Here is a 72,089-nt window from a genome sequence, read left to right as displayed (position 1 = left end):
GCTTCGGGAGTTACCTTGCCACCCACACCGGATTCGGGATGGGACCCCCTCGGGTTCGCACAGGCACCTTCCACCTTGCAGGTATTCCCTACTATAGAGCCGGTTGGGCCAGGCCTTTGGGCCGCTGCCTTTCCGAGCTTGGGATTGCTCCCAGTTGGCATTTGGGGAGCGCCGCACTCATTTGTTTTTTGGTTTTTGTTCTTGTTATACATCCTGTTCCCACGAGATGCAGAGAAAGGGAAAGGTCAACCCGGGCAGAGATCCACGTTGCCCGGGTAAGGCATCATTAGAACAGGGGGCTGCCAAGTCCCTGAGCCCTCCGTTAGCGACTGGGCTAGTTTTTATACCGGGCCCCCAGCCAGGCTGACTCTCGGCACGGGTCGAGTAACACACTTAGTCCGGCTCGGTGTGAGGTGGGTGTGGGGGTTGGGATGTGGGTAGGTATTGTGTATGGATGGGAGTGTGTGAGCTACTTATTGAGGCGGCACCACAAGCGCATCGTCAGTGCTGCTACCTAGCTAACACTCGCTGGCTGTCCGGGACTGCTTATTTCGGTACTCTCCCGTGAGGGATGCCCGCTTATTCGCAGCTGACCTACCGAGGTAGGCCGTTCGCTATCCGCAACCCGCGACCCGTCCGGTGGCCTCAGCTAGGCCCCCTTTGAGCTACCTCACGAGCTCGTCAGACCAGAATTCTGGACGTTACACACATCCATTTTCACCACAACTCTAATATGCCGCCATACTCATTTTGAGTATCGGGTATAAAATTTCGTCTTGAAATAAATGTATATGCATATTTATTCATTTCAATGATGTCGAACGGGACCATTGAATACATTTAATGATTTTTTAAGAGGTAAGCTTTCTTTATTGCATATAACTTGATAATACGCCTAGCTTTGATGTTAAATTTGTAAAGGTTTTTAACGGTAAAATGGCATTTCGGAAGGTACTAAACTGAATATAAAGCTAAAGTGCGGCATTCCCTTGGTTTCGGAGTAGAAAATGGGCAGAAAGATAAAAGATTTACAACATTTTCCGATACCGTTTAAAATTAAAGGTATACGCGTCTATTGCTTTATTGCGCTTTTATTGCTAACGCCTTAATGCAACTTTTAAAGAAAGATGCAGTGGAACAAATAAGAGCAGCATTAACATGAGAGCCCGTACTGAAGGTTTGGAGCGTAGTTGCCAGACTTCCCCTTCAAAGCAGAGCATAGTGCTGGAGCCATGTTGACAGCCTCAGTCTTTCCCGATGATGATCGTGACCTCCGAAGTTGACGCTCAAATCAAATGAACACAACAGAGTGATGAACACTAAATGGCTGTTAGAGAAATTCTAGAGCAGAGACCCTATGCAGATCTTATTCTCAGAAATAACATAATCTTTAAACAAGTAAATGGACCAGTTCTTTTGGCAGTACCGATATGTATGGCCAAGGAAGCAATAATAAACTCTCACAACTTTGACCACATGGGAATGCAAAAAACTCAAGAAATGCAATTCAGCAGGACTTTCATTTACCACAATTGGAGAAGAAAGTTAAGCAGGTAATTTCCAATTGTATCGAGTTTATAACCCATAATCAGATGTTGGGGAAGCAAGAGGCACATTTGCATGCTATCGACAACCCCCTGACTGACCCCTCTCATCGTTGCATGTGGATCACTTGGGTTCGTTAGCCAGGCTAGGCGACCTAATAACACCCCAATTAATATACCTATACAACAAAAAACAACAGCACAAACAATTAACTTATTTCGACTTTTCCAGAGTTATCAAAGTAAAGGGTGCACACTTTGACAGCGCCGTCCTAAAAAAACCAATACAAGCAGGCAGACTAAAATTTATGAGAATCGTGTGCAGTTAAATCTCAGCCACATGGATAGAACGGCAGAGCGGCTGGCTCTGTGGTGTCAGAGGCAAAAGATGAAGGGGTTTTGCATCGCAAAAGCAAAGAAAGTCGTGGGGGCTCCCCCGTCATGAATCAAAATCGACGAGCAAGCCAAACGTACAAGGATCGAAGCCATGGCAGAGGCCATTGGGGCGATTCATGGATAGCATGTAAAGACGCGGAATCCGCAAGTTGTTAGAAAGATGGGAGATAGTGGTGACTAACTACCTTCTTAAAACTGAATACAACATCGATATTTAGTTTCATATACACAAAAAAAAAAATTGTAGTTCTAAGAACATGAATCACTCACTTTAAACCAAATACAAAATCAATATTTAGATCTTTATACATTAAAACAAAAGTATATATTTAAAAAATACAAACAGAAACATTATTCAAAAACATTAACATAATAACATTAATTCAATATTAAAAAAAAATTTGGTCAAGTTGAATTACCCTCATCTGCTTAAGACGGGCGGCACGACTTACTTCAAAGGTAATTACACTTACCCGCTCGATCGAGCAAAATACTTACTGTTTGCAAATATAATATTTAATAATAACGTTAATTATTTATTTGAAAATACAAAATAAGAAACGAGAACAAGAAAAAAGTAATAAGAAGAAACCTAAAAAAAAACCTCGCATCAAAAAGTCAATAAATGATTGTTGGGTATTTGTTTTATTGTTATTAAACCCAAGAGGGTGACTGAGCTTGATCGTCCGTGAGGACTGATGCGATACAATAGACTGAATTCACTTAATTTTATAATTAATCTTAAAGCTACCAGAAAGCCGACACCAGAATTACTCCTCTGCATCCGTTAGATCGGATATCGCTTGCCGTTGATCTGGAATGTGCTGAAACTTTCGGACTCTGTGGCTGGTCTTTGGCCGTTCCCACCAGCTGCATTGCAGCCCGTGTTAACTTATATATGTATATTAATAATATGATAGTGATTAAATCAGATTATTCAATCATTAGTAATCATCAGAATTTACCTCATGCAGTGTACTGATAGTTCCGTGGCAGCTGCTAGAGAGGAAAGGTTACGAATTTTTTTCTTTCGGAAGGCTGCTTTGATTGATTACAATATTTGTGGATCTTTGCGGACCATTTCTAGTACTTCAGGGTAATGACGTTGACAAATTGGTACACTAAATTGCTTCGTGTACTGGGAAATAAACTGCAGAATTGGCAGCGCAACGGCTGTTCTTTGCAAAATCTTTTGTGATATTTTAACAATTTGAACATTCTTTAATTCTGCATCTCCCGAGCATGGTGCATTCTGATCTTTTGCGAGGAGTTGGCTGGACGCTACTATCGAAAATAGCTACTGGCTGCTCAGCTGAACTCGCTGGGGCAGGCTTGCAGCCACAAAACCTTCAGGGGAAGAAGTTATAATAGAAGTTTACTAATTTTACTAAATTACTCACCAATCGTTCTCTTCCTCACCTTTACCAAGCTGCTCTGGCTCGTACGTTCTATTTCCATTTCCACTATATCGTACAATTCTTCAGGATCGTCGATATCTTCCGCTGAATTGGAAGGATGTAATATAATATTGTAATATACGCTTATTTCAGCTAACTTTTCTAATTTACCCATGTGTGCACCCGCCGTATCTTGCTACTCTGGCCCGTATCACCCGGCGAATCGTGCGTCTTCAGTCTGGTCGAAGAACGTGCTGAACAGTTCAACTACAACGATTGCAACTACTCTACCAAGTCGGCTTTCCCGGTCCAAACGACACACTCATGTTGGTCGAGTCGATGATTTTGGTGTGCGATGCTAAACAGATCGCTTAGGATGTTGCGACGTCCAATCTGGTCGCATCGACCTGAATAGTGTTATTGAAGTCACAGATGTGAATGCGAATGTTAAGTGGCAGTGAGTTGAAGACCTGCACCGAGCGCCGCAGTTTCATCGGCATTCTACCATGCACCAGTCACAGCTCTGTAGCTCCTCGAAAGGATCCATTAGTTTTACTGTACTCGATAAAGAAGTTCTTTAAGTGGAGGAAATACAAGTGGAAGATCTCAGCCTACATTCGTAGGCTAATTTCTACAATATTTAGCAATTCAGTTTTAGAATTAAAGAAAGTTAAAACAATTAACTAAGTATATCGTTCACCTCAGCATCCTCCTCTTGACTGTTATAATATTTGTCGTTTTTTGAAATAAACTCAAATATTTGGCAACATTTTACTTGTCTGCACCACCATATAAAATTTTAGACAGGGTTAAGATGTATTAAAAAATTATTAATTTAAAAAACAAATCTTATGCCGAAAATTAAATTTAACGTTTTTATATGCAAAGTTTTGACTATACATAGTTTTGTCCGATGGGAGAGACAGCATTTGAATAGCAAAACTTAATAGAATTGTCGGAATTTTCCAATTTGAACATTTTATCGTACAATGACTGTATACTATCAAAGTCGGTGACCTTACCATCTTAAGGAATAGTATCCGAAAAAAGTGTAAGCAAGCAAAATCAGGGTTTAAACCATAAATCTTTTATTTGAGGAGCATTTTAGCACAAAGGGTAGCGTTTGTGCTCCCTACACAGGGCTATGCAATAATATTTGCGAAAATTCTAACATAGAAGACGTAAATTACCGTTAAGTTTTAGTTTGAGCGAAATTATTATAATATATGTATGATCATTATATTTGAGTTTATTTTTTTTTATCAAAAATAATGATTAAGTCTAAATTTCATCAAATTACTCAAAACTAATGATGATCACTGGGTTAAACCGTAAAAAAGAAGAACCTTAAAAATCATGGCGGCCATTAGGAGATTGTACAAAAAATAAAGATTTTGGCGTAAATCATGAGGTGGGCTAAGTTCGTTTTTTCATCGGCATATTTACGGTATATTTTGATAATGAGACGGTATATTTTGGTATATTTCTGAGGGTCAGAACGTATATTTTAACGTTAGGTGATTTTCAGATTTTCTTGCCACCATGTCTACCGCACACACCTTGCAAATTTTATACTTTTCATAACATTTTCTAGTATATTCCAGTATATTTAAAGACGCGGTTTGACCTCACCCTCTGCAGAAAGCATCATCATCGAATTCCTGATCGTTTGCAATCAAAATCTCAACTTTTTCAAAATTGTCGAAAAAAAGCATGTCAAAAAATGGATAGCGGACGCTTTTCACACTGGCGCTTCCATGGGGCTTATATGAAAAAAAACGGGCAAAACTGTTTGAAACGTACATAATTTCCCTTCTGGTGACGCCTTTGGTAATTAATATGTAGGTAATGTGTAGTTTGAGTGTAAGTATCATGAACAGAAATGAATTTAGTGGAAATTGTTGTTGAACTTCTAATTTACACCTTTTTTTGTTGTAAGCAATGCAATAAATATTAAAGCTTAAATTTACCCAGTTTTCTAGAACATTTATTTTATAATCGGATAAAATTATGTGGGCATGGCTAAATGTTCTATATATCTAGTAATAATCAACGGAATATCAAAATCGAGGAATATGTATAAAATAACTAGAGCTCGTCAGTATATTTACGGTATATTTTGAAAATGAGACGGTATATAAATGGTATATTTCTGACTGTCAAACCATCGAAAGTGGCGCAACTCGATAGTTTTAAATAGAATGACTCAAAAATTCGATACTATCGATAGTATCGGGTTTATTTAACTAAGATTGGAAGTCTATTAGAGGCATTTCTCAAGCAAAATTAAATAAATCCTTGTTTGTATATATCGGGGATCTTATATGGTTGCAAGGCTGATTGCTAAGCGATCTTCAAATATCAAAAGCGAAAAAAAGCAGTAGCAATTGCACCAAAACATTGATACTATCGATAGTGCCATCGATGGTTTGACATCTCTACACTGAACACCAGGGTGACCGCTTACGGTATTTTTGATACTTTTCGGAATTTTTTTGGGTCCAAAATGAGCCGACCGTAAATTTACGGTATATCGGTATATTAAGCAGTTTTTCGGTATATTACGGTATATTTAAGATGGTAAAAATTTATCTGCAGAATACACTCTCTCAAATTTAAAAAGCGTTTCAGTCAAATTATATTTCTACTTTCTAGACTATATTTTTGCATATAATAAATAGATTTAATATCATTTTTCAGTCTAGCAAAGCTGTAACGTAACACACAATATATAAAAATATGTCTGAAACTTATAAGTTAATGTTAAGCTGTTATTTGAAAGACTTATATATAAGGAATACTGACTTAAATTTACTAGATCCAAGCAGCAATGTTAATTTCGTAGAATTCCAAAAAATGATTTTGGGCATTATTGTAAGCCTCGAAGTGTCAAAATTAGAAAGAAATGAAAAATATGCATTTTTCCAAAGAGCACAGTCATTTTTGATCGAGTTGAGTATACAATTAAAGAAAAGGTTGCCTTTTAACGAGAAGGTTTTTAAACTTCTCTCATTCCTAAACCCTGAAGACATAGTCAATGGCCAATTTGCATGACCTGTATAAAAGATTTCCTCAACTTATTAAAGATCCGCAGGGAATCGATAGTGAATTTGTCCTCTTAAAAAATTATAGTCCTGGCCATTTCTGGTATACATTGGGACAAATAAAAGATTTCAACAATGAATTAAAATATGAAAAATAGGCCAATCAAGTAGGAAATAGATTCACCAATCGTATAAAATTATGATGGCATGGCCAAATGTTCTATATAGCTAGTAATATTCGTCGGAATATCAAAAACGAGGTATATGTAAAATAGAACTTGAATTCGTCAGTATATTTACGGTATATTTTGAAAATGAGGTGGTATGTTTCGGTATATTTCTGAGGGTCGGACGGTATATTTTATCGATAAATTCGCGGTCACACTGCTGAACACATTGCATGTGGAAATTAATAAAAAAAAAAGTAGATTTTGGATTATAAAAACATTACTAGAAATAGAATTTAGTTTTTTGCTGTTCAATAATACACTTTGGGTGGAGACTTTTGTTTTTTTGTACATAATTGCTTCGGTACGGAACGTACATATGCTCCAGGTAAATCAAAGGGTAAGACGAGGACTTGCGAACTAAAATTACATGACATATTAAGCCAAGTCGACGTTTTCGGGTATTTAAAAACATACTCTTAATGTATATATCAGCCACTTTTATTTTGTTAAAAGGTATTTCCCTTTGTAGAATTAAATAAACTAATAAAGACAGATGCACGTTTTTTTGTACAATAGGGTGCCTTTGTAAGAGGTTCTTGCTCATCTTGCTTGCGTCTTGCGTCTCATCAGCAAACGGCAACGTCGGCAAATATTTAGAGCTAAATTGTTGTAAAGTTTTAAGACAAGAATCTAAGAGAAGTAAACTTGTCGGGACCTATGTATGTGCATACGTACATACATATATGTGTATGTATGTGTATGGATGCGCGTTTGGACACTTGAAATTTTCCTTAGTTAAGCTCGAACAACATTGTATATATATACGTACATATGTACATATACATATACGTACACATTTCCATATATCTCTGAACTTGGTACTTACATATATATTTGAATGTCTTTTTTAGTTGACACTTGCTGATCAAACATTTCTGGAAGTAACAGCTTGATCCATTTACAGGTAAGAAGGTTACAGCTATGCGGTATTATTAAATCGGTCATTTGAATTTGATGCATACTCTCCCAGAGTCAGATGGTTGTGTGACGACACATTGCAGTGGGACAGAGATCGCCACAGAAATCGTCAGCATAGCGGCTAGATTAACCGTTTGGCGATTTCAGATACAATCACACTTCTAGGATTATTCGTAATGCAACAAGCTACGCCAAATTTATCAACACAATCCGATATAGCTAAAGCCATGCAGCCTCATTCAGCACAAAATATGGTAAGTGAAACCTCAAGCAGATCCACAGACACACTTTATTGCGGTAGATGTAGATGGCTGGCGACAAAGAATTCCATTCCCAGCTTTTATCTAACTTTGACTTTAAATAACGCTGAGTGATGCGAAATATGGAAAATCCGTTAAGCGCTCCTGACTTAAGATGATGGAGAAGTTTTGATAATACTATGTAAATAGGTTATATTTTATAATTTTCTCATATAACAAGGCACTTGGTATATTTACCTAAAAATGTAGCTTAACAATATACAAATTTTTTTTTAATGGACGTCTACGCTTATGTGTACATACATATTGATATTTTTATAATATTTACAATTTAAAAAACATTATTTTTCAATTGCCATGAATCTTATCTGCCAGTAATAAGTGTATATAATATTCGGATCAATCGAATATTAGTTCTATTCTATGATTTTGTTCAATTGTGATTTTGATTTGAATGTTTCCCTGACTGAAATGTCGTTAAAATATTACTAGCAAAAAAAGAAAATCATTTATTGTTATACCTGGTGTACGTATTGCATTTTTGTTAGAAAAAAACTTTGTTTTTATAGCTAAAGTCTGAAGTTTATTTATTTATTTAAACCTTTAATGGTCATATTATTTTGATCAGTATAGCAAGCCAAGTCACTCTATCCAGATTTGTTTTGTTTGTGCTGTTGGACATTTATATTTTTGGCCAGATCATAGGGCATATAGCATAAGTCTGATGTAATTGATGGAAACACCATTCTAATAGAGAACTGTATTTATACTGGGTTAACTAAACTACCTGCAATTTGGTACAACTTACAAAACTCTGATGCATTTTTTTTTCTGCGCTTGGAAGTTGTCATGCAATGACTACATCTTACAAGAGGCGATGCAATTACAAGCATTCCAAGTATTTTTCTACGGCCGACATATTCCTAAATAAGATCATGATTCTTATGAATTTGTAGTTTAATGGCGAAAGCATGTTTCAAAATGTCATCTTGGAAATAATTAAAAAGTTTGGGATGCCGCTAACTGTTTAATCTAATGCTATATATCAGTGGAAAGCAAATAGCACATTATCTAGCTACAAGTAAATGCTTTGAAAGAAAATTGCCCGAAGTCGCAGCTGGTGATCGCTTTCAAACCCCGAATTCATTAACACAATACACACAGTGAATGGCTCTAGTGCGCACATTAGACTTTGCGCTGAGCGTCAAGACCTAGGCTCGGTCCTTCGTCATGCTGCGACCGCAACTCTAAATTTATACCCGATAATTAGTCAGTAAGGCTCTTCTCTGGCAGACGGCGCTAGCATTGAACTAAAAAGAGTGCAAGAGTGACAGAAAATCAGTCTGAACGTTTCGTATAATTTTTGGCTATAATAGTAATCCGATCTGATCAAGATTCGGCTGGTAGATATGGTCATTCTCTATGATTGTGCATTTTAAATTTTCCCATATCTTCAAAATTGTGGATGACACAGATTTTCGTCTTTTGTGGTGGCGGAAGGGGGTGGGGCCAAATTTTTAAATGCACTTGTGCAGGTTCGATATCACAGGAGTGTGGATACAAAATGTTGTTGCTCTAGCTCTTATAGTCTCTGAGATCTAAGCGCTCACTTAGCGATTGGCAAAGCCGACCATGAACCGTGTGTGTTACAGAGAGACAGAGCGGGAGAGAATGAAATTGTTTTCTTCATTCTGGCCGTCTGAAAGATAGATAGATTCTCTACGACTCTGCGTTTTTGGGTTTTTCGTATCTTTAAAATTGTGGATGCCACAGATTTTTGTCCTTTATGGGCGCTAGGCAAACTAGGCGCTCATAGGGACGGTAGACGGACGGACGGACAGACAGACATGGCTCTATCGACTCGACTATTGGTGCTGATCAAGAATATATGTATATACTTTATGAGGTCGGAAACGCTCCCTTCTATACTCATTTTGAGTATCGAGTATAATTATCTGTTCAACAAAGAAACCAAATCGGAATAGCATATAGTCGGAATGGTCGACTTTCTTGGCATTCTGATTAGTTGATGTTTTTTAAATTTTCCTTTATGGATTTCAATACTTTTTCGCCCTTATTTAAAAAAAAAAAAAATTTTATTTGGTTTTAATTTAAGAGTCCAGAAAACAATGTCAACTCTTGTGATCTGTTGTAGATATTGCCAGCCAATAAAAAGTCCAAAAAGTATGCTCCACAGGTGCCGCCCACAAAGCCACAGCCTCTTCAGCAGTCCCTGCAACAGCAGCACAGCCACACAGCGTCACAGCCACAGTATCCGATAAATAAGGCTTACAATGTGGTTTCAATACTAAAGACTTCAACGCCGACCACTCACCAGTCAGCCCACCTGACGCAGCAGCAACCACAGCCCCACCACCTTCAGCACACACAGCAGCAGCAACAGAGCTACGCTAACGTTGTGAACAGGCCCATGGCTGGAGCAGGACCAGCAGGATCCCAGCAGTCTACTGTACTGTGCAACGGCGCTAACATAATGACTGTGAACAGCTGTCCGTTGAACTCTGGGGAATTGAATTCAGCCGCTATTTACAATATAGCAAGCCACAGGGCGTTATCTGGCAACCTTGATGGAAACCTTCGATTCATGAGCGTTCCAGACATGAATAAAAATGGCAACTGCGTCGGCAGCGGTACAGTAGCGGCTAGTAACAACTCTCCCGCCGGAGTGTGCAACGGTTCCAGTACTGGAAGCAGCATTGGTGTCGCTATTGGTTCAACCGCTGGGACATACATGCACGAAAAGAATCTTGTTGGTGTCGGCGTAAACGTCGGCGTCAGTTGTGTTGATACTAATAGGAAGTTTGATTTCAAAAACAGCAATCTGTTGTCAAGCAATAGCTTCCAAACAGCGCCGGCAGAGGTAATCCAACGGAAAAAGCACTGTAGACCCTATCGCCTTGGGTCTTCAACTTATCATTTATTCTGACACCACACCCAGCATATAATATAGGTTGTTCAATAATTTAGGTTGTATACTTGAAAAGGTTTATAAATCAACTAAACGCCGTATTATTGCTAAACTGCAAGGACTCTTAATCTTCGGCGCATCGAAGTGTGTCGTATGATCGAGTGCGAGTAAAACTGGTCCTTCACTTTCAAAGCTATCTGCCCCAGAAGCAAGCCTTCTTCTTTTGCTTTACGATTGGACATTTTCATTTTTATGCTGTCTTTGTCGAGAGTAATTTAATGTACACCAAAACTATTTAAAATTGGAAAAAGTGAGATACATGAGATTGGATTCTTGTGCTTAAACTAGCTCCGTTTTGATATACACTTCTCCTCAAAATTTTTCAATATTAGTATACAAATAATGATACTTGAAAATAGAACCCTTTACGAATTCGTAAAGAACACATATTAGAACCATATTTAGGGTGCTTTTATTATTTAATATTTGTTTTAAAAAAATTAAACAAATCACATGAGAATTAGATATAATAGTGTAATTTTATGTATGCCAACCACGGATAATAGTACGAAAAATTAGATTTAAAATTTTAGCTTTGTCGTTAAATACATTACATTTTTTTAAACTCATTTTACATATTCATTTACAGTACGTGTCAACGGGAAACAACAGTTCAGGAAACACCCGTTCAAATCAACAAAGTGGCGGCATATTTCGAGGACCACCCCCGGCGTCTAATGCTCCGCGTGGCGGTGGCGCCGGTGGAACCCGTCACGTCCATGTACAACCTATGTATCAGCAGGCAATACACCAGAATATGGTGTTGCAGCCGTACACTCAATACAACCCGCGACAGCAAACATTTCCAACTTCTCACCTGCAATATGCACCTGCTCCAATGCCCTACTACCAGTACCAGTACGTGCCGACTCTCCAGCAGCAGCCGCCGCCGCATACACGTAGCGCCGTGACAGTTAATACAAATGTGGGCAACACAATGCAACCGGTACAGTCCGGACCCAATGGGCCGCTGGCTGGTCCCGGTGCCTCCTCGACACAGCTGCAGCTGCTTACAGGCACTGTCCAACAGGGAGCAAATACTGTCATGGGTGTGGGTGGTCCTGGCAGTGGTGTGGGGCAGGTTGGTGTGGCTCCAATGGTCGGAGTCGGTGTGATGCCAACCAGCGTGCAACCGCAATCAGTTCAAGTGCAGCCAGCGAGTAGGCGTCGACATCAGCATCGCCTACAGATCATCGATCCGGCAACTAAAAAAAATATATTAGACGATTTCGATAAGGCAAGTTATTTATCATTGACCGGCTGGAACCTTTAAATCTTTACGATATTGTTTAAATTTATTGTTATAACAGAGCAACTCGACTGCGGACAATGACTTCACAGAGCAAACAGCGTCTTCAGCAACAGTAACAGCTCCTGACGTTCTGTCCGAAACTCCCATTTGTATTCCAACACAGGATTCGGTTGGTATAAATATTTCCAATAACGTAACACTGCAGGCTCCAGACTCGAGAACCAACGCTCCTTATACTATAGGTGAGAGTGCGTTACGTATCTGGCTACATACAATTTTAATTCTTGCTCTCTTTTACTTTTCAGAGCAATTGCCTGTACAGCGCCAAGACATCGTGGGTCAGACTCCAATCGTATCTGCCATGTCCGATGCACCATCTGTTGAAATATTGCCAACGCCTCAAAAGGGAAGAAGCAAAAAGTACGTCTATGAAATGAACTAAATTCACCTAATATTCTATAGCTATTACCTTTTTTTAGAATTCCCATAATGTCTCCTAAAAACGTCTCTGACTCCCATGTCTCTACCACTTGTAAGTAAACGACACTAGTATTATCATATAATAATTTTACTGCAAATCTACAATACAAAAACCAAATCTCATAGATTTTTACGATGTGCCCAGGAATGTTTTAGGGAATATTAAAGTAATTTTACTACAGTATAGGGTTTTTTGTACAGAGGAATATTGAATTGGTTTCTGTAATGATTGCAGGAGGAATCGATTTCATCAGCCATCGATTCTTCTGTGAGTGTTGGAACTGTCTGACTTCCTCCCTTGAGAAGCCCAAACGTCCTCTCTGAGCGAGTCAGTCTCTCAATACGCGAAAACTCACCAACACAAAGTACAGAAATAGGAAAGATAGGCAGACGACAATATATACATAAATATATTAATTAACGAGGGGGAACGTTGTGAGTTGCTGCGGACACCGCAACTCTACAGTTATACCCGATACTAAGTCAGTATGGCTCTCCTCCGGCAGACGCTGCTAATATTAAACGACACGACAAAGAGTGCGTGCGAGAAAGACAGAAAATCAGTCTGAGCGTGACGTCGGGCGCTGCGTAGCCACTGCAAATTGATTTTTTCCTATTGGCTATAAAAATGATCTGATCTGATCCAGATTCAGCAATCTGATAGATATGGTCATTATCTATGGTTCTGCGTTTTTAGTTTTCTCGAATGTGCAATATTGTGGATGCAACAGATTTTCGTCCTTTGTGTGGGCGGAAGGGGGTGGGGCGAAATTTTGAGATACACGTTTTATAGTAAGATCTAACAGAAGTGCGGATACCAAATTTGGTTACTCTAGCCTTAATAGTCTCTGAGATTTTTGAATATCCCCAGATTTTCGTCCTTTGCGGGGGCGGAAGGGGGTGTGGCGAAATTTTGAAACAAACTCGTCTCAGTCCGATATATTAGGATATGTGGATACCAAATTTGCTTGCTCTAGCTTTTGTAGTCTCTGAGATCTAGGCGCTAATGTTTTACTCTAAGCAAAGCCGCCTATGCTACGTGTGTGTTAGAGCGAGACAGGGCGAGAAAAAATGAAATTGTTTTCTTGATGCTGGCTATAATAATAATACGATCCAATTCAGATTCCGCAGTCTTAAAGATATGGTCATTCGCTACGATTCTGCGTTTTTGGTTTTCTCATATCTTTAAAATTGTGGATGCCACAGATTTTCGTCCTTTGTGGGGGCGGAAGTGGGCGGGGCGAAGTTTTGAAATATTTTTGTAGTAGTGACATATCACAGAAGTCTGGGTCCAAAACATCGTTGCTCTAGCTCTTATAGTCTTTGAGCACTAGGCGCTGAAGGGGACGGACAGACGGACGGACGGACAGACAGACAGGGCTCAATCGACTCGGCTATTGATGCTGATCAAGAATATATATACTTTATGGGGTCGGAAACGATTCCTTCTTACCACAAATCTAATATACCCCAATACTCATTTTGAGTATCGGGTATACAAACACATTTCCCCTTGCTTACAAGGTGGATTCAATGGCTATACCCAAGGAATACATAAATGATCTACTTCCATGTAGTTTTTGAAAATATCAAAACAAATGTCAAAATTGTGGATGCCACAGATATTCGTCCTTGGTGCGGGCGAAAAGGGGCGCGGCAAAATTTTTGAAATAAACTTTTAGCAGTGCGTATGTCTATCACAGGAGTCTGGATACAAAATTTGGTTGCTCTAGCTCTTATAGTCCCAGCGCTCAACGGAACGGACAGACGGACGGACGGGAACACGCACAGACAGACATGACTATATCAACTTGGCTATGGATGCTGATCAAGAATATATATATTTTATGGGGTTGGAAACGCTTCGTTCATAGTGTAACGAACATCTACTTTCCTCACAAATCCAATATAAAACGAGGGGGAACGTTGTGAGTTGCTGCGGAGACCGCAACTCTACATTTATACCCGATACTTAGTCAGTGTGGCTCTCCTCCGGCAGACGCTGCTAATATTAAACGACACGACAAGGAGTGTGTGCGAGAGAGACAGAAAATCAGTCTGAGCGTGACGTCGGGCGCTGCGTAGCCACTGCAAATTGATTTGTTCCTATTGGCTAAAAAAAAAGATCCGATCTGATCCAGATTCAGCAATCTGATAGATATGGGCATTATCTATGATTCTGCGTTTTTAGTTTTCTCGTATCCTCAATATGGTGGATGTATTGTGTTGATTCTGGCTATAATAATTATACGATCTGGTTCAGATTTTGCACTCTAGAAGATATAGTCATCTTCTACGATTCTGCGTTTTTAGTTTTTTTGTATCTTTGAATTTGTGGATGCCACAGATTTTCGCCCTTTGTGGGGGCGGAAGTGGGCGGGGCGAAGTTTTGAAATATTCTTGTAGCAGTGACATATCACAGAAGTCTGGATCGAAAACATCGTTACTCTAGCTCTTATAGTCTTTGAGCACTAGGCGCTAATAGGGACGGACAGACGGACAGACAGACATGGCTCAATCGACTCGGCTATTGATGCTGATCAAGAAATATATATACTTTATGGACGTTACACACATCCACTTTTACCACAAATCTAATATACCCCAATACTCATTTTGAGTATCGGGTATAACAAAAATTAAAAATATGACAAAAGTTAACTTTTTTTTTTTTGTATGTTAAACGTTCAAACGTTCCAAATCCCTGCTAAAAATCCTTCGAATTGCGCCATGAAAACTATATAGCGGATATTCCAATTGACGGAAACTATCTATATTGCTGCTGTGATGTACCGGAGCCAATCCATTTCTCTCCCAATCTCTGTAATTGGGCTTCACCTTGATACTTCATCGCTTGCGTTTGATCTTTTATCTGATCTTCAGATAATGTAATGTGTTGCTGTTGGTCACCGTGACCCTTGAAATCCAACATCATCTGGTGCATCATCCTTTGTACAATAGTTTGGCTTTCGAACTCCTCGATGTCAAGCCAATTCTATTTTTAGTTGCTAAAGTTTCAAACATCCTCAACCCCACTTCTGACATCATTGAGGGATAGAAAATGGAATGTTGGTTTTACAATTTCTTACAACTTTTCAGAAGGCATTCAGGTGTTGTTTCGATCAACTCTGAGCCAAGACTCGATCAGCATCAATATCCGAGTCGTCCGCCCCGTGTAATTTTTAGTTCTAGACACCAAAAAATAGTTCCTACGGCCCCTAGCTCCCTCGCAAATCGTGAAATGAACAGCACGTGTCGTTTGTATTGATGGACACTTGAATAAATTTTGAATACTATTATTGCCCGCTCCTTTTCCCACATAAAATCGAAGAAGATCGTTTATAATCTACAATTTGGAGGATACAAGAAAACTGCAGAATCATAAGAAAGATCCTTATTTAGTAGATTCTCTAAATCAGTGCGATCGGAAACCTCTCCATATCATAACATAAGGTGGATGCTTTACGGTGGCAATAGAGCAATTTTTCTTATTCGACTATTCAGAAGTGAATTGTAAAGTGTCCCTGCTATTAAAGACACCGACGTTGAATAGCTTGAGCCGGAATATCATTTGCAAACCGTTGCTGCACCTCTGATCCTATGCCTTTACATATGTACATATTTATATCACTGAAGTTCGACGGGCAAAAACTCGGTATACGAACTTTAAGTTACGTTCATATCATTAAAAATGAATTTATTGCTTTTAATTATTTTTAAACGTTTTAACCAATTAACCAAAATAGAATCTGTACAACAAAATTAATTGAGCTTCTTGTAATGGCTTTTTTATGCCGACGTAAATGTTTTGGGTGCTAAAACGATTTGTTAAGTTACGTGAATTTTCGTAGTAAACTACAATCCGTATTTGGAGGTTGGTTTTCTTTGTGAACCAAAATTCTGCAAATGACATAAGTTCGCTTTCCAGGAGATCTGTCACAGACCGTATAAATTAAAGTTTTTCTCATCGCTAAAAATTACCTTTTCAAATTCGCTGTCCCAAAACTTATATCTTTCACAGCGATATTACATTAAATAAGTTTTTATTAAAAGCAGTTAACGACTTAAATAGTTTTTCCCGCGAGATCATAGGCGTGTCCGACTCAAAATGTAAGTATATGCATATTTAAGTACATGAAAGTTAATACTAGTTCTTTAGATGGGCCGAAAAGAAGATTGCCTTGAATCTTCAAAAATAAGGGAAGTCTTCGGGAAGTTGCGAAAAGTTTAGGGCGCTCGGTATATTTTGTTCAGATTGATATTGATATAGATAATATATTATGGAGCGACGAAACAAAAATAAAACTTTTGACTCCGGATGATACACACTTGATCATAATAATAGGTACACGTTGAAGCTTTTCATTAATAATTAGTTTTATCGTACTTTAAGTGTTGAAAACAAAATTTTTTTTGGTATGTTTTATTTGTCAATGTATTGCAGTTCCGTGACAAAAAAAATGAAACAGGGAAACCGGCGAATAACAGAGCTTTAAGCGATATTGCGAGTTGACATCACATTTTGGCTGATCAAAATAATAGGTACAGTGTCAGTAAATTTTGAATATCAAGTGAATAATTTGGAAATTCTTGGCTTTTTGGCAATTAAACATCCATTTCATTTAACTACAGTCTAAATATAAACAAATAATTATTTTTTTTTTACAAGAATAGGCCGAAAGTCTTATTGTACAGCCCAATTGGCTCTTAGTCTGAAAAAAGAAGGCCAATCTCTTCGGGCCATTGCTAAATTAATGAAAAGGTTTCATAATTTTGTTGAAATGCTTTAAAAATAAAAACCTAGTCAGGAAACTCGCGGAAAGCCACAGAAAACAACCATAACACGTGACCACTACATACTTTTCTTTGAGGAATAAGGACCCATTTAAGTCGTCAAAGGCTATTGTATCAGAAATTGCACTAGAAGTTAGTGCTCCAACGATCCGTAGACGGCTACAACAAGCCAGCCTTCCAAGGAGAATAGAAAGAAAGGTCCAACTTACGCGTCAAAAAAATTTAGCCATGGGGAAACTTTTGCTAAAGATCATAAAAACTGCGCAGGATGCGCCGGATAGAAAAAGTGGAGAAGCCTTTTATGGAGCGACGAAACTAAAATAAATTTATTAGGGAATGAATGTGAAAGCAATGTAGGAAGCCTTAAAAGAAAGAATTTTAATCCATGTTTCACAAAAAAAATTTGTCAAACATGGAGGTGCCAGTTAAAGATATGGGGCTGCTCATCCTGGTACGGTGTAGGTCCATTTTTCTTGACAACGAACAGAATGGACGCTGAGCAATACAAACCCAGATTGCAGACAGTTATGCTATCTTATGCTGAAGAAAACATGAGTTTCCATTCGGTATTTAAGTAATATAACGACCCAAGGCACACATCCAAGCTTTTGACCAAATTTTTTGAGGACCAAACAATAGACGTTTTAAAGTGGCTTCTTAAATTTTCCGACTTAAATCCAATCGAAAACTTGTGGGCAGATTTACGAAACAAAATTAGCTAAGTTTTCATTTTCAAATAATCAAAAATTATGCGAGGGCATCCAAAAATTGTGGTATGAGACACCTGCCAGACGCTTAATAAAAGTACGCCAAAAATAATTATAAAGGTGACAAAAAATAAAGGTGGATACATCGGAGATTAACTATCAAATCCCATTTAGGCAACAACAAAATAATAATAACCAGTTAACAAACTTTTTTCATAACAATACTTGAAGTGTACCTATTATTTTGAGCAGCATGATATTGACTGTGAAGTACAAATGGAGCTATTTTCTTTTATAACATTATCTTATAATATAATCAAGTTTATTTGATTGAAAACAGATACTTAAGGAATAATTGAGAACTAATTTTAAGTTTAATATATTGCATAAAACCGTTTTCTGTTATGTTAAAGTTTACGTAGATGTGTGTACCTATTATTATGATCAAGTGTGTATGTACGGCGGCCCAAAGGCAGGGAATTCGACGTCCGGTACACAAGGAAAATGGTTAAGCACGTGTTATGAGATTTCAGTGGAGACTTGCCGCCTACTTGTTACTAGTATGCCAAAAACAATCGCTAAATTAATACAAAAATAAGGTTGCTTTACCGTATGCTAGCATATGTACGATTACTAATAATACGAAAACAATGAACAAATGTTGATACGCTTCGCGTTTTCGGCTGTGTAGAATTTCTGTACTTAATTTTTCGATCATCCCTTGTTTTTTTTTTTTTTACATTTTATCGATCACAAACTATATACTATTTGAGGTGAAAAATGCTTATGTCAAATATTTTATAATCAACGGTAGGTTAGAAAACTAAAAGTAAATTTAATTTTTTCTTTGTGTATTATAAAAGTTGTTTGAGTCGTGAAAGAAAGCTCAAAAACATCTACTTTTTATTTTGACCAGTTGTGTATAAACAAAGTGGAAGCTGTATTGGCATCACGCCTCTATGCCAATGACAACCTTATTCAAGTAAATTGAAGACTTGAAACCTAGAAAGGTTAGTACCCCTTGCTCAAGGTCCGTCAAATGGAAACCCCCCATCCTTCATTATAATAATAGTACTTCACTCGAAATCGTGTTATCAGAACACAAAATGCAATTTATCATTATTCGATTGCGAAAATGATTTAAAGTAGTTTAAACAAGACAACGTCGTCGCAACATTATTGGATGAATAAGTTGAACTTGGGTGATCAGGTGACAAGGAAATAAAATCTTTTTCGACATAGTATGATATTAATGACAATTGGTGTCATTTCAAGAATTTGTCGTTTTAAAAAGAACACCTACATATGTATTTGTTTTTTCTTTGGCTCTAATCACAATTTTGCCTTACTGATTTGTATACTGCTCTGCCGAGGAATAATAAACTTTTAGCATCGTCACTTCTGGTCAGTTCTGGTCACTTCTGTGTGGGTTAGTTCATTCATTAGTCCGATTCCGCACACATGTCCGATCGTTGTGCGTAGCCGAATAATAATTGATGCGAGTGTGTTTAGACCTTTTCTTTTTAGATTGCTAGCGAATAGTGGCAGTCGGTCGGCGGACGTCTTTCTCTGTTGCTCCGTTCGCAATTCAGTTCGTAGCAAATTGGTTCGATGTGATCACTTCTGGGTGCCTGAGTGTTAGTGCGAGTCGATATCATCTGTGTCTATCTATAGCGCCTAGGCAACAACGCGACAGTTGGTCGGTAAGACAACGCACGTCTAACGTGAATAAGTATGAGTATACTTATATGCGTGTATATAAGTATGTACATAAAATACATATATTCAATCGTATTTATATGCATATGAACATATATATAATGTATGTAACCGCCCTGTAGATTATTACTACATTGCATATTTTGCCTTTAATTTGTATCTGTATTTTTTTTATTATATTTTGCATTTGGCTTTGGTCAGTCGTGGCATATATTCATTTAAAAATTAGATTATTTGAAAGCACTGAGGATCTCCACTAGGTATAAAGGTGAAATACAAGAGTAAATTAGTACATCAGATTTGTATATGAATGACATATATTATATAGTATAAAACCCTAGATGAAACCACCGTGAATTTGTGCAATTGTTGTACCCTTCGACCTTTATCCACGCATAAAGTGTATATTTATATTCCTGCTTAGTACTTAGAGCTGTAGATATAAAAAACAATCCCAATTAGACTAGCTCGACAGATCTACATATCTCTACATATTGCCTCCTTTTTTCATAGTTATGCCGAATTGTATACAAATGAATGGCTCTAAGAACATGCTACCACAGGAACAACCTATAACATTCACAAAAATATCAAACTATTCAAGTTTTTAAAGGAGCATCGTTTAGTCAGAACGTTCTGTTTGTTCGCTGTAAGGAAAATGTAAATCTACTTTTAGGGGAATACAATATGTTATTTAAAAGAAATGTTCATCCGTTTTTTGTGGTGATGTCTTTGTTAACTTTAGGTTTAATTACACAGGTCGTGAACCCGCACAAAGGTTGCGGTCCTATATGCATTTAATGACGTTTTATACGTTTTTCTAAAATATACTGCAATAAGCCGGAATTTGAATCAACAATGCTCAAAATGAACGAATGCCACCACGAAAAGTTTGACCGATTACTCGGACGCACAATATTCGAATGAAGAGGAAAAGAATGAGTCTGAATTATTGTTTCTCTGCCTATGCTTACTCATATTTACATATACATATACGCTCCAAAAGAACACAGAGTCTTTTAATTGTTGAAGTTTTGCTGGGCGTAAGGAAAAGGAGAAAGAAAATTTAAGAAAAACAATGTAGCAATGAAGTACACAAAGTTGGCATAAAACCATTGGAGTAATTCAAATGTTTTCGGCAATGCTATTTCTTTAATTTCGGTTCGTTTTTGCACAATCCTTAATTCTTGCTCGTATAACTCATTCAGTCCAATTCGAATGCATTCTATTAAGAGAGCCACGTATATCTCTACTGCATACTCTGCATATTACTGCATAGAGAGAAAGCTTTATCGTTGTCCTATATCATCCCTTTCAGTTGGGTTTCATCCATTGTATACATAATAGATATGCACCTTTATGTATTTGAAACTATTTGAAACCGAATTGTCAAACATCAAAAGGCGTACAGTCTTACGCACACTTAATTATTTTCATCTGTGCAATTTTGCATAACCCTAAAAGAAATCATTTTTCTACGATTTAAGCCATTCTCCAATTTTCTGTGGTAAATATTGGATTTTGTTGTGCCTTTTCATAGAAGACCCAAAAGACCGAAAAAGTGTCCGCAAACGAAAATTAATTTCTCAAGGGCTCATGTGAGTGTTGCCATTTTAGCCTATTTAAGGCTAGATCTAGCTTATTTGAAAACGGATATGCAGCAAATTCACTTCGGGGTTTTTTTTTTAAATGGTCGAATTGTCTTTGAGACTTTTCCAGGGGCGAATTGTTCTAGTTTGTGCAGCAAATTTTTCGGAAAGCCGCTTCCTTCACGAACGAAAGGAAACAAAGAATAAAAAGCTGATGCAATAATTAAATCCAGTGTGTTGAGCTGTATAGACCATTCCGGGCTGAACACATATTTACGTTTAACAGCACCCTGTTTTTATACCCGATACTCAAAATGAGTATAGGGGTATATTAGATTCGTGGTGAAATTGAATGTGTGTAACGTCCAGATGGAAGCGTTTCCGACCCCATAAAGTATATATATTCTTGATCAGCATCAATAGCCGAGTCAATTGAGCCATGTCTGTCTGTCCGTCCCTATGAGCGCCTAGTGCTCAAAGACTAAATGCTAGAGCAACGAAATTTTGTATCCAGACTTCTGTGATATGTCACTGCTACAAGTGTTCCCCTACAAGGGACGAAAATCTGTGGCATGCACAATTTTAAAGATACGAAAAATTAAAAACGCACTATCATAGAGATCAGATCGAATAATTATTATAACTAAAAGGAAGAAATCAATTTTTAGTGGCTACGCAGCGAAAAGTTCCAAAAGTTTAACTCTTCGTGATCCTGAACTCGAAGTCCGAAACTGGCAATTCGTAAACTATGTATGTAAATACCTCTGAAACCGCATATTTCAGAGTTTGGTTCAATTTGGTTGGTGCCAAGGTATATGGTTCAGAGGATAAGGTTATTCTTGTCCACGCTAAAATTTACATAATCAGACTCGCTAACCAAATATTAACTGTGTGTCACTTAAGGTATTGCTCCTTAAGGTGTCTCCTAGGAGAAAGCAATCGTCGAAACTTAAACGAAAACCCAGTTGAGTTAATATTATGCTTCCTGTCAGTTACGAACTGTTTCACTTCCGGATCTAAATAAATACGAAAGAAATCAAAATTAAGATTCAATATTTACATTTTGCACAGTAAACACAATTAACAAATCAAATGTCTGCTTTGTCATTTATTTTCTCCAGCTGATGCGGATGATGCAGCTGCAAAGCCAGGCGCTGCAACCAAAACAACCAAGGAGGCTACTCAGCAAAACCTATCGTATCAGACTGCATCCACTTCCCAGCAGAAGAAGCAGGAGCCACCGCTTGCACAGATCACAGCGGAAGTGCCAGTCGCCGCAACGGAGGGAACCAACATTGTTACCTCAGCTGCTGTGCTGCCCACTGAGAACCTTTCATCCGATTTGCTAAAATTGGAGATATCAACAAATCTGTCTGTTGACGTTGTTGAACTGTCGGAGACGGCGAGCATTGATACCGCTTCGGTGGGTTCCGTCGAAGCCAAGTCGATTCACACAGTCCAAGCCATCTCTCAGAACACCTCTTCAACCGAAATATCAGAGGCCGCAGCTGAGGAAACCCAGACCCACCAGAGTGAAATACAGCAAACACAGCCAGAACAAATCTTCGAAAGTGCCCCTGATGAGACTGATGAAGCGCCGATGGCATTAGCAGAAGAGATTTGTGGCGAGACCCGACCATCCAAAACAGTAGAAGAAATAACGACTAAAGAACTTTTATCAAAAGGTGCAATGGATACGACGCCTTTCTCTGAGCTGGCACTAGAGTCGCAGTCCAGTGTTGCCGCAGAAGATCCTGAGCGTCAACCTGAGGCAGGGCCAGAGCCAGAGACGGAGCCTGAGTCTTTTGCCGATCCTCAACTCCAAGAAGATATTAAACTGCAACTGGAACCAGAAGCCACTGGCACAGCCACAGTCTCAGAAAGTGTTTTATCATCGTTGATTAATTACAATGAGGGTCAATGGTCACCCAGCAATCCCAGTGGCAAGAAACAATATGATCGCGAGCAGTTGCTGCAGCTGCGCGAGGCAAAGGCCTCGCGTATACAGCCGGAAGTAAAGAACGTTTCGATACTGCCCCAGCCAAACCTAATGCCGTCGTTCATCCGCAACAACAACAACAACAAGCGAGTGCAGTCGATGGTTGGTGTGATTGGAGGTCGCAACAGCGAGTCGGGAGGGGGTTTCATTGGCAAACAGGTGTCGATGTCGGGTGTGCAAAGTGGAGGTGGTAGGAGCAGCATGAAGGGTATGATTCATGTCAACCTGTCACTGAATCAGGACGTGAAACTGAATCAGAACGAGAATGCCTGGCGTCCTCGAGGCGTAAACAAGTCTGATAGTAGTGCAGACGTGAAGGCCACTCAAGAGAAGGATGAGTTGGTGCGACGGGTCAGGGGTATTCTGAACAAGCTTACCCCCGAGCGGTTCGATACGCTGGTCGAGGAGATAATCAAATTGAAGATTGATACGCCCGACAAGATGGACGAGGTTATTGTCTTAGTGTTTGAGAAGGCCATTGACGAACCAAACTTCTCGGTTTCGTACGCCAGGCTGTGCCATCGGCTTATAAGTGAAGTGAAAGCTCGCGACGAGCGTATGGAGAGCGGCACTAAATCAAATCTAGCACACTTCCGGAATGCCTTGTTGGACAAAACGGAGCGAGAGTTCACGCAGAACGTCTCACAAAGTACCGCAAAGGAGAAGAAACTACAGCCAGTTGTAGACAAGATAAAAAAGTGCAACGATCCGAACGAAAAAGCCGAGCTTGAAGCACTTTTGGAGGAGGAAGAGCGAAAAATACGCAGACGCTCCGGAGGCACGGTTCGATTTATTGGGGAGCTCTTTAAGATATCTATGCTGACTGGTAAAATCATATACTCCTGCATTGATACTCTGCTGAATCCGCACTCGGAGGATATGCTTGAGTGCCTCTGCAAGCTGCTGACAACCGTCGGGGCCAAGTTCGAGCAGACCCCCGTCAGCTCTAAGGAACCGTCACGATGCTATTCGCTGGAGAAGTCCATAGCCAGAATGCAGGCAATCGCCTCCAAGACCGACAAAGACGGCGCCAAAGTAAGCTCCCGCGTGCGGTTTATGCTCCAAGACGTGATAGATCTGCGCAAGAACAAATGGCAATCGACACGCAACGAAGCACCGAAAACCATGGGACAAATCGAAAAGGAGACCAAGAACGAGCAGCTATCGGCGCAATATTTCGGTCCGCTCTCCGGCACTACCCCCGTTGGGTCCCAGGGAGGATCGGGAAAACGAGACGATCGCAGCAATGCTCGATTCGGAGATTCTCGTTCTGGCAGCGGCTATTCCGGCAGTCACAGTCAGCGCGGTGACAATGGAAACTTGCGACACCAGCAGCAAAACAACGGAGGCGGAGGCAGTGGCTCCAGTGGTGCTGGTCATTCTAACGGAAACAACGATGACATATGGCATGTACAAACAAGCAAGGGCAGCCGCTCTCAAGCTCTTGATAGCAATAAACTGGAGGGTCTGGTAAGACGCGTTTTTTTCACTTATGTCATTAATAGTTGTAACAATCGGCCAGAATCAGAACTACAGTCGATAAAGGTTCGCCTTGCTCTGTTCGTTTGGTGTCAAAAAAGTCCAAGTGAACATTCCTTTACTTTCTTGTTTTAAATTTGTTAAGTTACACAGTCCATTAGTTTGGTTGTTAATTTATTTGATTTCTTCTTTTCAGAGTTTACACATAAGCCAAAACATAGAGAACAAAAAAATGGGTGGTCTAACTCAATTTATTTGGAATATGGAAGCTGCGAAACAATCTTCTGCTCCCACAACTACGCCATCCAATCCCTTTGCATTGTTGTCGTCCCTAGTGGATAAGAATAGCAGCGAACGGGATCGGGATCGTGACCGTGACCGCAGTGGCCCCAGAAACAAGGGATCATACAACAAGGGATCTATGGAGCGTGATCGTTATGGCGATAGAGGTACTGTTTGTTTTTTCGTAAAATTTAACTCAAAATAAATGCCAATTATTTAGGTCTCAACTCGAGAACTGGATCATCACAGGGATCGCGAGAGAATTCATCCTCTCGCGCTGGACAGCAGGGTCGCGGATTGATAAACTCTTCAGTTCAAAAGTCTGCTAGTCACTCAAAATATACACAACAGGCTCCATCAGTTCGAGTTACTGGCAAGGTAAGTAACACATTCTTAATTAATTTTTCCAATCTAATAAAATGGAAATGATTCAGACGCCATGAATTATATTGTATGCTTGGTCTCCACTGAATAATTTTATAAATATTTAATTTACAAATAGGCACAAAGCTCACTAGGAAGTTCCGCTGTCAACGTTGGAGGCCTTTACAGAAGTGGCGATCAGCAGTCGGCTGCGTCCAGTTCCAGTGCCGCTGCAACGTCAGTTCAGATAAATCGATCTGTGGCCCCTGTGGCCGTGTTCAGCGAGCCCAGTGATGCTGACATAAAGCTGATCAAGGCGGTTGTCTCGGAAATGATAGAGCTTTCCGCAGCCTCCAAGGGTGTAAATCCGACGGTAGTTGCGTGTATGAAACGGGTACCGGAGGACATGCGTTGTGGTTTCTTGTACTACATATTAACGGATTATTTACATCTGGCCAATGTGGGCAAACAGTACAGGCGGTACCTGGCCATTACCGTGGCGCATCTAATACAACAGAACTACATCTCCGTGGATCACTTTAGACTGGCGTACAAAGAATTTGCCGAGTGCGCAAACGATTTAATTTTTGATATTCCAGAACTTTGGCTGTATATTCTGCAATTTGCCGGTAATATAAAAGGATGACCTCCAGTTCTAAAAGATCATTAATCGATTCCTTCGTAGGACCACTAATTGTGAAGAAAATATTGACGGTATCAGATCTGTGGAACAAAAATCTGAAAGACAACAGCCCATCAAATGTGGGTAAAAAGTTCCTCAAAACCTATTTGACATACTGTACACGAGAAGTAGGACCGAGTTTCACTCGTAGTATGTGGATCAAGTTCAACCTGCACTGGTCCGACTTTATGCCTGACAACGAAGTTATCGATTTCATTGAATCCAATGTAAGTTTGTTATGCAATAACATATGTAATCTCAATTATTTATATGTAATTTGAAACAGAGACTAGAGTATGTGGAAAACGAGTCTAAACCGCCAGTGATTGAGCAGCGCGAAACCCCAGAGAAGCACGTTAAAAATGTGATAGAACATATAGAGCATTTGCTAAAGGAAGGAGCGACGGCAGACTGCATCATCGATTACAGTAACGTAAGGCTCGAAATTGTTTGAAGTAGTTTAATTTAATAATGAAAATAATTCCTTATTGAATGTTGCTCTCAGGGAAATATTTTGGTGGCTGATAAACTGTTTATTAGAGGCTTGACTGAAACGTTGAGTAATTTTGCAATTGTGTACAAGGACAACAGTTACAAACTAGAGCCCGAAATCTTCCAAAAGTTTTGCATACCAGTTTTGCAGCGATACATCGACTCGCATGAAGATCATCAATTGGAATGCCTCTATGCTATGCAACTATTGGTGCATAGCTTAGAGCATCCCAGAGGTATGAAAATACATACATAAATGAGAACATAGCTTTATCATTTTCATAATTTTTTGATTGGCTTAGGACTATTAAGTGAATTAATTGGTGAGCTATATGATGCCTATGTTATACAGAAGGAGTCGCTATGTAAGTGGCGTGATTCAAAGGATCAATCAGCAGGAAAGGGTAAGATGCAGTTTAAGAAGATTTACAAATATACACGCTTTGTCATTCATTAATTTTCCTTTTTTTTCGTTATTAGGCGTTGCTGTTAAAAGTCTTAATCCCTTCTTTAACTCATTATTCAATGATGAAACCAACTAAACAGCACAGTACTCGGAGAGCTGACATAGACAGCGACTTAGGGGAATAAAAAACAAAAACAATATATTTAAATTTGTAATAAAATTAATTAAACAGAAAGCTGGTTTGTGAAGAGAGCTCTTTAAAAATATACCTATGATTCGATATGGACTTATCTCAATAGATATTGCGGTTCTTGCATTACGAGTACATGCAATAATATGAAAGTGTATAACATATGTAAAATAAAGCAAACCCAGAGGAAATTTCTAGTTATAGATGGTTGCTCTTACAATATAGCTATAGAACACCACAAAAAGGGACAAGAAATGCTTTGGCTAGTCTAGTTCGCCAATACGATTAAATAGACAGCTACAAAATGTACGCAAAGGCGAATTTAGAAAATTTATACCAATCCCAATTTGGAAGTGCAAAAAAAATATTCAAGTGAAAATAGAATTTCCCAGTACAGCTTATAGATTTAACTGAATAATTGATTATGTTTCTATCTCTAAGAGATTATCCATCTATTTGTAACTTGAACAGAACGATAAAGTTTTAAATATAATGTTTTTAAAGGTGAAAAACGACAAACGGATAAATTTTATATGCGTATTTTACTTAAAAAATAACATATTTGTAATCCGTTTCATATAAATTTTAAATACATCCTTATAACACTGGCGAGCTCTTTGTTTCGGAATTAAATAAAGTGCTAAAAAATCAAAAAAATTAAAAAAGGAAACTAGCACTGCCAATCCAGTAAAAAAAAATAGAACGTCTAGAGGCTCCAAGGACATCATAATCCGACCGTTTAATAATTACTTCGAAAACACTTTTTCAGATGCAAAAATACTCACATGTAACTCAGATTTACATGTAACTCATCACTCAGATTAACAAGTTAAAAGGTAGGTAACAACCGAAATATTTTAATATAGTATATCAGTAATCAGTATGACTCTTGTCCGCCAGAGAGCGCCCATGATGCACGACAAAGAGTGTGTCTATAATAATGATCCGATCTGATTTAGATTCTGCAGTCTGGAAGGTAGGGTCATTAAGAATGATTATACGATTTTTATTTTCTCGTATCTTTGAAATTGCCACAGATTTTCGTTCTTTATGAGGGCGTGAGAAAATTTCGAAATAAACTTGATTCAGTGTGATATCACAGGAGTCGAGACACAAAATTTCGTTGCTCTAACTCTTATAGTCTCTGAGAACTAGACATACAGACATGGCTCAATCGACTATTGATGCTGATCAAGAAACGGGGTCGGAAACGCTTCCTTCTGGACATAACACACATCCCCCGCACAATCGAATACACCCCTATACTCTTTTTGAGTATCGGGTATTAAAAGCTCGACAAAGAAACATTACTTTTAAATTAGGCTTGAGGTAAGCACATTAAAAACCACTTGATAAAAGACACGATTAATCTATTAAGGTTGAGAGGGATCATATAACAGCCAGAATTATCCTTTGAATGTCATCAACACAAAACAGGTTATCAGATTCTGTCAAAGTGGTCTACAACCCCAGAGGTAGATAACCATGCGGAATAGATTCTTCTGAGTCTAAAATTGGCAATTGGCTTTGCAACAGCCAAACATTTCCAAGACCCACTTACTCTGATAGATTTGGAGTCCCTACTGACGAACATCAAATATGTATGTTTTAAATTTTGCCCAAAAAGGGATGTGATCTGTGGGATACACAATTAGGAAGAGACGAGAAAGCCGAAAACTCAAAATAAAAGATAGTGATTATATCTGCCAGATTGAAGAAGTTTGATCAGATGGGATCGTTATTAGGGCCAGATAGAAGAAAACGTAACGAAGTATATGACAGCCGGATATTAATTCGTTGGTGGTAATTAGAGAGATGTAATGGAATTCGCAGTATGGAAAAAGCTAGAATATTTGTCATCACTTGCGAAGAGGATTTTGAAATATTTTTAAAGTTATTAAAATTATAACATTACACATGGGCATTTCCGCCAAAAAGTCCACAATACACATTACCTTTGATCAGAAAACATTAAAATAAGCAAAAGTTCACTTTTTCGGTATTTTTATAGTCTTGTTTTTCTCTACTATTATCTCCCATGTTTGTATATTATCTCGGGTCTGGATGCTGATAGGAATATATATACTTATGGGGTCGGAAACGCTTCCTTCTGAGTGTAACACACATCTAAAAAAAACGAATATATCCCTATACTCAATCATTACCTAATATATAAAATTCTCTTGTCCCAAGCTTTTTTTGCTAAATTCCTCCGAAATGGCTGGACCAATTTTCGTGAAATTTTGTGTGCTTATCGGTTAGGTGTGCGCATCGGCCCACATATATTTTTATTGTGGACGTTGACATGCAATGACTGCATCTTTCAAGAGGCGATGCAGTTACTGCACCGTCAAGTGGCCCGTGTGACACCAGCAGAAGGCTGTTACGCGCGGATCCCAGGCAAAACGCAGCCCTCCTCCCGCCCAACCGACCGAGGGGCGCTGCCGCATGACGCGCGGTGCGTAGCCGAACCAAACGCGAACATGCAAGAAAGATAGCTATTAGACTAACATTCGAGGAAAATTAGTACTAAACTTACTAAGAAACTAAGCATGCAATCAAAGTACAAATACCACTACAGTTACTAATTAATAGAAAGGTGTGTAAGGATTAATAATTTAATAAGGGGAAGAGAATTAGTGGTGGATATAATATGGTAGAGGGAATTATAATCCGAGCATAAGACCCTAAACGGTTCATGCAAGGAATAATTCGATCTACAAAGTGGAAGGAACAACGGTATAAAATTTCTAGTCAGTCTAATAGGAATCGTGAAGTTTATGCGGCTCAACAGATCAGGGCTGTCTATGTCACCCCTTATCAAGTTGTGCATAAATATCACACCAAGCATTTTTCTACGGTTAACTAAGGATGGGAGGTTTACTAATAGTAGTCTACTAGAGTAAGATGGGAGTCTTACACCCGCATCCCAGTTAAGGCCCCGCAGAGCAAAGAGTAAAAAGTTTTTCTGTACTGATTCTATACGGTCCTGGTGTACTTTGTACTGAGGGCACCATACACAGGAGCCGTATTCTAAGATCGGACGAACAAGCGAGGTATAGAGAGTCTTTGTTATATAGGGGTCGTCAAATTCCTTTGACCACCTCTTTATAAACCCAAGCACGCCCATGGCCTTATTTACCATGGTAGAAATGTGTTCGGAAAACTTTAACTTGGGGTCTAACATAACACCCAGATCATCCACCAGGGTAATTCTCTCAAGAGAACCACCAAATAGGGTGTAGGGAGCCAACAAAGGGCTAGAACGATGAAATGTCATAACTTTGCATTTCGAGGCATTAAGGTGTAACAAGTTTGCACAACACCATGACTGAAAGTTATTGAGATCGGATTGCAAGCGAGAATGAAATGAAATGTCCTTGTACTGGACACAGAGTTTAACATCATCCGCATACATAAGTACTCGAGAGTATGTTAATACTGAAGGTAAGTCATTAATAAAGAGTGTGAAGAGTAAGGGGCCTAGATGGCTGCCTTGTGGTACTCCCGAAGAAACCTTTACTGGTAAAGAGAGGGAGTTTTTGAAGAGGACTCTTTGAGACCTAGAACAAAGATAGCTAGAAATCCATCTCAGGAGGTTGGGCGGAAACCCTAAAAGGTCAAGTTTATGCGCTAAAAGGGAATGGTTTACAGAGTCGAATGCTTTACTAAAGTCGGTGTAAATAACATCCGTCTGTAAGTTACATTGAAAGCCTTTAATAATGAAAGAGGTAAACTCTAACAAGTTCGTGGTGGTTGATCGCCGCCTTATAAATCCATGCTGAGTTGGAGATATAAGTGACTTGCAGAGATGTTGCAAGTGCGGAGTGCAGAATCTTTCGTATCGTTCGTAGTGATCAGACGTGTTTTTGTTTTGCGCTCCGCATTTTTTCCTTTTGTTTTGAATAAACAGCCGGTGTTTTCCTAACTAAATTCTAATTATACTTCCTAACCAGACAACAATCTGGAAACCTATTCTATTACGCGAGTGCATGCCTTTTGATTTGTGTTAAAACATTATTTAACTTTTTATTTTTCGGCGTCGGCTTGTGCTTGTGCTTGTGTTTGTGTTGTTGCAGTGAGTGAGTACGCATTACATTGCATTGCAGTCCGCTCTCGTCTGGTAGCTTTTGTTGTTTTATCACTCTCTCGCTATCACCTCAACTTTAATAACTGTTCTTTCTCTCTCGCTCTTTAAACTTTCTGAGCAATAGCGCTCTCTGCTTAGTAGCTCTCGCTATAACCGCTCTCCACTCTGCTCTCTTTTTTTTACCAATTCCGCTTTGAGCGTTGTCTGGCACATTGGTCTGATACCAATTTGTTTTGCAAATAATAGTATATATATAAATAAATAATAAAATAAAATGGAATACGCTGTGGTCTGTGCCAAAAAAAGCTGTAAGAAGCAGATCACCCACGATCAGCCGAATGTCCCCTGCTGGCTCTGCGACAGCGTAGTGCACGCAAAATGCGCTGGATTTTCTGGCCTCGTGAGTGATGCTATAGCCAAACGTAATGGCTTGCATTACAGTTGCGAGGCATGCCGTGCGGTGGAGAAAGACATGGTGGCTTTCATGAGGCAGACGCGGAGTGGCTTTAAGGAGCTGACCGTTGGTTTTAAAAACCAATACGATCGGCTCCTAGCCATGGAGGCTCAGTTTAGCGGTTTAAAACTGCTGAATGAGTCTCCGAGGCGCAAAAAGGTCACTCCGCGGGATCTGCAATTGCCAACCGTCACTCAGCCGTGCGCCGCCGAAAAACTGACTCCGACCACTCCAAGTGTGCAGCAGTTGATCTCGTTTGCCACTCCAAGGGCAACGACAGCTGCTGGCGACGCAGATTCGGTAGCCGAATTCATCGCCTCGGAGAATGTGCAGCCAAGTACGTCTGCAGCGTCCGTGTCCGTGGTGTCCGCAAGTTCGCTAGTTGTCCCGTCTATACCGATCCCACCAGTAAATAGACGTTCCGGACCTCCGGATATTGCCACCACAGGTACTAGGCCTGTGGTGACTAAACCACTGGTGGGAGTCCCACCAAAACGACAAGTTTTTGTTTCACGGCTGGCCCCTGACCTCACATCTAATGATGTAATTGCTTTTATTCAAAGCAAAATAAAAGCCGTGGGTTTAAAGGTGGAGAAATTTAACTTCTCTTATGCCAGGGAGATAGCCTCGTTTAAGATAAGCATCTCCCCAACTCAATTTGACACCATTTGCTCCGCCAAATTTTGGCCGGAGCATTTGGTGGTGAAGGAGTTTAAGGCTAAGAAGAAGAATAGGCCCCCCATATCCCTTCCAAACCTTTCCAGTGTGCCACCCTCAACCTCAACTTCCTCTTCCTCAACTTCCCGTCTTGCTTCCACCTTTCCAAAAAACTAACTTCTCTTTTAGTAACCTATCAGAATGTAAGAGGCTTGCGTAGTAAGCTCAGCATTCTTTTCCGGGATAGTGTTGCATTTGCTTCCCACGTTATTGTGTTTACTGAAACCTGGTTAAAGCCGGACATTCTTAGTTCCGAGGTTTTGGCAGGTCGGTACACAACTTTTAGAAAGGACCGTTCGTCTCGACGGGCAGGGGGGGTTCTAATTGCAGTGGACTCTTACTTCACGTCGGAACACTTCACAGTCCAAGTTCAACAGGAACTGGAATTCCTGTGTGTAAAACTGATTCTTCCCGCTTTCGCTATATTCATTACTTGCTCGTATATCCCACCTTCTTCGGATATTTCAATTTATGAGCAGCACTTGTCCGCTTTAACCGCTGTTTCTTCCTCGCTATCTGATAAAGATCGTATGATAGTTCTTGGTGACTTCAACTTGCCAGGAACTGTTTGTTCTTCGGTAAACGAGTCTAGTATCCTAGTGCCCATGTCACGACATGACTTTGTTGACGGCTTGCTTGACCTATCCCTGTCTCAAGTCAACCATGTGAAAAATTCCTTGGGTCGATTGCTTGATCTGTGCTTTGTATTGGATCCGACCATAGTGTTGTTAACCCGAGCCCTTCCGCTCACTATACCTGAAGACGCCTACCACCCTACTTTCGAGGTGTCGCTAGATATAGGACCAACTGTATTGGATCGGTCGAGTAGGCTGCCCGAACGTGTCCGCTGCTTTCGTAAAGCCGAGTTTGCGAAGCTTAATAACCTCATTAGGGATTTTGATTGGTCTGCTTTGTACTTGTGCACTGATATCATAAAAGGCACAAACATTTTTTACAATGCTCTTGGCACATTTTTCGATTCTTGTGTCCCGCTTTCTTGTCCGACTAGATCTGGAAAACCCCCTTGGTTTACCAAAGAGTTATCCAGTCTAAAAAACTTAAAATCAAGACTTTATAAAAAATTTCAAGAAGTGGGTTCTCCTACTTCTCACTCTCGCTATGTATTAGCTCGGTCAAACTTTTCAGTTCTTAATGCTCAATGCTATAAGAACTACCTATCTCGATGCAGGATACGTTTTTCTCAGGACCCTAAACAGTTTTACAGCTTCGTAAACAGTAAGCGTAGAACGTCCGCACACCCATCCTCGCTATCATTTTGTAATACGTCGGCAAATAATGATCAGGCAATTGCCGATCTTTTTGCCCAATTCTTCTAAACCACCTATTCTGAGGAAAGCTACTCTGGTCATCCGTACCCATACGGTTTACCGAGGTCGAACGGCATTTTCAGTCCCTTGTTAAATGAATGTTCCCTACTTCATGATCTTCGACTAGTTAAGCCGGTGTTTTCACCGGGTCCAGACGGGGTTCCAGGTTGTGTACTCAGGTACTGTGCCGAGGCTCTGTGTGGACCTTTGCTTAAACTATTCACCCTATCCATTGATTCTTCTTGCTTCCCCCCGATCTGGAAGGAATCGTTTATAATTCCTCTCCATAAAAAAGGTAGCAAGTCTGATGCAAAAAATTATAGAGGTATAGCAAAGTTATCCGCTATTCCTAAAATGTTTGAGAAGGTTTTAACTCCGCACTTGCAACATCTCTGCAAGTCACTTATATCTCCAACTCAGCATGGATTTATAAGGCGGCGATCAACCACCACGAACTTGTTAGAGTTTACCTCTTTCATTATTAAAGGCTTTCAATGTAACTTACAGACGGATGTTATTTACACCGACTTTAGTAAAGCATTCGACTCTGTAAACCATTCCCTTTTAGCGCATAAACTTGACCTTTTAGGGTTTCCGCCCAACCTCCTGAGATGGATTTCTAGCTATCTTTGTTCTAGGTCTCAAAGAGTCCTCTTCAAAAACTCCCTCTCTTTACCAGTAAAGGTTTCTTCGGGAGTACCACAAGGCAGCCATCTAGGCCCCTTACTCTTCACACTCTTTATTAATGACTTACCTTCAGTATTAACATACTCTCGAGTACTTATGTATGCGGATGATGTTAAACTCTGTGTCCAGTCGAACGGCCCCTTACTCTTCACACTCTTTATTAATGACTTACCTTCAGTATTAACATACTCTCGAGTACTTATGTATGCGGATGATGTTAAACTCTGTGTCCAGTACAAGGACATTTCATTTCATTCTCGCTTGCAATCCGATCTCAATAACTTTCAGTCATGGTGTTGTGCAAACTTGTTACACCTTAATGCCTCGAAATGCAAAGTTATGACATTTCATCGTTCTAGCCCTTTGTTGGCTCCCTACACCCTATTTGGTGGTTCTCTTGAGAGAATTACCCTGGTGGATGATCTGGGTGTTATGTTAGACCCCAAGTTAAAGTTTTCCGAACACATTTCTACCATGGTAAATAAGGCCATGGGCGTGCTTGGGTTTATAAAGAGGTGGTCAAAGGAATTTGACGACCCCTATATAACAAAGACTCTCTATACCTCGCTTGTTCGTCCGATCTTAGAATACGGCTCCTGTGTATGGTGCCCTCAGTACAAAGTACACCAGGACCGTATAGAATCAGTACAGAAAAACTTTTTACTCTTTGCTCTGCGGGGCCTTAACTGGGATGCGGGTGTAAGACTCCCATCTTACTCTAGTAGACTACTATTAGTAAACCTCCCATCCTTAGTTAACCGTAGAAAAATGCTTGGTGTGATATTTATGCACAACTTGATAAGGGGTGACATAGACAGCCCTGATCTGTTGAGCCGCATAAACTTCACGATTCCTATTAGACTGACTAGAAATTTTATACCGTTGTTCCTTCCACTTTGTAGATCGAATTATTCCTTGCATGAACCGTTTAGGGTCTTATGCTCGGATTATAATTCCCTCTACCATATTATATCCACCACTAATTCTCTTCCCCTTATTAAATTATTAATCCTTACACACCGTTCTATTAATTAGTAACTGTAGTGGTATTTGTACTTTGATTGCATGCTTAGTTTCTTAGTAAGTTTAGTACTAATTTTCCTCGAATGTTAGTCTAATAGCTATCTTTCTTGCATGTTCGCGTTTGGTTCGGCTACGCACCGCGCGTCATGCGGCAGCGCCCCTCGGTCGGTTGGGCGGGAGGAGGGCTGCGTTTTGCCTGGGATCCGCGCGTAACAGCCTTCTGCTGGTGTCACACGGGCCACTTGACGGTGCAGTAACTGCATCGCCTCTTGAAAGATGCAGTCATTGCATGTCAACGTCCACACAAAGAAAACCCTCTCAAACATTTTAGGAATAGCGGATAACTTTGCTATACCTCTATAATTTTTTGCATCAGACTTGCTACCTTTTTTATGGAGAGGAATTATAAACGATTCCTTCCAGATCGGGGGGAAGCAAGAAGAATCAATGGATAGGGTGAATAGTTTAAGCAAAGGTCCACACAGAGCCTCGGCGCAGTACCTGAGTACACAACCTGGAACCCCGTCTGGACCCGGTGAAAACACCGGCTTAACTAGTCGAAGATCATGAAGTAGGGAACATTCATTTAACAAGGGACTGAAAATGCCGTTCGACCTCGGTAAACCGTATGGGTACGGATGACCAGAGTAGCTTTCCTCAGAATAGGTGGTTTGGAAGAATTGGGCAAAAAGATCGCCAATTGCCTGATCATTATTTGCCGACGTATTACAAAATGATAGCGAGGATGGGTGTGCCCGATGAGACCACTCTAGAGTACGAATTTCAGGTGAGCTGGCGCAGTTTCGTGAATCACAATAGCAAGAGGCCCGAGATGAACGAAATCAACAAAGGCAACTAGAACGGAGAGTAACGCGCAGATACATAGTCGAAAGACGTAGAGGAATTGACCAATAAATTCCAGTATGAGCCTGATGTTAAATATTATGCTCATTCTAAAGTGGAATGACCGTATTGTCATGCACTCAAATTTATGTTGGGATGTGTTGCTCATCAGGAAAAGTACAAATAACCGAAAATTAAACACCACCTGAACCATTGCACGGTTTACTTATTGGTACAGATCCAGATTCTAGCATGTTTTTGAACTCAATTCGCACATTCAATTCATGATTCCAAATGACATCATTTGGAGCAACAGAAGTAGTTAACAATATTGCTGCAAACGGTCAACAATTTAATTCCACGTTCAAAATCAAAGGCCACAAATCACAAAGTGGGCTCATTGCTGCCAATGCCAAACGAATCTCATAGATTTTTAAAAATCCCCAAATACTTATAGTTATTTTTATTGAACTTAAAAAATGTTTCCTAGAAATAATATACATGGCAAAACAACGTTTGCCGGGTCAGTAGTATACTATAGAATAATAAATTCGGGTACGCGCTTGGTTTTTGAGGAGCAGTGGCAGCATAGAAATCTTTAATGGGCCAACGATGTCTTAAAATAGTTTTAGAAATTATTCGGAATGCTTGGTCATAACGGTTTTAGGGGGGGGCTCAAGTACTAGTATGTATGTCATGCCTATTACTCATCTGACATATCCGATATGTGGCAACATTCAACAACTGACAGCTGTAGTCCAATTCTCTTCGAATAGCGTTGACATCTAAGCTCTCAGCTACTGTCATTCTCTTTCTCTTGTGCGCATGTCCGGTGTTTTTTTTACTAAATCCGAATTATACAATACAAAATAATCATTTTTCAGTTGCTCTGTACAAAGAAAAACGAAGCTAAACATAAAGAATTTCAAAATGGTGGGAAGATTAATTAATTAACGCATAAGCTAAACAGCGCAAAAGTTTTTAAATAAGATGCTTACAAATGTTCTTAACGGTGCGTTTGAAATAAATATTGTAATAAAACAAAATTCTATAAAAAACAAAACCACAAATGGTTAAATTTTAATCCAATAGAAATTAATAAATCAAACCAAATGTGAAAATTCTTGAAAAATGCAACTAAATAAATAAAAATGAATAACCTATTACATGCAATATGTTCTAAAAAAGTACATACATACATAAATATAAGTACATATGCAGATGCATAACAAAAACATAACTAGAATTGAATGTGAATAACTGAATGTGTGGGTGTGCAGCCCAGCCTAGTGGTACGGTACGTGCATGCATATGTACATATGTATGTGCCAATTCGAATGCACTTGATTAAATATATGTATTTATGTACATATGCAGACAGGTTATACAAAGTGTATTTTGTGTTATCTTATGATTTCTGATTATCAACAACATATGTTCGACTAATGCACAGCTGAACATGCACATGTTTCTGTAACGTGCTGGTGCTGCTTAGTAAAGTGTATACAACAAAGTAAATCGTGGAAATGTTTCGGTAACCGGGATCTATGCTAAACAAATTGGTACATATGTATGTATATATGTGTATGAATGAAGTGGCCGGCTTCTGTGGTTTCTAATGAATGTATCTCAATAATCCTGATAGTCCTTTAAAAGTGTCTTGTTAGTTACAATTCTTTTCTTTTCTTTCTTTTTTCTTGCAAAGCACGTATAAAATTTGATTAAATAATGATATTTCCATCGTAATCTATCCATAGGTATTTATGTGTATTTTCTGATGGTAGGGCGACGCTACAATGCCACACAGTTATAGGATCAGTTTTGAGCAAAGACTTTTGGAAAACGATACCAGATTACGCTTCTGGCAACAAAAACATCTTAAAATATGACGGTAAAGTACAGAACTATAAAGATGGTGAACAAACTATAATCGGATGGTTTTCTTCCAGCATTATGTACCGCACGACTACTTCTATAATGAAAAAAATGATGCCTTATCAACAAACAGTCATCAACCAAACAACAGCAATAATCCCTATAGGGTAAATGATAACTCGGAGTACTACGATGAGTACAGTGATCTAAGAAACCCACTAAACCATCCACTAAATTATGGTAGTGAGCGGATTTGGACCAGTGAAACAGAACTTACACATGTAGATAGCAGCTATAATAACGACTATGTAGATTACTATAGTAAGGAAGACCAACAAGATGTGAAAGGAGAAGCTGCCGACAACTGGGATGGAAATAATACGGTTATCACAGCTGAATATGGCTTTGAATATGGAAATCAAAAATGTACCTCAACAAAATTATTGCCTTTGCTGCCGGCCAATCAAAATGATAGTAGTAACGGTGTCGCGAACGGGTCGACTGTTCGAGGTGACATTGGAATGGAGATGGATCTGGAAGGTATGTATATGTACCCGCAAAGAGAAAACACCAGCCACCATGGTGCCTGCTTGCCCAATCATGACAGTGAAAAAGACCATGGGTCAGGCGCCTACCAGAATGTCTACGAAAATAATCTCAATGGACATACTGGCTATGCACCAGCACTTACAGATAATAGGGTGCCAGCAGCACCATTGCGTGTCTTGCCGAGAACACGAGCACGACCAGTTCAGCGCTCAAGTTTAAGTCAAAATTTATTTGATTTAAATGCAGATTCAACATACGCAGAAGATCCATCTATAGGTGACCTAACCATGACAGCACTTTGTATGGCCCCACCTACAGAGGCCACTGGGACCATCACTTACGACGCATTCGGACAAATGGCAAGGCCTTACACTTCTATGTTGCCATTAGACTACACGCATTACCAAGAGAGCAACTACAATGCGGACAGTCTGTCAACGTACAGCGATACACCGCCAAACACGACAGCTAACGCACAACATAAATTACAGCAGCAGCGTAAAATTTCTCTGATGATGGCAATGACAACGGCGTCTGTAATAGCATCTGGTGAGACTAGGGTACCAGTTCAAAACTCTAGTAAACCAGAGGAGAGAACTACAGCTACGGAGTCTCTACTAGGCGCCAGTACCAGTACCAATGCCACTGCAATAGCTTCAGGATGGTGGTCAGAGACAACGTTTTGCAGTGGGGAAGTTCTTACTAGTACTCCCATCACTGCTATGACGATGACATCGACGACAACTAGAAAATTGCCAAAACTTCTACCAACGCCACAGTACAAATCATCAACATTGTATACAACCGCCTCCTCAGCCTCAGATGAAACATCAGGTTCCTCATTACAATCTTCAGCACCCATCGTAGAGAAAAATCATCGTCCAAAGCAGCTCCCAAAGTTGCCAACTTCCCAATTCCAGGCCAAAAAACATTCCAAGTTACTTCCCAATTTGAACGCGTCGACTGCTCCTGCATCAGTGACATCATTACCATTTAGTTCTTTAGACGACACAGCAGCCTTTCGCTCATCACCGGAAGCTGAAGCGGAAAGCTTTTCGATGCTTACAACCACCAACTTACTAAGCCACACAAGCCAAGGCCCGCAATCTTATTATGCTTTTGTTAGTAAGGAAAAGGAAACCAATGAAGTAGATTTGACAACGTCCGAAAATGATATAGTGCTGAAATCTTGGGCAGTATCACCTCCAGTACCCTTAGAACCCCATCCTTGTCCGTCAAAGGAGCTGCCTTGCAGTGTTAGTCTGCAGATGCAGCTGAAGAATTCGCCAATAGCCAGCACTCCTGAAAAAGAATCGACTGATTCCTACCTGAATTTAAAAATGGAGCCATCATTGATAAAACCAGTACCAAGCTCAGAGATTTTAGCTGCGACCATAACTGAATCATCCTCCCACATTAGCAAGCCCGATGCAACCATTTTTGACATATCTGAATATCTAAAGCCTTATACATTAGATGCAATTAGTTATTCCAGAGAAGATGAAGAAGATCATATCACCATTGCTGTCAGCACCACCAAAACAATAGATCCCTCATACGGCCATGAAAACCTAAAAAATGATGATTTCTTTGATTCATTAAACTTATCTGGGACATCATTGAACGCACACAATCCATATTCTGTTGCAAGGAATAGCTCCGTCAATTATCAACCACCTCAGGCTGAGCCTGCAGACCCGACTTCAACGCCACCACTACCGATTAATTTCCATTTGAGTGACTCACCCTCACCCCTCTCCACATATTCGCATTTATTCAGCAAACCGACCGAGACTACCAATTTAGAACATGCAACCGAAGCAATATCCCCAACGAAAAATTTTTCTCACGACTTATTCACAACTTCGAGTTGGAGTCACTCTGACGATTTGTTCACAAAAACTGTTTTCGCATCTAGCTCTACAGTAAAACCAATTATCACTAGCCGCGAAGCTTCAGCTTCACCTTCACCATCAACGTTAACTTCGACATCATCAACAGCCCCAATATTATCCTACACCGATTATATGAAGAAATTTGAGTTACCCGAACTGCCGCAACCCATTCTAGAGATTTGTAACAGTAACTCAACTGTCAGTGTCACTGGAACTGAGGCCAACATTTCCGTGGCTAACGATGTCATTGTTCCGACTGAAAATACAGAATTTGAAATTTCAAGAAACGTCACAATCACAAGCACGCTTCCATCGCAGTCTTATTTAACCGAATTAACAGCGTCTAACTTGGACACATATAAAGACTTCAGTTATCCTGTAGTATGCCAGGAATCTAAAACAGATTTTGTTATATCGGAAAGTGTCGTCAAAATTGACGATTCGGACAATTCAATAACATTAGCACCGACTGCCACCACAGAATGTTCAGTAGACACTCAATTTCGACCCATCAATAGCGTCGAACCCGCGGAAACAGTGTTCATAGCTACTGAGTTCGATGATACTTTTTACGACAGCTTCAATGTCGACGTAACAGTACTGACTGCATCCATATCCCATATTGAAAGTGAAACCTGCTCAACTGCCGCGCCAAAGTCAAACAGAGACAATAGCTTAGAAATGACCATCGGAGAAGAAAAGGAGATTTCTATAAGCAAAACCAACGAAAAGGTGGATCACGTGGGCTTAATTGAACCAAACCTGAATTCTGGTCAGGGTGGATACTATAAGCCTGTCCAAAAGTCACCCACGCCAACGCAACAAAAGGCCAAAGTTGTTGCTTCAGCGGCAACGAGTGTGCTAGGCGGCCTATCCAAAGGTCTCAAGGGAGGACTGGATGGCGTTTTTAGTGGTGTCAGTTCAACCGTGGAAGCAACACAGCAGCAGGCTAACATAACCAGTAAAAAGGGTTTTGGATTTGGCCTAGCATCTAAGTTTGTACCGGCTGTGGGTGGGTTACTTTCCAGCTCCAGCCCCAGCTCCAGCAAGCAAACACAACCTGAAACATGTGTGGCTGCTGCTTTACCAACGCCCACAACAACAGAAAACGTTTTGGAAGTTAGTGCTGGCTGTATGGGAACTAACTTTGAAGAGAATCTTTACGAATATAAGCTAGAGGAGCCATACACAGCCGGCAGTACGACACTAACCCCCATAAACGAGTCTCATGTATACAATAATGCAATCGTTTCACTTAGCTCAACAACATATACTAATCCTGGTTATGGTTATGTGGAAACCTATGATGAGATCAATTTAACTGACGAAGTAGTGAGCGTGGTAATGCTGGACCATGATGAAGAGTATGGCTTCACAGAGCATCCCTATTCGTACCCAACATCAGTCGAAGGTAACAGCGACGTTAGTTACAGCTACAATGAGTCATATAAAGACATACCCAGTGATATGAAGCCCGGAAGAGCTTCCGAAGCATTTCATTACTTGGCTTCAAAATCGAAAATCACCGATTCTGGAATCCCATCACATCCCAATGAGGCTCCGACAAAAACAAGTGCGTCTTCTGGTACAGCTGGCGGTGGTGGAATGCTTGGATCCATTTTCGGAAAAGCTGCGGCTGCTATGCAATCAGCAACACAAGCAGTTAACCAAGGCGCCTCTTCGGTAGCATCAGCTGTAACACAAAAATCATTAGTGCCATCTTCAGCGGCACGTCCCAGTAATATGAGTGACGTGTCTGCTATGTCCTCGCCTAATGCAAGTAAGCCACCGAAGACTGAAATTGGATCCGCAGGATTTGATGCAATCGTGAATAGCGATTACAACAATCAGCTGACTAATCAGGAGTTACTGTCAAGCCATTACTCAAATACTGGCGAAGATTATGAGAATAGTAATATCAAAGTGCATGACTTCAGCCCTGACGATAACAAGTTATTTGCTAACTTATATTCGAATGGTAATCAAAGCCAGCGTGAAGATATGGTAAGAGCCGGGCAATCCCAAATTGTTGGAAATGGGGCAAAAATATTGCCGACGGTGCCGCCAGCAGGATCCACCGGCAAAAAACTGCCCACCATCAATGGTAAGTCGGGGCTGCTAATCAAACAAATGCCTACTGAGATCTTTGATGATGAGTCCGATATAGATGATATGGATATACCGATCGGTAAAGATCCGAGTTATTGCATTGATAGTGAGCAGGGTGATTACTACATGGGTCATCAGCAGACGACACCGTCAAGTCAGCCGAATGGTTATTATGAACACGTCAATTGTGGTTATGACTATCGGGAGGACTATTTTAATGAGGAGGATGAATATAAGTATCTTGAACAGCAGAGACAGCAAGAGCAACAACAGCAACCAAGCAACAGCAGCAAAAGACAGCAGCACCAAACCAAAATGATGCTATCAAACAATCAATCATCATTAGATTTCATTGACGAAGGACAGGACGATGACTTTCTTTACGAACACTACCAAAGTGAAGAAGACAGTGGCAATTATCTAGATGAAAGCTCTAGTGGGAGCGTTGGTATCGTCGAAGGGAGCAAGGCTAATAAAATCGACCTTACTGGCGTCGGAGCCCGACAAGACACCACCGAAGAGGCTATTAATCAGACACAAAAAACAGACAAATTTAGACAGGAGTATATTTCGTTGCAACTGACGCCAACACATCGTCCGGTTCAAAAGCAGGACAGCATTCTTCAAGAATCAGAATCAAATTTAATTGGATGTGAAGAACAGGTGTCACCTGACCTAGTCACTGGAGATGAAGATATAAATGATCAATTGTCTGATCTCGCTGACTTAAAAAGACTGAAGTCCCTAAAGAGAAAGCCACTCATGCGGGGTGAAACTGAGGAAGTAGTTGGTGGTCATATGCAAGTGATACGACAGGCCGAAATAACAGCTCGGCAACGTTGGCATTGGGCTTACAACAAAATTATCATGCAGCTTAATGTAAGTAAAACTTGTTAAACAATACTCAATATAAACTCTTATATCCTTTATTTTTACATAATATTGTATATACAAGAATTATTTAACCACCTCCGGTTTTGCTCGCTGATATTTTATCTGAAACTGATTATTGACTGATCAATGTCAAATGTGAATATAAGTTTACATGTTATTCATTATTTTGTTTACACTTGAAGAGGGTAGCAGAGGATAGCACCTTCGACCTCATAAGTAAGATACATACATACATATACGTATTCTTGACCAGGATTACAAGCCAAGTCGACGCAGTGATATCCGTCTGTTTATATGAAACTTGTCTATTAAAGGAAATCCATTATCAGAATCGGAAATCGGACCACTATATTATATAGTTGCTGTAGAAATGATTGCGAAAAAACATCTCGTTGCAGGAAATCTGTTTGTTTATAAAGATACAGTCGAAATATAGATGGCCCGGTGTGATTAGCAGGAAGATTATGCGAGCTTTATGGGTACACCATAAACGGTATAAAACAACACCTTGACAACTCCCCCCACAGAGAAAGGTATCTGAGTAGATGGTATTATTTAGTCGAAATGTCGACCACCTTTTTACTTGTAATAGTCGAAATATGTGAGCGCTTGGTTACCCGCTTCTTCGTAATTTATTCGTAATTTAGGGTAATGTAACCTGTTTATAATCTAACACACACATCGGTGAGTTGATGTTGCACCGTTTGTATGTCATGTTACCCCAAAAGCAGCCCATGCGAGCATGAGCCCATTACAAATAACACTGATACCGCAATTGAGTAGGAACAATTTAGTAGTGGCGGCTTTCACAGTTCTGCGCTGCACTTTCAACACGCTGAACGAATTTCAATCAAGATGATATGTACTCGAAAGAAGAAAAGTGTAGAAAATTTGGTTTATTCAAACTACATAAACATGAGTCCATCTGTAGCGGAACGGACCCGCAAGTTAAGCATACTTCTGAAATATCAAAGTCAAGCGTCACAGGTGAGTCTGTATGTGGAAATAGAGAGATATTTTATGAATACATTTTAAGCTCGATAGATGAATCATTCCTGTCATCTATATTTATGAACAGTCACGTAACACAATTTGTATAGATATTATCTATCAAGAAACACAGTGAACTATAATGAACTGAAATATCCTTAAAAATAAACGAGGCGGAACGTTGTGAGTTGCTGCGGAGACCGCAACTCTACATTTATACCCGATACTTAGTCAGTATGGCTCTCCTCCGGCAGACGCCGCTAATATTAAACGACACGACAAAGAGTGCGTGCGAGAGAGACAGAAAATCAGTCTGCGTAGCCACTGCAAATTGATTTGTTCCTTTTGGCTATAAAATGATCCGATCTGAATCTGATAGATATGTTCATTCTCTATGATTGTGCGCTTTTAGTTTTCTCGAATCTTCAATATTGTGGATGCAACAGATTTTCGTCCTTTGTGGGGGCGGAAGGGGGTGGGGCGAAATTTTGAGGTATACGTTTTATAGTGAGATCTAACAGGAGTGTGGATATCAAATTTGGTTGCTATGGCCTTAATAGTCTCTGAGATTTGTGGATGCCCCAGATTTTCGTCCTTTGCGGGGGGTGTGGCGAAATTTTGACACGAAACGGTCAAGGTCCGATGTCACAGGACACAGGATGTCCAAATTTGGTTTCTCTGGCTCTTATAGGTACTGAGATCCTTGAACTCATATTTTACAATAGGCAAAGCCGACCATGAAACCTGTGTGTTAGAGAGAGACAGAGCGAAAGAGAATGAAGTTGTTTTCTTGATTCTGGCTATAATAATCATCTGGTTCTGGTTCAGATTTTGCATATGTTTCTTGTATCTTTGAAATTGTGGGTGCCACAGATTTTCGCCCTTTGTGGGGGCGGAAGTGGGTGGGGCAAAGTTTTGAAATATTCTCGTAACAGTAACATATCACAGAAGCCCGAAAAAAAATTGTCGTTGCTCTAACCCTTATAGTCTTTGAGCACTAGGCGCTAATAGGGACGGACAGACGGACGGACGGGCAGACGGACAGACAGACAGGGCTCAATGGACCCGGCTATTGATGCTGATCAAGAATATATATACTTTATGGGGTCGGAAACGATTCCTTCTGTGCGTTACACACATCCATTTTCACCACAAATCTAATATATCCCAATACTCATTTTGAGTATCGGGTATAAAAAGAATCAAAGTTTAGGGCTTAGCACACTCCTCGGAAAATAAATGGTATTTAATGTGGACTTTTTTCACAACTTGTTTGATTGACAATATTTGGCAAGGTAAACGAAAGGGTTTCGATAAAAGTTTGTATAGAGAAGGAGGCACACATACTATACGGAATGCGCAAGTCATTCTGATCAGGAATTTATTTACTTATAGGCTAACATATGGCAAACATTTTATATATGATAACCTCTGCAAGGGTATTGGAATAGAAAACTATGTGCTGGTTCGTGGCGCCATCTATAAATCTGCTTTTCAGCAGAGTTCATTGAAAAGCGGGCTAATATACTCATTTTAACTTTAATTAGATTAACAAATGTTCACGCTGTCGAGCTGCAGGGGTAACTAAACAATTCTCCCACAAATACTTCATAGCTTATCTTTGTACATACTTTTAGGAAATGAATGGTTTATAACCTGTCATGCGCAGTAGACACTTCTACTTAATTCTCATTCTCTCGTTTTTGCTGTCAATCTCGCTCTCTGAGCATGTGTGCTTCGTCAGTATACACAAGTATTTTGGCATTTTGCCTTTTGTATGTGTACTAAAAACAAAGTTCTAAGGGTGTCTTACACACACTTACAAGAGAGTATACGTGCGTGAACACGCACACTACCTTAGTTAGTAGCAGCAACTCCATCAATACGGTGAACTGAAACGCACCAACATAGAACAATTTACAAAATTGTAGTACACATTTTAACGCTTTTCAATTCACATCGGGACACACAAATTTGTGCGCAGTAAATTGCTTTTTCCCTTTCCAAAGTGTGTGCTAGGACTAACGGCATTAAAATCCAAATTTTGTTCGAATATTAAATGATATTCTCTGGCAACTAACTTTACCCAACTAACATGCAACAATAGGATAGGATACAAATAATCAACGATATGCGTATACAGAATTTTGTGCAAAAGATGAATTGAGTCCAATAGAAGACTCGAAAAAAGAAAAGACTTCTTTCTCAGCTGAAAATTCTGTTAAAATTATCTACCTACCTACCCCCCTTATAATTCTTAAAATTAGTTTTGAAAATTACAAATCATGTTTAGTAGGGTGAATCCTTCTGTGCAGTGCACCCTTAGAAAAGCTTTAAATTCCCTATTCAGAAGAGGAGCACAGAGCATTTATACTTTCAGTCAGCAACGTGCGACAAGCAACAATAATTGTCGTGTGAATCCTTCAATACGGCCATCTTAGACAACTTAGAAATAGAAATGCCGCAAATTGCATATTCAAAAGAAGACAAACCAAATTTTGTACTTAATTATACTTATATTGACCTTTCTACTGTCCCATACTTGTGTTCCAATACACACAGTTTGTACTACAATATACTTTAAAAAGAAAATGAAAAATTAAGTTTCTGATTTCAAGTGAATTCAATCCCATAGCTACATGATTTAGATCTATAAAAGTCCATGCAAAAATATGTATGTGTATTTACTTTAAGTCTTACTGTCCTTACTGTAGATATGTATATGGATTACGACTTTCAGCTAAGTCGACATTGAATTCTGGAATCAACGTATGTATTATATAATATATCCAAGATCGAAGTCTTTTAAAGTTATAATAATTTAGGTGGAGTTTGACTACCAGTTTCGTTTCCATTATGTCTTTGAATCGAACACAATCAAAATCGCCAACGTCGAATATTAAATTCGCATCTCGGACCAATATGATGAATGCATCTCAAAAAGTGACGCCATTAGCTGAAAACTATGCTGGGGTCCCGGACAAATTTAGTCACTACCAACATCAAGCCCAGAATACGATATCTGAGATGGCCATTGAAAAGCTTCAGCACACTGTAGCAGAAAATGCTCTTAAGAGTCAGTTCCAGATAAAACAACAACTGAGAGATCAGAACCATCAATCTACGAAATATGCGATGCCGCACCTGACAGAATCTCAGTCGCAATCGACATCCCGACCTCAGTCCCACTCCCACTCGCACTCCCAATCTGAGGGACAGGACCAGAGCCAGCTACTGCAAAAGGTAGATCAAATGTCAAAGTACCGTCAAAATCATCTAATCTTGGGCACCGCTCAACCTCAATTACAGCAACAGTGCAGCAAGTCGCCGCTAAGCCTGGGGGCATCTGAATCTCACCCCACTGGAATTGGCAGCATGCTGTCAATTAGAAGTGAGCAGCAGCTGTGTCAGATATATAACTCGCAGCAACACTCCGATTATATAATCTCCGATTATATGGATAAAATTTCAACGCGCATTAGTTTGCTCGAGACAGAGTTGAAGTTCGCGTGGCGGGCATTGGATTTACTTTCTACAGAATATGGCAAAATTTGGATTCGTTTGGAGAAGCTTGAAAACATATCAGTAGAACATCAGTCGGTGGTTAGTAATTTGATGGGTTTGATCAGAGCCGCAAAGCAACAACAGCTTCAGCATCAGGAGGACATGGAAGGGCCAGAAACGTTTCTCGCAGATGAGCAGTTGCTTTCACTGCCATTGGAAATGGACGAAAATGTCAATATTGAAATGGAAATGAGAGCGCTGCCTTCTAACCATGACTATGACAAAATGATCAGCTTGGATGCACTTCATCCTACAGCTTTGATAGGACATCGTGACTCGAATATATTTATGAATGCAGCTTGTGCATTAGAACACAATCAAGATGAACTTTTTCTTAGCTACGACAGTGGACCATTAGATGACCAAAATCTGGATATCGAACAAATGGCAATCAATTTCGTGAAAACCGACAGAGCCGCAAACGTTTGGCTATCGGATGTTGACATTCACTGCAAAAAACCCCGAAAGAAACTTTATTCTGATTCGGATTTAATACTTTATGAGCAACAGCAAACACTAGCAAACAACGCACGTGCAGAATTACTACAAGAATTTCTCAATGGACAACGTGTTTTAACTGAGGTTGCATCGGCCTCATCATCAGCAGTATTATCCACTCCTAACAGCTTTCTCAATTTACCACAAATGGTTAATACGGAGGGGCCCCAAAAGACCCATTCATATAGCCAAAGAGTTCAGGAAGGCGAACCCATCAGACAGACCACCAATGTTTCCAACGAACTCGATGATCTTATAGAGGAAGTTGAGTTTTTTCGGTTGGCAGCCTCTAAAACAGGGGAAGGGGGAAACCAAGTCCTACCTATTGAGGATACTGGAGGAACACAGATTTTGCTAACAACAGCTAACAATGAAATGAATGAAACCTTTTATAAAACACTCAATGAAGCATATCGTGACAATGACTTGAGTTCAGAGATTTCCAAGATGGACTCATTATTACAAAATTCCGAGGCTCACGAGCACTCAACGTCTTCCTTAATGATGATCAACGATGGTAAGAAGGACGTTGTCACAGGCACCAGTAAAGCCGCAATAAAGGAAGCGACAACTGACTCCAATACTCAATCAACCATTCATATTAATAGAGACTCGAGGAAGCATCGGAAAAAGAAGCATCATAAGAATGAAATGGAAATGATAAATAATTTAAAGTGCATTCTTGCGCAGTCCCAATCAACAAGAAGTATCCATACCACCTTTTCGACTAAATTCGACAACATCTGTGCATTGAACGATACAGTTAGAGCGGAGTCGGATACGAATACAACTCAAAGTGCAAGTGACAATCGGCGTGAGGCAAACAGCTTTGGCTGTTTCTTTGAGGACAACGTAACTATTTTAGACAGCATAACTGAGACCTTAATAGGGGAAATCAATAAAATTTCTGATCTTCAGTCACTAAGTGCTTCACAAATCGGTCAAATACGGCAGACTATTTGGGCAGAGGAAACTTTTTTCCAAAGGCTTAACCACGTCGATAAGAAGTTGACTCTACTGCTACTCAACCCCGTCACCTTGGCTGAGGAGATGCGACGCCTTCGCATCACTGATGCTGATAAAAAGTTTATTCTTGTAATGAAGAAATTCAATAAAAATATTGACACACTCAAAAAACTAGTTGGCAACTCATTGGACGATGAAAAGGACAAGGTAGATAAAATTTCCAAGTCTGTGTCAATTTCAACATCGTCCATTCAAGATCTCACAGCAAAACTAAATGTGGGCAATGTTAGTGCACAGCTGCTCCGAAATAATTCTGATCTTGACGAACAACTTAAGCTTTTGGAGACGCAAGAGATTGAAATTAATCGAAAGAAAAAAATAGTTAAAATAGTTCAGAGTCATGGATCGGAAGTGGAAAAGGACCATATCGACAAGCACTTACAGCATAACAGCAATTGGGATTTAAGTGTTGCTCATGGAGAAAATGAGAATTTGTCCAATTCATCGAGAAATATTTACAATCAGGATGAGTACATCCAGTCCTTAAAGAAAAGCCTGGAACGTCACAATAGTATGCTGTTCCTACTTCATTTGCAAAATCCTGATAAACATAAGGTTACGGCTGAGTTTACCGATATATTAACGGACCAAAGTCGATCGAGTCCCAGTCCTCCACCACCAGCACCGAACGATAGTCTGGGGATCGATGCGTCGGTGACAGAGAATACATTTCGAGGAGGAATTGAAGCCCATCAACAGAAACAGGCCAAATCCGATTCAGGGCTATCTTCGATGAGCGGCTGGTCGCCGAATTCCCCAGTAACTGTTGGCATCCAGAACTGTAATCTGTTTGCTAACAAAAGTAGTGAAAGAAGTTCGGAAACTTTCCAGTTAACATATCCTATAAAGGCCTCAGCAACAGATTCCAATTTTAATAGCACTGACGACAATTTAAGCCCAAAACAATGTGATTATAAATTTTCCGAAGAGAACCTGAATTATATTCACGAGCTTTCAAAAAATATTCCGATTTGCTCTGCATATGAAAACCAATCCATATTCAATATTAATGAGGCTGCTAAACAAGTCGGAAAATTTTCCACCGTTGATGAAATGCTAGAATGGGACCAACAAAATCAACGGGATGAGCAGGAAGTTTCTACGCAACAATTACTTAATAATGACCGTATGCCGGACCTGTTAACTAACCAAACTCCGAGTACTACGCCCAAGTCAACCTTCAGGAAGAATTCAAGAACGGACTCCGAAATAAACAGTAGTATAAATGGGAATGGATCTAAGTATAGTTTTGAAAGAAATGGTACAGATCGTGTGGAAATGCAAGAACAATCCCGCAAGCCACACTTGACCGATAGACTTGTCTACTATCCATCCTCGAACAGTATCACCGACTACAACAGCAGCAACAATTTAGACTACTTAGGACATCAGCAGCAAGACCAATCACAATATATAACGCAGCATAGAGCTACCAATTTTCCCCTTCCCAAGCTTCAATCCTCTTCAGTTACAGTTCCTGCTCCTGTTCCAGCAGTTGATTATACTGTCAGTCAGCGTGCTTTAGCGCAGATTAATGGTGCGAAACGGTTCGAATGTGAGGAAATCTCGGCAGTCCCACCTGTCACCATAAAGTCACCGAGGGTATGGAATAAATTAAATACATTTTTGCCAGAAAATCTAAAGTTCAAGCGCTCAGCTAAGTACAATCGATCACAGTCATTACCCGGTGATGTACAAAGTCAAGGCAATCAGAGACAAGCCCGTGGCCAGGCAGGCTCGTATCCGTTAATTTCATATAAGCGTCCTACTGGAAACGGAAGTCACGGACAGCTATCCAAACGTTTACAGAAGCTCCCGATGCGTCTTATGCAAAAAGCGACGGCTACGCACTCTGTACGTTTGTCAGACTCCGACTCAGCTGAAGGTGCAGCTGACGCTAGTACTGGAGCACCGAAGAAGCGCTCATTTTCATCTAAGATGAACAATTTAATGCAAAAAGCAAAGACTTATAAACGGAACAGCAGTGTCCTGCGCCGCGGCTCAAATATGTCAGATACCGAACTAGATGTGCCAGGCTTTACTTCATCGGATAACGAGGATTGTTCTTTATATGAGTGTCAAATGAATCAACAAGATATATCTGAGGGGATTGGGGTTAATCCGAGAACAAATCAAACTGAATGCCATAAAGATTTTGATGATGATTTTGATGTGCCACCCCAACACTCTGGCATCTATGATGTTGGCCTCGGAATTGAAATTGATAGTCCCAATCTGTTCGCTGTCGTTGGGAACCTCAAAAAGTTACAGCTTACACCAACGGAGGCTACCCCATCCACGTCGTCTAAGCTTTTAGAACGTGACAAAATGCGTAATAATGTTGAAATATTTATAAAGATGCCAGAGATTCTCTTGGAAACCAGTGAGATGCCAATATGCACTTCAACAGACAAATATTCAACAGCTCAGCCACAGGCAAGCCTTCAGAAAATAAGCTCAATCTATATTGATGATGAGATCTACGACGTTTCTCCCTTTATCGAAGTATCCGATAATACTGAAACAAATGTCCCAACCCCGAAAATGGCAAGAAAAATCGAAACTACACTAGCTTCTACAGCAGGAACGCCAACCAAAACCACAGCGACTAACAACCGAGGTGGGGGAGTCTGGGTTGCACAGCAATCCTTGGACATTCCAAGCAATCTAGGATATGGGTCACGAGAAGATGACGACTGTCGTAGTCAGCATTCCGGTCGCACACTCTCGTCTTCTCGTCGCCAAAGCACCGAAGATAGCATCGACACAGACGATGAATACTTTTGCTATGAGCTTCGCCAGCTCGAGCAACTGGAGCATCAACGAACAGCGCATGCTGATAACATAACCAGCAAGCAAAGTGCCGACAATCAAGTGGTTTTCTCGCAGATTGGACAGCTGTTGGATAGCGAAGTGCCCGGGGAACATTTTGACTTTGCAGAAGCGGAGGAATCCCATATTTATTCACCAGATGAAAGTGTAAAGCTGCGGATGTCTAAAGTATTAGATGAACTGAAGTACTCAGTTAAATTAGAGCCAGAAATTAATTATGGCAGTTGTTTGAATACAGCAGCCAACACAGGGGAAGCATTAACAAAGTCAAAACCAGTACGGGACAGGTTCGAAATTGTCTGTGACATGCACAGCGCTTGGCAGGATGTCAACGGCGATTTTCAGCAAGCTACATCTGATATGGAATCTCAAGAGGATACCGAGATGGCTGCTAAGGAAGGGGAAGTGGCAACTTTGCTTCGTGAAAAAGAAAAAAAACAGCAATTGAAGCGATTAAAGAAGCGGAAACGTGTCCCAAAAACAAATAAACACATAGTTGCAGCTGATAATAAGGCCAACACAAGTTCATCTTCTGCTTCCGAAAATGAGTCCGAGCAGAATCAACGATATATCACTGACGCGGTATCAGTATCCGAACAAGACAAACATATTTCCATAGAAATATTTCAAGGATCATCGGTATCTAGCGCGACATCAGGGCCCGATACGCCAGCAGAGTTGAGTGATGACATGGAAAAGGATTTGATCATTGAAGGAGAGAGTCATAACAGAAGCGGTGGTATGTCTGGAAAGGGTGTATTTACAATAGAACACCGACAATCGAAGGACATGTTCAATACTATGTCCCCAAATGAACATGACCCAGTGTCAGTAACCACAACCATACTTGCTCAACCAATTGATCAATGCAACAAACAGACATCGTCTCCTCAGAGTGATCGGGGATCATTTTCGTCTCAGCCGCGCCCAATGAAGTTAATAAGTCAAGAATCAAGTGTCGAGGGATCCCAGGTGATGGGCAGTAATGGCGCCACGGCAGGTCTTGGCAGCAGTAAGTGGAAGTTGCTTAAAACTTTAAAGGAGCGTAAGATCGAGGAGAAAAACAATCAGGACAAAATTAAAGAAGAAGAAATGACCAAAGACCGGGAGAAGGTAATGCTAACCGTAATACACATTGTTATATCTCAAATAATGTTCTCAATTTTCAATGTTTTGAATATAAGAGGTAATCTTTCACCTTTGAAATATTTCCCTTAATTCAAATACACACCCATCTATAATATCTTCAATATATATTTTTTATACGTATATAAAGTCGTATTTTTTTAAGCTAGCAGATACTTTTATTTGATAAGTTTTTGGTTTTTTTAAAATTATTTTACAAATGTTGTTATTATTGTTATAAACATTCCTAAAGCCTTAAAAACAATACAATATCGATCGATATATGATTACTATGCCCGGGGGTGTAAAACAGACAAAGCCCTTCGATGCTTAACCAATGTTTCCTGTTTAGGTTTATGAAAATAATGTTCCCATGCTAAGAAAAATGTATGTGTACAGCTTTCTATTTTGGAAATATAATAAATATATATAATAAACAATAAATATTATAATAGAAAAATATCTTTTACAGAATGGTGGTGGAACTGGAGATGTTGGAATACGTACCAATGGACATCCCGGCGATAACCCTTTCTATAGCAATATCGACAGTATGCCAGATATACGGCCCCGTCGAAAGTCTATTCCCCTTGTTTCTGAATTGGTGAGTACTTGTACCACTCTTATCAAATGTATGACATACAATGCATACATGTAGATATGTGGATATGTTTGTAGGGTTCTTTGGATCCTTCCCAATGATGAAAATCCAGAAAACAAATTAAAAATTACTTACCACTAATGCCACTTTAAATACTGTTATTTACAAATAAATCTCATTTTCTTTCGACAATAATATGATGGAATGCAGGTGCTCAAGGTATAGAACTACAGACTTTTGTTTCAAATTAGATTTTAACAAGTCCCACTAGCAGTTATTCAATTTAAAAGTATTTGCAATTCACACATACAAATAAAAAAATCACAAAGTGGAGAATTTGTTGTTGTTTGTTTTTTAATGTAGTTATGCACAGTAGATCATGAGCTACTCCTAAGACTTCACTACAACACTAAACTACAAACCAGACTTAAAAACAGTAGATCTATAATTTTGTATTGAAATTTAGAAACCGGTGATATACTGGGTAAGGAAGGTTATAGACTGAACTTGAAGTCCACTCATAAGATATCGAAGAAAAGAACGAAAGAGTAAACAAATTGTGAATATCATGATATCAAATATCATACATTTGTTTCTTTAACGCTTAGATCACTTTATGATTTATGAAGATGTATATTGATTTTGCAAATATTACATCGTAAAAATAACATAGTTACTCGTATCAAAGGACTTATGGGAATTTCGTTTAGCAACTCAATTCGACTCGCATTTCTTATATTATATTTGAGAACTATACTGGTCTATATATAGTATATAATATTAGAAACGATCAGTATATAATAGTATCTGTACTATCAAACCAACTTGTATCTATTAATATTACAATTTTTAATACATAACAAATTATGAACCCCTATTGGCTATTTCCAGAGATTTCACATTCTTGATATGTATTTAAATTTAAAGCTGTGTTTGCAGAGTTAGAAAGCATCCCGTATATTACTATACACAAAAAATATACATACATCATATAAAAAAATGTTTGTTTCGAAAATATTCATTTATTTAGTCGAGCACGCACGAAGAGACACGATCGCTCTCTAGTATAGATAATGGATAAAACGATTACGAAAGCTTCTTTTTGTGTAAAATACTACAACTTAAAAGAGCACTCACATTGGCTGTTTTTGGGGTCGCTGATTACAAATTTGAAGTCAACTTTCCTGTTTCGAGATGTATCGAGTTCTTTTCTCTTGAAAATATCTATTTAAAGGAGGAAGACGTAGATTTAGATGCAGCAAAGTCGGAGAGTTATTCGTTTTAAGTGAATCCGACATTTAGAATTTTTGAAAACGCGCATGAAAAAATTTTTTGGGTGGGGCTGTGCTTATAAATTTATTAAAAACTCTGCAAGGTGTATTTTGTTATAACTGTTACTGGAATGTGGAAATAGCGAATCGGGGTGTATTATTTAGACCATAGTCTTCTGCTGAAAGTGCGATACTTAAGTAACGTATGAGATAATTGATTTTTGACTCTTCTGATCAACTGTTATTGTTATCAGCAACAGCAGACGCATACAATAAAGGAGAAATGTATTCTATTGAATTTGCATAAATATAACCAGAACACGGTTGGTAGAACACAAAAATAATCACATGCAACAAATAAGCCCGCATTAAGAAAAACAGAAAAGTAAAATGAAACAAAAAAGTCTTGAAAAATAAATTAGTATCGAAATAGTTATTCTAAAACATATGAATACAAATTACATTAATACTTAAATAATATTAAACTAATTAAATGAGCATTTTCATTTAATTTTGTTTGAATTTGCATTCTGCCTGTTTAAGCTTCGTATTCTTCTTGGATCTTATAATTAAATACACAGACTTTCACTTATACTTACCTAAGTATATGCAGTAGATATCGGCTGAAGTAGCATAGATACCTTTGTTTTGAATGTTTTAAAGCGCAACAGTTCTACACAAACTTTCAGCTTGATGCAAATAACAAAAATCCTGTGCACTCATAAAATCCTAATTTGAATTTTCTGTATTGCCCGACTGCAGACTATGGCTGCCACAAAACGAAATGCCGGACTCACATCAGCTGTCCCCCGGGCAACGCTTAATGATGAAGAGCTGGTAAGTAGTCATACTGCGACTGCTATTATTACTGATATAATTTTGTTTATCAAATGTTTTGGTATACAAAAATACAAATCAAGAATACAATTTTTCATTTTAATCGGATCTGTTTTCAATCTCGATACAGAAAATGCACGTGTACAAAAAAGCACTTCAGGCTCTGATCTATCCCATATCATCTACAACACCGCACAACTTTTTACTATGGACGGCCACGTCACCAACATATTGCTACGAGTGTGAAGGCCTTCTTTGGGGAATAGCACGTCAGGGAGTGCGATGCACAGAATGTGGTGTGAAGTGCCATGAGAAATGTAAAGACCTGTTAAATGCCGACTGTCTACAGCGTAAGTGTTTCTTATAATAGCGATGAGAGTAAAATGAAGGTACAATTTTTCATAGGTGCTGCCGAGAAGAGTTCAAAACACGGTGCCGAAGACAAAGCCAATTCCATTATTACCGCTATGAAAGAGCGCATGAAGCAACGCGAGCGAGAAAAGCCCGAAATTTTTGAATTGATTAGGTAAGGTTTTCCCTAAAAAATGGTTTTGACTAGTGCGGATATGTGTAGTGGGGACACGGACTCACTCACAAGTGTCTAGTTTACCTTCACTACTCGAAAGACTTTTTTAGCTTCAATGGGGGTAGAATTACATTTATGTATTTCTACTGTGTATATAGTATGTATGTATATGGAACTAAGCGGAAACGCGAAATTATTTAAGCGGGCAAACCTATTTAAAAAAAAAAGATAGTAAACTCTACCCTGGCGTTCATCCACCAGAGCCGTATTCAGCGTTGAGGAAAAGAGTCACACCGGTCATATGAAGGCTGTAAAACAGAGCGTCCTGGATGGCACAAGCAAATGGTCGGCCAAAATAGCAATCACAGGTTTGAGATAGATTCTACACAAAATAAAACTGATAAACGTCATCCTTTTCTGTTTCAAATTAAATTTAAATGTATGTGAATTTATTTGCAGTCGCATTTTGCATTCGAATGACACAGCTGTGTTACTATTACTGTAATGATAACTAATAATGTACGTGTGATTGTATTTAACTGTGTTTTATTATGTATGTGCAAAATGTGTAACATGCATGTACGCAATATAAATATACATATTTGTATAGATCATTTATATGTATATGTATGTGAAAAAAAAAAAATATATATATATATATATATATTATGTATTATTTATGTATATTTATATATATATATATACAATATTTATATGACTTATATGAAGAATACTGTTTTCTTTTCTGCCTGTGCTAAGACCCACCCAAGTTAAGTACATTTTGACTTTGGGAACACGGCTTAATGTTACAAAAAAAAATACTCAGCGACTGTGCTTGTCACACACAAACATTTAAATATTGTACAGGCTGCTAATACCCGACCTAGAGAACTATTGGGAACAGAGTGAGAACACCATAAAGGACAAATAGACTTTTTAATTAGATCGAATTTGATGTTCATTGGGTTATAGTAAGAAACTGAATAAGGAAGAACCAGCACCAGTGCCAGTACCGCTTCTGATTATCGTAAATCATCATTACTTTAAATATGAAATGACCCGCCTAGCCAATAGCCAAACCAATAAATCACTTAACGTGTTGATATTTTTAATGCCTTTAAATAGAGTCTTCAATTTAACGAATCATATATATGTAATCGATTTTAATTTAAGGATGACATTCGGTGTGGATCCAGATACACACATAGATTCATTAGAACAGGCTGAGCACGCAACTGTTGAGGGAACATCTAAATGGTCATGCAAACTAACAATTACAGGTACACTTTTAAAGCCACTTCGCTTTTAAACAACAATTTATGTTTTTCATTTAGTAATAAATATCTTTTTTTCGCCACTTTCAATTGGACCTATACCCATTTGTTCATACTCCATTGATAATAAAAGAAAAATTTAAATTCTTCGACACTGAAACATTTGTCCGTCTTTATTGTAGTTGTCCGCCTTAAGTTTTTTTTTTACAACTACCGATCGTTCCTAGATCTACCTGATGAAAGAGTATTCCTGCTTAAATTAGATTTAAGTTCAGACCAAATGGAAGATTTGAATTTCGTACGTCAGCATATACTATATATGACTAAATATATGTAACTTAATTCATACAATATTTAAAATGTAGGTCCGAGTACGTGTGTATCAGGTTTTAAAAAGGTTTTTATTTTGTGCTCCCCTATATTTCTCGTATTTTTAACAATCTTTGAAGTTGTGAAAGTACCATTTGTACCTTTCTGGTTTTATTTTTAAACCAAAGCTGTGAAACCTCTAATCGATCCTCCAGTCAATATAATATAGTTATCCGATTTAGATCGAGTTATGAGTTAAGTAAAATTATAGCCAAAGCAATATCTTTGGAAGGAAGAACTGCTTTAATATTTTTATTAAACAGCATTTTGAATAGTACAATGTACTGCATTTACTAAGTGAAAAGATAATATTAGTTTCAAGCTATCATTCACAATTTTGCACAGAACATACATACATACTTAATTCATTGATTAAACATAATAATGTATATATACAATATGTAAATATTTAAATAAATTTCTTGCACTATTCGCAATGCCCATATAACTTTCGCAGCCGATTAACTATTAACGATCGATGGCTCTCCACATACTCCTATCTAGATAGTTGCTATGTATCCCTTTCAGATGTTTCTTACATAGTTACGACATGAAGTGTCTTCATAGGGGTACCAGTGCTCATGAGTATTTGATTTGCTCTGAAGCTCTGGTTCATGCATGAATCTTATTTGTTGCATCCTAATAAAATCTGTCCTTTCTATGCTAACAAAGTTAAAAAGTCTTGATAACTGTAGACTCAGTCGTTCAAATACATTTTATGTGTGTTTCCCCTTGGATCAAATTTTGTTTTAAGTTCGTTTGGACCTAAGAGCAAAAAAAACTTCAAAAAAATGAGAATATCATAAGAACTATATGTATATGTACAGATTATAATACAATTTAAAGAAGATACAAAATACATATTTCTTTGTACATATTTTCTCTGTCAAAGTTATATATCAGATCTGAAGCTTCGAAACTGAAACTACTTATAATCGAAGAACAGTTGCACATAGATAGAAAAAGTGTAATTACGTATCTAAAAACAAACCCTAAAGATATTATAAATCAAACATTAGACCGGAAAATAGTATCTTCCTACTCAAATTTTATATTCCACACAGAATCTAAGAATCCAGCACGGCGCATGTTTTGAATCTTCTTCCAAGTACTTCCGTTTCGAAATTAAACTGATTCACAAAGCGATTAAAGGCCTGCTATACGCACAGATATTTTAAAATACAAATTAGTTTTTTTTTAAACTTTATTTTGCATGAATAGCCTTTAAAAATAAAATTCGGTGGTCTGGTTAATACTTTTAATAATAAAAATGCTCTGATAGTGAAGCGTTAGTCTGATTAAGTTATTGCGCATGAAAGCTGTCTTCGGCGGGAAGTAGTGCCTAAATGTACAAATCTGGCAGTTTGACGACCGAAAAATCTCCTTTTACAAGCCAAAAATCTGACTACTAATCTGATTTAAGCTGGGCTCAAAAAAAAATTAATTTAATATTAATCAATAATGCTTCAGGAAGGTAATACAAACCGTTTTTTGCTTGACGTGTTTATGTATTCGTAATCTGTTAAACTTTTTAATTTTGTAGTATAAATGGTAAAAGAAAAACAGACCAGCAAAAGAACATATTATAATAAGTGGCAAAAAACGTAAAACATGAAAGAATGTGTAGCACCGTTAGCCAAAGCTTTAGTTAGTATAACACCGTTCTTTTGAAACGTTCTGAATCGTTTTGGACCGTTTTTTTAATATGATATGGTAGTGATCCAATTTGTATCATATTTGGCTGAGTGTACTTCACATTTTTGCCACTTCCCCCATTCGTCTCTTTTTGAAGTTATGAGAAACCCGTAGAAACCAGCCCCGTATACTCTTTTATTGCAGTTTTACTATATACAATGTAAACTACTACAATTTCCAATTTCTTCCCATTTATTCAGGAAAGAAACAATGTACGCAAAGTTTTGTTGAAATTTCTACTTAACATCTATTCAACAGTGAACTGCTAAAAATGTTGTTTAAATTTAGTTTAGTTTTAGAATATGGAGATATTTTTTAAAGAGGTCAAAAAGGTAGTTCAAAACATATAGGAACTCATTAGACGCTCTTTCTCTCTGTCGTACGCACTGCTTAGCTTTCACAAAATAATATTTTATTTAAATTATTTAATTTTTGAAAAAAGCGATGAAATGTTTACGACATATGTTCGTGGAAAGGCGGTTTAGGGACTGAAGCCGAAGTTTTTTAAGTTTTGAATAATATAACTTATCCTGCCTGATCCCTGCACTATAACCATTCGTACGAGTATGTATGTACTATATTTATAGATAAAAATATACATGCTTAATATGGAAAACCAATCAAAAACTACACAGTTTACTTGGTCTATCCTTTAGTTGACATATTTATGTGTAAGTATGTACATATATATAATTGATGACAAACCAAACACTTTCTATTCTATTCTGTACATCGTTTTGGACTTTATATTTACTTTGCATATATGTATAGTACTTATGTACAGAACTAAATATTTTATTGTGATCAGTATTTACCACAAACACTATACCGTTGTCACTTGCATCTTACTGACTAGTAACCTTATGTACATATTTGTATATACTTATATTAACTGATGGAGCGTAATGTATGTACATGCATATATGTACATATACAAATACAGTGGAGTCAGCAGCACGGCATTCTTACTGCTGAACTGATTTTATAAAATCGTATATGTATTTAAAAACTTCCGTTTTTTCTCTTCTTCTTTCTCCCTTGAAAATCAATACTAAACACTGAAAAAAAAAAATTGGAAATAAATTTTCAAATGCACATAATGTAAATCTCAACGATTTTCTTCGTTTCAAACCCCAAAAAATGAATTTGAAAACCAAAATTATTCAAAAACCAAATTACAACCTCAATATCATCAAAAACTTCCCAATAAACAAAAAAAAAACAACAAATCCTAAACACTACAAAAAAATTAAATAATTCTACAAATTACCTGCAACATTATAATGATAAAATCGGTCCAAAATCGGATTAACAAACACCCGAAATTGTGGGAAATTTGTGGAATGTGGTGTTGGAAACGAACGAATTGCCATATATATACTTATTTGACCTGATATGATGCAGTGATTTGTGCTCAAGGCCTGATAGCGAAGGATAAAAGCGGTACCAGTGATCCATATGTGACGGTGCAGGTTAGCAAGGTGAAAAAACGAACGCGAACAATGCCGCAGGAACTTAACCCTGTGTGGAACGAGAAGTTTCACTTGTGAGTACTTGTCCCCGAGATTCCTTTATCTTATTGCTGAATGAAAAATGTTTTTGAAATACGTATTTAGCGATTTAATATGTAAACGTTTAAATGCGTACCACATGGTTCAAAAAGTCCCCCGACTTTTGCCGACTTTGGTTAAAATATAAATTTAAACAGGTAAACTTTTAAACATAGATCTATTCTGAGTGATTCCTGTAGTCCAACGTGTTCTTAACATTTCCACATTTAATTTATCCCTTTTTGCTATGAACTTGAGAAACACCAAAAGATGTATACAGCGCTCCTAAACGTTTAAATGCCAAAATGATTGTGTACAATTTTAAAGATCTTTTGAAAATCTGGACATCCTTGAGGTCTCTTCTATTTGAATTACTTTTATTTTTTTATCATTTTACGCCAATTTGTTATGTTTTCTGAGGTAACATTCTCATTTGTATTGGTTATTTTCCTGGGCAAGAGCCTATTAATAATTAGCCACGTTTTTGCTATAGCTTATAAAAAATGTTACCTCTAGTTTATTTGAAACCTACTTGGGGGACTAGTCGGGGACTTGTTGAACCGTGTGTTATTTCTCATAAATCAAGCACATGAAAAGCGCACAATCCGGCTTGCTTGACTTTATGCTCCTTCTGTATACACTTAAGTTTTCAAATAATCTATCTAGACCCATTAAATTCGATATTATATTAATACAAATTTCACTAATTTCAAATCAATACATATGTACATATTTTCTATTGGTGAAATATATATAAAATATATTAAATATATTTCCATCCGTTTTACTTCAAAATATGTACATCTGTTTAAAAATGACGGAACCATCAGAGCTACAATGCGATAATTCTGATGAAAAAACTCTTCACTTTTCCCAGACATTATGTTTCTGTTTTGGTTGCAGCTAAGATTAGCTGAGAACAAAGTGCCTGCCTAATCTGTTTGCATAAGATTTGTATATGCAAAAATATACTTATTTATGTTCCACTGTAGAATGGTTCTCTCTTTCTCTAACACTATTTCTCTTTCGGATAAATCTTTTAAATTGTTCATTCTATTATCCGCGAAATTGTCTCTATCATTTTGATAAGCTGTTGTATGCACTTAAGCGTAACGCAATGCACCGAGCTGAAGCACTAAATACGCATAAACGCAGTAAATAAAAACTACTTTTTCCCACAACTAGTAAAAAAATCTAATAAATAATAAAGGCTACAACTTTTCCGATGGTCCGATTTGTAAATCGTAAATGACAAATAAGTTTACATGTCGATTAAATTCTCTGGAAAGGTAATGATGATTATCAAATCATAAATTTGAAGAAGAAATCACATAATAAAATCTGCCATTACTTACTTCTTGGTACCATATTAACCGATTCCATGCGAACCAAAACGCTTTTCGAAAATGGGTTTAGTGTTTCAGCTCAATGATACTTTAATATAAACTGCAAATGTATGGAGGTACATGTGCATGTCTTATTGTGTTCGCTCGTAGAATAATTTTATTAATATGTTGATGATGTCAAAATTGTTGATTGGATGGATATGCAGCGAGTGCCATAATTCCTCTGACCGCATAAAAGTTCGCGTTTGGGATGAAGACAATGACCTTAAATCGAAACTTCGTCAAAAATTGACTCGAGAATCAGACGATTTTTTGGGACAAACCATAATTGAAGTTCGTACGCTCTCCGGGGAAATGGATGTTTGGTATAATTTAGAAAAACGCACGGATAAGTCAGCAGTTTCAGGTGCAATAAGACTTCACATATCCGTTGAAATAAAGGGTGAAGAAAAGGTTGCTCCATACCATGTCCAATATACATGTCTGCACGAGAACCTGTTTCATTATCTCTGTGAAGAAAATAGCGGAATGGTAAGTTTCTTACGAATCCTTTTTGTCTTTTAGATAAATACGTACATATTTATATGTATATAAATTTATCATTGTAGGTTAAATTGCCAACGCAAAAGGGTGACGATGCATGGAAACTCTATTTCGATGAGATCCCCGAGGAAATTGTCGATGAGTTTTCAATGCGCTACGGTATCGAAAATATCTATCAAGGAATGACGCATTTTCATTGCCTTTCTGCGAAGTATCTTTGCCCTGGTGTACCCGCCGTGATGAGCACACTGTTGGCCAACATCAATGCGTATTACGCTCATACCACAGCTTCTTCTGCTGTCTCTGCTAGTGATCGGTTTGCAGCTAGCAATTTTGGGGTACATATATATTAAAAGGTCATATCGTAGACAAATTATATTCGTGTCGCTCATTTCAGAAAGAGAAATTTGTCAAATTGTTGGACCAACTACATAATTCTCTCAGAATTGACCTGTCGATGTATAGAAATAACTTTCCTGCCTCGAGTCCTGAAAAGTTAATGGACCTTAAGTCTACTGTCGATCTACTGACCAGCATAACATTTTTCCGCATGAAGGTATGTGTTTCAATTAGAATTTGATATCAAATTACGAATATAATCACCAAGGTACAAGAGTTGTCCAGCCCACCGAGAGCGAGTACTGTTGTTAAAGATTGTGTGAAGGCTTGTCTAAGATCCACGTATCAATTCCTGTTTGAAAACTGCTACGAACTTTACAACAGAGAGTTCCAGGTAAGAGTCGATTTATGTTGTTTTTTCCGAACCTATTCATTCTTTCCATCTTAGGTGGATCCAAACGAAGCAAAGCGTGCTCCAGACGACCATGAGCCAAAACTGGACAGCGTAGACTTCTGGCACAAGTTAATTGCACTTATTGTATCGGTCATCGATGAGGACAAAAACAGCTATGGCACTGTGCTAAATCAATTTCCCCAGGAACTTAATATTGGACAGGTAAGATTAGCAGTGCATGTGCTATATGTCAACCCAATAATCCTACTTATTAAATTTTGTTTTTTATACCCGGTACTCATAAAGTTTCCGCCACCATACGTATATTCTAGATCAGTAAGAATAACGGCTTCCGCACAACAGATTTTTTAAATTATATTGTACGAGCGCAATAATAATAAGTTTAAACTTTTTCATAAAATATATACAAAATCCATACATTAATAATACAAATAAATTAAGTAATTAATAAGTAAGTGTCCTTTCAAAATTAAAATATGTGTATTTTTGAACGATTTTAGCTGTCTGCATCGTCAATGTGGCATCTTTTTGCTGTGGACATGAAGTACGCATTGGAGGAGCACGAACAACATCGTCTCTGCAAGTCTTCGGCGTACATGAATCTCCATTTTCGCGTTAAATGGCTGTATAGCAACTATGTCAAGGAGGTTCCGCCCTACAAAGGCGCCGTACCTGACTATCCAGCATGGTTCGAGCCTTTTGTGATGCAGTGGTTAAATGAGAACGATGATGTTTCATTGGAATACCTTCACGGGGCGTTCAATCGGGATAAAAAGGACGGGGTAAGCATACAAGGGCTAAGTTAGATAAGAAGCATGCTTTTTAAAGTTTCTTTTTTTTAATAAATTAAATATTATTTATTTACTTGTACTCCGGCGGGAGGATCTTTTACTGTACTGTGCTATTTATATTTTTTATCATCATCGTCTGTCCATTTCGACCCGAACAACTGTTATTTCACTGTTAAATGTCTGTCCGAACTAAGCCGTCTAGTCAACTCGAAGATGGGATTCTATGCAAATGTTGTATGTAGCTGTTCATGGTTAAATATAATTATACCAAATTTGTATACTAAATCTTTTGGAACTAAAATGTATGTTTAATGCAAATGACCTTAGGCATGGAATCTTGAATTGTCCATGTACATATTATTTATTTGTGTGTACCCCTACAGAAGATATTATTCTTTTGACGGACGCTATATGGTTAAAACATTAACCTCGGCGTGCCGAAGCAAAAGGTTTAACAGGCTTATCCCTAAAATATAAAATATAAATATAAATTATTAATCGTAAACCACTCACTTTTTTCATTGCGCCCTAATGGTACAGTTTACGAAGAGCAGCGAGCACGCTTTGTTTTCAAATTCGGTAGTCGACGTTTTCACGCAATTGACGCAATGTTTCGATGTTGTTAGCAAGCTCGAGTGTCCTGATCCAGAAATTTGGAAACGTTACATGAGGCGTTTTGCTAAAACAATCGTAAAAGTGCTAATAGCCTATGCAGATATTGTGAAAATTGAGTTTCCAGAGCATATGAGGGACGAAAGAATTGTGAGTACTAAAAATTTACGACCTAACGAGCTTCTTCGAGTTAGGAAACTCATTAGATCGGAATTTTTAATAAATTTACTCTTGATTCGCCCTTATTCTGCTGTTTACTTGTCTGCCTCTCCTCCATATTCCAAATTTTACACTATAAATAGGCCTGCATACTTATGAACAACATACAGCAATTAAGGGTACAGTTGGAGAAAATGTTTGAGTCTATGGGTGGGGATAAGCTGGAAGAGGACGCAGCCAATATACTAAAAGAGCTTCAACAGAATCTTAATTCTGCACTGGACGATTTGGCCTCACAGTTTGCCATTAGGTATGTGATAGCATTTTAATACTGTATTGTTGCTACATTTCTACCAATTGCCTCAGTTTGGAGCCTCGAATAACTCAGTCGGTGCGTGAACTAGGTGACATGCTGCTGTCTATTAAAGGAGGCGGCTGTGGAAATCTGACAGCTGGTAACCAAGCCGCACAGCGGAACGCTGTCGCCGTTGAGGCCGATGACGTTTTGAGGCCGCTTATGGACTTGCTTGATGGTTCATTGACACTTTATGCGCAGTCTTGTGAAAAGACGGTACTAAAACGACTTTTAAAAGAACTCTGGAAAATCGTAATGCGAATATTGGAAAAAACTATTGTTTTGCCACCAATGACTGATAAAACTGTAAGCATTGCATCCTGTTCATTCTAATGAATCTCTTCTAAACTCATTTCCAATTAGATGATGTTTAAGCATCTTACTGACAATGCAAAAAACCTTGCATCCAACGCAAAAATAGAAGATATGGGTCGTTTGTTTAAGTCTCATATGGCTGGAAAACAGGATGTTAAAAGTGCGCTTAGCGGTGTCATGGACATATCAAAGGAAGTGGAAAAAAATTTATCGCCTAAACAATGTGCTGTACTCGATGTTGCCTTAGATACTATAAAACAATATTTCCACGCCGGTGGCAATGGACTGAAAAAGACGTTTCTTGAGAAATCTTCAGAGCTTCAAAGTCTACGATACGCACTCAGTTTGTATACGCAAATGACCGACACACTTATCAAAACCTTTATATCTAGTCAAGTCCACGAAGGTAAGTCATTGTTTGGTTTTACCGATACTTTTGATACTTAAAAGAGATTTTTTGCTGAGATAGAACTAATTTTTCACCAAAAGAAAGCATCACATCTTCTTTGCAAGTTTAAAAATCTAGTATACACAATTTCTTCTATATAACATTTATTATTATTCTGATTTTGTAACCGATTAATAATCTTTACTACATAAATATATTTAAACTGACATTTCATTGTGTAGTTGATCCTGAAAATGCAGAGGAAAGTGTCGGCGAAATTTCAGTACAAATAGACTTATTTTCCCACCCAGGCACAGGTGAACACAAGGTGAATGTGAAAGGTAAATAACTAAATGTAAGATTCTATATTTGAACACTTCTTACACAAATATTTGTATTTCTCCGCGTAGTGGTGGCTGCTAATGATCTGAAATGGCAAATACCATCTGGAATGTTCCGACCATTTGTTGAGATCAACTTGATTGGGCCGCATCTACAGGAAAAGAAGAGGAAGTTTGCAACCAAGTCAAAGTCAAATAATTGGTCGCCTAAATACAATGAATCATTTAGCTTGTAAGCGCTTTTAAATCAGTTGATCAACAATTTTGTAACTTTGTCTATAACACTAGCGCTATTGGTAATGAGGAACAGCTGGACTTTTTTGAGTTGCATATTTGCGTTAAGGACTATTGTTTTGCCCGTGATGATCGACTTGTCGGCGTGGCAGTTATCCCGCTCAAAGACATATCGGAAAAGGTTTTCATAATGCGCTATAATATATATATAAATACATGATTGTATTAAATATCCAAACTATTACTCTTTTTAGGGATCTGTCGCCTGTTGGTTACCTTTGCAGAGACGCATAGAAATGGACGAGACGGGTTGGACAATTTTACGGATTCTATCACAACGCAATAATGATGAGGTCGCCAAGGAATTTGTTAAGCTGAAATCAGAAATACGTCAGGAACCAACAGTGGGTACTTAAGTATCCAGACTGGCTAAGAATCAACTCTACACATATAAATACAAACTACAAAATACAAAATACATCTCTATAAATGGACCTTATAATAATAATTTCCTTAGTTTAAAGAAGTTCATATAATTTCGTAAAAATACAGAAATACAGAACATAATAATACCTGCATACCTATCAATCGCAAATATAACCCATCATATACTATAAAATACATTACAAATATAAATATTTCTCTAAATGCTATGATATTGGGATACGATAAGTGATCGTTATTGAATGATCTATCGAATTCACAAAAATTACATACAACAAATGGAAATAGTACGAGCGTACAAGAACAATTCAACTGCATTTTATTTACTCTGTGGCATACAAAATGTACTTAACATTTCTGCAGACCGAAATTATGTTTTAAACCTAAAAAACCAGCACACACTACATACATACATACATTCACGTACATTATATGTATATATATACCTATGAGACTCCGCAACGCAACTCACTGTCGTTCCCCTAACCTCAGAAACCGACATCACTCAAATATTTAAATTAGACTTCGTTATCAGGTGACATAATTTATGTTATGTAAGAATAAAAGAAACAAGAGAAAAGAAATATAAAAAAAAATTACACCTTGCAGCCAATGCTGATTTAATTCGATGGCCAAATACATACATACATATGTATGTTTTGATATAAAAATGTTGTTTGAGAGTTGTTGAGGGATGTAGAGCGAAACTGAGCAGGGGACGGAGCCCACTACCCTATACATATATATAACATATATATTTATGACAATGCGGCAAATCTGCTGATATAAATACATATGTGTTAACAACTGTTAATGGCTTCATAATCATCTGTACATTTGAATTACACTCACACGCACATTCCTATTTATGTAAATAAGTACCTGTATAAATATAAATTGGTAATTCTGAAATATTTGTTAAAGATACTTCACATGCACAAAAAGTCCATGTGAATCATTATTTTTTTCTATTGTAATAAAAGAGGTATTAACGAGAGCATTGCAATAAATATCTAACTTGCGTAATTTCAATAGTTTAAACATTTTTATTTACCTTAATTGCACGAGTTTGGTCGATTTGGACCGATAATTTCTTGTATTTTATAAAAGAACAATTTTGCATTTTAAGGCACATTTTCTTAAAAAGAGTATCCGGAATCCACCGAGTATCCGGTGTCGCCTTCTCAGGAGTGCTCCTTTCCTCCATGTCCTTGCAGCTGGCTTTTCGGTCGATGAAGTGTTCTCTCCGGTTGGACATAGAAACCTCCTAGAAACGTCGAGCGCAGGCGCGACACTGAGTGCAGGTCATGGGCCAACTTCGTCAAAGTCTTGAAGCTTCTTGAAACCGCTTTTTAATCGATGGTTTGCAGACACATAACCGACTACTTATAGTCCCTCAGCCGTTTACGTTGGACCTCAGTCTAGTCCGTTCTTTGTTTCTCCGCCGGCTTCTCCACGCCAGGGCGATGTAAAATTGGACTAAACTACAATTTGGGCTCCGTGACATTTGCTTGGATCTATTCTCGAGCTAGCAGCCAAGCAGTTCACCACTACGTCGAATTTCCTGCAGTAATTTAAAATCGATGGCGGGCAGCCTGGACTGCAGACTTCTAGCAGCGCATTTTTAACATCCTTAGAAGTCATTCAGCCAGGATGCGGTTTTCACTTTCGCATAAATTATCCAATTACTTTTGAAAACGCCAAAAATAGTGATCTCGTTTTCACAAAACGCATTTCATCGCCGAAATGAAAAGTTAACGGCTTTTTATACAACAAACCAAATCTTAATTGTAAAAGGTAAACAACAGATGACTGATTGATGTTTTTAACTGTTTGTTGTTACATTTAACAGGGCAATTTAGGTTATGCCTTCTTTATTAATACTACTCATATTTTAAGTGGATAAAGCTACATATGTACATCGACCTGTAAGCTTTTGTTCGGTTTTGCATCAGTCCGCTCGTGCGGACCTCAGCATAGGTCAAGTGAACGACGTGCGTAGGAGATTGAACTAATTTTCTTGCAAACGTCAGTTTCTTGGGTAAATTTTGAAGCCGTGAGAACGCGGGCACTTTCTTGACGTCACGGTAACGTGTCGCTAACGTCTCATCGCTTCCATTTGGTGTGGGTAAGTAAAGAGAATTAGAGTGAGTTTGTGTGCCAGATAAATTACCAACGAATTTTATATTTTATATCCTAAGAGTATATTGACTAGTGAGTTGGGCAAAGCGTAAAGTTAATAGCCAGAATATACGTAAATACAGAAGTAATTAAGATTTGAATTCGAAGCTTCTGCGGTGGTCAAAGTTGGTGAGTGTGCAGATAGGTCGTATCCAGGTTTTAAAATCTATATTGCAGATTTTAAAGAAAGATTCGGGTCAAGAAAAATGTGTAAGACTCGCGAAAGGCATTTCGCGGGACTCATGAAGAGTTCCTTAATTATATGGATATACAGTATTGACATATAATTTCAAACACCCTTCCCATCCGGATGGCCCCCAACTATTTTCCCAAGTCATTCAACGAGCCGCAGGAATGTCCCCGGGCCGTGCCCTGCTGCCGGGGACGTCTTTAGCTACAGCAGCTTAACACGCGGACAACGGCGCCAAGAAGCGAAAAGACGGTCTGTTACGCGCATATTACGAGTACAAAAGTGTATTTCTTGCCAGCGTTCCGTTAACCAAATTGGCCTGCGTCAGCTGTTAGCACGAAAACTCATAGTTTTGTTGCTATGACCAAATATTTCCATTTTGAAAACGGAAAAATCTTGCCTTTTGTGAAAGCCGGAGAAAGTGAAAACCGGAGCCTGCCTGATAGCAAATTTTTTTTTTATCGCACCTCAACTTTGGCTGCACCAAAATAAACCAAGCCAAGAGAGGGGAGTGTGGAATAATATGACACACTTGATTAAATCATAATTAAATCGTCTATACAAATTAAAATACATTGGGTGGCAACCCAGTCAGCTGTTTACACCATTGATTTCGTCTACTCCTTAATTTACGAATTTTCCGTTTTCTTTTGGTTTCATATAATGTGATTGATAAAACAAAGGGCTTGGCTGATCAAAACATTTTACGTTTTAGATTTTTTTCTTAAGCTATTAATAATTTGTGCTTTGAGACGCCTTCTGTCAGAAAACTTTAATTCGTATGAAAATGTTTTAATTGGAATGGCAAAAGTTAGCGAGTTTTATATATTTTCTACGCCTAAAACAGTCACAGATATTAATTACGCAAGTCCACCTCGCTTTTAGGAATACCATTAATGGGCTCAGAATAATGCAAAAATAAAAGGTGGCGAGAGTAATAAGTCTCTATTATATCTCAAGCCTACATCAAATATACACAGATTTTCATACCCTAGGGAAACGGATGTTATAGAATTGAGAAAATGTTCGTGATCCCAGGCCTCTTTATAAATTACGTTTTATCTTCATAGAAAATTAACGAAATATACAAAGGCCTATGCGCGCATCATGTCTTAAAATACCAGCAACATTGCGACTGTTTTTTTTGGTTTAACTATTTTGTTCAAGCCTTGTTTTAGTCAAAATACAATAAAAGCAAGGACTAAAATCTAACCAATTTTGTAGAAAATTTATTCATCAATGGCCTAAAATTATGTGGGCAAAACTAAGGGTTTTAGTTAGACAGAATATGGACGACTATCCTCTTTCGTTTTTTTGTTTTGACCTATTTCGCTAAATCCTTTTTTATGCAAAATGCAATAAAAGAAATTATTTAAAGTAAGCCAGTCAAAGATTTATTTATTAATCGTATAAAATTATGGGAGCATGGCAAAATGTTTTATCTAGCTAATAATATTCGACGGAATATCAAAATTGAACAATAGAAACGACTATCCTTCGCTTTATATATATACATATATATATGTATATATATTTTAATTAAGCGTTGAATCCGTACATTGCATATATCGTATCTTAACCACACAGGTAAATAATATTGAG

General features: G+C 38.5%; 3 protein-coding genes and 1 long non-coding RNA gene across 13 annotated transcripts; 3 read left to right on the top strand and 1 right to left on the bottom strand.

Moving 5' to 3' along the window:
- Positions 1-3,013: 3,013 nt before the first annotated feature.
- On the bottom strand, positions 3,014-3,599 carry LOC117189235. The gene is made up of 3 exons (XR_004473308.1): positions 3,509-3,599; positions 3,341-3,442; positions 3,014-3,287 (listed from the first exon to the last, which is right to left on the bottom strand). It is a non-coding gene; the product is annotated as an uncharacterized LOC117189235 (long non-coding RNA).
- A 3,169-nt stretch (positions 3,600-6,768) lies between these two features.
- LOC108164397 (eukaryotic translation initiation factor 4 gamma 3) lies at positions 6,769-27,739 on the top strand. Of its 4 annotated transcripts, none has more exons than XM_033394268.1 (17): positions 6,769-6,936; positions 7,463-7,515; positions 7,582-7,783; positions 9,987-10,670; positions 11,368-12,015; positions 12,089-12,272; positions 12,336-12,450; positions 12,510-12,562; positions 22,441-24,788; positions 24,994-25,246; positions 25,300-25,457; positions 25,582-26,071; positions 26,128-26,351; positions 26,411-26,557; positions 26,630-26,852; positions 26,919-27,020; positions 27,097-27,739. In XM_033394268.1, the coding sequence occupies exons 3-17, from the start codon at positions 7,706-7,708 to the stop codon at positions 27,156-27,158; spliced, it is 5,769 nt and encodes a 1,922-aa protein (XP_033250159.1). In that variant the 5' UTR covers positions 6,769-6,936; positions 7,463-7,515; positions 7,582-7,705; the 3' UTR covers positions 27,159-27,739. The 4 variants fall into 4 exon arrangements, with proteins under 4 accessions (XP_033250159.1, XP_033250157.1, XP_033250158.1 ...); XM_033394266.1 differs by having other exon boundaries at positions 9,975-10,670; XM_033394267.1 differs by having other exon boundaries at positions 6,769-6,948; positions 9,975-10,670.
- A 9,435-nt stretch (positions 27,740-37,174) lies between these two features.
- LOC117189218 (mucin-17-like) lies at positions 37,175-44,585 on the top strand. The gene is made up of 4 exons (XM_033394276.1): positions 37,175-37,366; positions 38,112-38,245; positions 38,304-43,661; positions 43,738-44,585. Exons 2-4 carry the CDS (start codon positions 38,240-38,242, stop codon positions 43,768-43,770), a joined length of 5,397 nt encoding a protein of 1,798 aa, XP_033250167.1. The 5' UTR covers positions 37,175-37,366; positions 38,112-38,239; the 3' UTR covers positions 43,771-44,585.
- Positions 44,586-47,380: 2,795 nt separating this feature from the next.
- Positions 47,381-69,142, top strand: LOC108164394. Of its 7 annotated transcripts, none has more exons than XM_033394269.1 (24): positions 47,394-47,435; positions 47,492-47,909; positions 47,976-53,699; positions 54,184-54,315; positions 54,523-54,531; positions 56,346-56,420; positions 56,551-56,770; positions 56,826-56,946; positions 57,208-57,314; positions 61,689-61,830; positions 63,387-63,711; positions 63,789-64,061; positions 64,121-64,279; positions 64,331-64,456; positions 64,511-64,678; positions 64,978-65,259; positions 65,809-66,030; positions 66,183-66,349; positions 66,406-66,700; positions 66,758-67,115; positions 67,340-67,438; positions 67,508-67,670; positions 67,727-67,853; positions 67,927-69,142. In XM_033394269.1, exons 2-24 carry the CDS (start codon positions 47,523-47,525, stop codon positions 68,086-68,088), a joined length of 9,843 nt encoding a protein of 3,280 aa, XP_033250160.1. In that variant the 5' UTR covers positions 47,394-47,435; positions 47,492-47,522; the 3' UTR covers positions 68,089-69,142. The 7 variants fall into 7 exon arrangements, with proteins under 7 accessions (XP_033250165.1, XP_033250163.1, XP_033250166.1 ...); XM_033394270.1 differs by lacking the exon at positions 57,208-57,314 and adding an exon at positions 58,120-58,226 and having other exon boundaries at positions 47,395-47,435; XM_033394271.1 differs by lacking the exon at positions 54,523-54,531 and having other exon boundaries at positions 47,395-47,435.
- The last annotated feature ends 2,947 nt before the right edge of the window (positions 69,143-72,089 follow it).

Source organism: Drosophila miranda, chromosome 5, assembly GCF_003369915.1.
Source record: "Drosophila miranda strain MSH22 chromosome 5, D.miranda_PacBio2.1, whole genome shotgun sequence".
NCBI lineage: Eukaryota > Metazoa > Arthropoda > Insecta > Diptera > Drosophilidae > Drosophila > Drosophila miranda.
Note: the sequence above shows the minus strand (reverse complement) of the source record. Positions and strands in the feature narration are given on the sequence as shown.

Bases quoted from the DNA above. Each gene is read 5' to 3' on its own strand.
- LOC108164394 (XM_033394269.1), top strand. From the start codon at position 47,523: ATGTCTTTGAATCGAACACAATCAAAATCGCCAACGTCGAATATTAAA. The intron at 64,679-64,977 runs GTAAGATTAGCA...GAACGATTTTAG, and splicing joins AGGAACTTAATATTGGACAG to CTGTCTGCATCGTCAATGTG. The intron at 67,439-67,507 runs GTAAATAACTAA...TTCTCCGCGTAG, and splicing joins ACACAAGGTGAATGTGAAAG to TGGTGGCTGCTAATGATCTG.
- LOC117189218 (XM_033394276.1), top strand. The intron at 43,662-43,737 runs GTAAGTAAAACT...TGTATATACAAG, and splicing joins AAATTATCATGCAGCTTAAT to AATTATTTAACCACCTCCGG.
- LOC108164397 (XM_033394266.1), top strand. From the start codon at position 7,706: ATGCAACAAGCTACGCCAAATTTATCAACACAATCCGATATAGCTAAA. The intron at 12,016-12,088 runs GCAAGTTATTTA...TTGTTATAACAG, and splicing joins TATTAGACGATTTCGATAAG to AGCAACTCGACTGCGGACAA. The intron at 12,563-22,440 runs GTAAGTAAACGA...TATTTTCTCCAG, and splicing joins CTCCCATGTCTCTACCACTT to CTGATGCGGATGATGCAGCT.